Source organism: Sciurus vulgaris (assembly GCF_902686455.1).
Source record: "Sciurus vulgaris genome assembly, contig: HiC_scaffold_593_arrow_ctg1, whole genome shotgun sequence".
Taxonomy (NCBI): domain Eukaryota; kingdom Metazoa; phylum Chordata; class Mammalia; order Rodentia; family Sciuridae; genus Sciurus; species Sciurus vulgaris.
Genome location: NW_027632429.1, coordinates 44,564 through 116,392, shown reverse-complemented (window position 1 = coordinate 116,392; position 71,829 = coordinate 44,564). Strand labels below are relative to the sequence as shown.

The window sequence follows — 71,829 nt, the reverse complement described above, 5'->3', positions numbered from 1 at the left end:
GTATAATAGGAGGAATTCCTACATTGTTTAGGAATGCCACTCAACAGTGTATCCAGATTCTCTGAGGTGTATTAGGCCAACTCTCAGAGGCAGAGAGTGCATTTTAGTGAGTAATAAGTTGTATCCAAGTTGTGTACTAGGGTGTGTTGTTTGTAGCATGAGAATTCTGAGGTTTGAATTAACATCTCACAGGAATTTAAGGGAGTACTCTCTGGGGTGTATAAGAAAGGCTTCTGAGTTGTGTAGGTGTTGCTCAATAAAGTGTGGAGACAGTGTCCCTATGGGGTATATGAATGGGAATTTGAGGTGTGTAGGAAAAGCTCTTGGTATTAGTAGGGAGTCATTATTTAGATGTGTAGGGAAGTGAGTTTTAAGTGTCAATAAAAGATTCTCTGAGGTGTTAAGTGGGTTCTCATTTTTATGTAGGGTGGGCTCTCTGACATGTAGGGAGGACCCTCTGAAGGGTGTAGGAGGGCTTTATAAGGTTTGTAGGAAAGCTTATTGATGAGAGTGAAGTCAATAAAAGGGCAATTTTCAGTGTATAGGAAAGATGTCTGTGATGAGATAGAAGTTCTCTCTGAGGTGCTTATTGAAGGCTCTCTCAGGTAAGTAAAATGGCTGTTTAAGGTGTTTAGAGAAGACTTGCTAAGAAGTGTAGCTACTAGGGCTTTGGAGTACTAGTTTATACTTACTCAAATATGTAGTTATGTCTCTCTCAGGTGTGGAGGGAATGATGTAAGGTGGCACTCTTTTAAAGGGTAGTATCACAGCTTGATCAACATCAAATTCAATGAGTCACAAATATGAGACACAAATATAATCACACAGAGACAAAAACTTCTGAGGGTCTGGTGCTATCTAAATGGGAATCTGAGTGGAGGGCTAGACTCTACTCACTAACAATGGCCTGTCCTTTTGCACCTCTGGTCTTCTTGGGAATTATTGCCAGAGTTGTTGGTCCCAACATTGATACAGTGCTTCCAATCTTGGAAAAGGCCCCTCCTAGGGACTTTAATAAGAAATAAGCATCAAAAGATGAGTAGACAACAAGAATTCCTGGCTCTGGACTTGCTGTCTCAAAACAAGTGAGCAGAATGGGAGCTTATGTGGAATGTGAGTGCTTAGCTACTAGGGTTCCAAGTTCTGTGTTTTCTGCTGCCAAGGAAGTGAGGTCACTTACTTAGGGACTCCATACCCAAAGCACTTTCTCATACATGATGGTTATAATGGCCCACTGAGATGCAGATTCCACCCATCTTCCCTTGACTTAAACACAATTGGACATGATTACAACACTCCCTGAATCTGGTCCCCAGATTGTCCCAGGTGTAGCCACCTCATCTGGTTTGGAGAGACAATTTGAATCAGACCCATTTCCTCCTTCTGGCCATGTGGGTGGTCCTGAAGAAGTCATTATTCCTTACAAGGGTTCCATACTTTTGCCATTTATTCCCCTGGGATTATTCTAGTGTATGCTTTTGAAGTTGTCATCAGGTGTATAAGGCCTTTTATATATGCACTCCTTTAGAACCCTAATATTTGAGTCATGTGTCTGTAATGCACCAACATACAAAAAACACAACACAGAATGGAGAAGGACAAGGGATGACATACAACTGTACCATGATGTGAGTCCAAAAGTGAAAGAGGGGAAATCATCTTATACATTGTCCTTGTCTCCACTGTGCCCCACTGGAAATTTGTCATTACTGATTTTCAAAGGCAGACTCCCTGTGCCATAGACTTTCCAATGCTTCCCATGAAATTTAGAATTGTTTCGATATTTCTTCTCATTTTATGATGTGGGTACAATACGAGGGATCACTGGCAGTAGAGAATTCTAATGTCCAAAACCTTTAGCTTCCCAATCTACATGAATCCACATCAGCATCTGGTTTCAAAGAAAAATAAATCAGCAAGAGCCATAGTATTTCACTTCCAAGATAGAGTCATCAGATGTCTCATTTCTTTGTCTCCATAGTCCCATTGCAGTGGCACTGCTATAATTCCAGAGATATTTTGGAAAAGATTGTGTGGCAGCAAGCATAGTTCCAGGGACCCCATTAAATATCAAGAAACTGGCATTTGTGTTTCCATTTCTAAATTCCTCACATAAATGAAAATATTTTGATTATAAAATTCATGAATGCAATTTTTATCAAGAAGAATTGAGGGTGTGAAATTACCAAAACATTGTTCAATACCGTGATCGCAATCATGGGATTGGAATTATCTTTCTCTATTTCTTTAGGAAACATCTGCATTGCTTCTTTCAAGGTCACAGCAAGTCACTTCTTTTTGTGTGTGGCATTGTTTGTGTATTGTTGTTTCTACTCTTCTAACTAAAATTTGGAAAGAAGGCATCAGTAGAAGAACAAAGAACAAACTCAGAAGTCAGTACTTATTCAATAGCTAAGGTTACTAGAGCAGAGCGAAGGACTGACAATTCAGTTTTGAAAAATGGAAAAGGACTATGTAACCACTCTCTTCAGGGGATAGTCATTAATCTAATGCAGGTTCACTGGATGTCCTGTGCCCACATTTGAATGAACACAAGAAGCTGATCTTTTTCTCTTCTATTAAGAAACATAAAAAATTACCTAACCATCTCAAAGGCTTACAACCATATTGCTTGTGCACACAGAACTATTTGGCTTCTCATTACCTTCCCACAAAGGTGAGAGTCTGATGATAGAGCACTGGTTTGGAAAGATTTGAATATCAGTACTCATGAGCAATCACCCCTGTTGAGGGCTCTCAGGATAGAGAATGGATGAATGCTTCTCTGTTCCTTGAAATTTGCTTGGAACAACAAATGGGGAGAATCACCACAAGGAAGACCTGCAACTCTGAATGGTGCTGAGTTTGTAAGTCCTGAGGCACCAGTGAATTAAAAAAAAAAAGGAAATAGTCCCTGTTTTTTAAGCTGGTAAAAATCAAAGTAATGGAAAATTCTCCCCTCTTATCTCCTGCTCCTGTAGGTATTCATCTTATTATATTATGGCATTATGTGACAACATTTCCTATACAATAAGTTTCTTCAGGAAGGGAAAAGAGCTCTGTATGAGCTTGACAGGCCTGACAGGACCAACAAATGAGCAGAAGTTCAGTCAGTTTCCAAGTCACTGTAAAAATCCTTTAAGCTAACAAGGTCAGCTAGTGATAGTTTCTCTTCATTGACTGCTCTTTGAAAATGCCTAAAACTTGATTTGCTGGGATCATTGCCTAATTCTCCAAAACAGGAGAAGAAAGAATAACAGAAAAGGGGTGATGAATCCTGGGTTCCAGAGGGGTTTCATTCCACTGGAAACAGATTCACTGTCTTAACAAAGAAGTCCCAGGAGTAAGTATATCAATGAAACCTACCTGAGTGTTAGTCCCTTGCCTCTAATACTTCTTTCTATCAATATCCTCAACATGGTTCTGTTCCCAGTTGTCGCAGTCCTTACCATCACACTCTGAAACACTGTATCATCAGATCCAAACACTTAGGCACCAAGCTCTGAGTGGTGTACTATTCCCTTTGGAAGAAGAGCATCCAAGAAAAAGGTGTAGTGTGCCAAACTCTCAATAGAAAAATCACAAGAACCTACAGACTTTTACAATTATTATTTTTCTTAAAGCTAGACAAATGTAGACAAAATAAAAATTTTACGGTGATATATTATGACCACAGCTTCCTTACTGAAATCCAAATTAGGCAAATACAGTGATTAAAGGCACGGTGTGAAGCCCAGAACAATTAATATCAGTGTGAGATTGAGACACCTGGAAACACACCCCACAGACTTTGCCCTCTGGTCTTGTGTTAGCAAAGAGCAGCAAGACAGTGCAGGATATATATGTCCCTCCTCATGTCCTCACATCTGCAGCTTTATACTCAGGGTATGGTGATCCTGACAAAGAGACCATGGAACTTAGGGGTGACCTGGTTTGTCTCAGGTGCAACACAGCAACTCAGATATGAAGGTTCAAATCCTAGATGCCAGAGAAATGGGACAAAAATGATGCTTTTTATATGGCTTGATCAGCTGCCTTCTGAACTCTTTCAGTTCAGAAAAGCAGCTGTTTGGGCATAGTGTGTTTCTAATGGTGCCTATTGAGAACTTGCATCCTGGTTCCAGTTAGTGATCTGTCTTACCTCTCTGCTTGCTCCATGTGAAGCTCATGAAGAGCAGCCCTAGTCATGAGAATTCTAAAATAGAATGAATTCTATAATAGGACTACAATCCACAGGACAACTATTATATCACTTTTGGATGCTGTAGTATTGGTATTACTATTAATAACTAAGGACAGATATTGCATTATCTTGAGGTGTTTTATTATGATATTATTTTTGCATAATAGACTACATAATGGCTATTGTATTTTTTGGATGCTATTGCACACCACTTCTATGAATATCCAAGATCTATAGAAGCTATTACATTGATATTAAACGCTATACTATGGATAGTGTAATAGGATAAAACCTCAGGGCCATTATTATATTAGTTGTACTTCCTATAGTATGAATATTACATCAATTTTAAAAGGCAGCTATCATATCTGTTTGATATGTCATTGTATGGATATTATATTAGTATTACAAGCCACAAATAAATTTTAGGTCAATTTTAGGAACTCAAGAATGCATATCATCTTAGGATTAAAATCAACATGGTAGTTAATACATTAATTTTAATGATAACTCATAAAAATTATTTAGTGCCAAAAATGCAGATATTTTATTATCATAATGTTGTATAATATACATATGCTAATGTTAAATGCTGCAGAACACCTGTTTACTAGTTTTAGATGTTATATCAAGGATATTATATGAATACTAAAATCCAAAAGTAACTTATTATATTGGTTTCAGGATTTATGGAAAAGATGGCATATAGTAATATTAAAGGCTAGAGGACTATATTTTATTGATTATTTTAGGCGATAATATGGATGTCATATTAGTATTTCAAGGTAAAGGGGAACTAGTATATTCATTTTAGATGCTAGGCTATGAATAACACATTAGATTTAGAGGCCACAGCACAGCTTCTACATTCATATTTGATACTGTAGTTTGGATATTATATTAGTATTTGAGTACTCTGAATGGCTGTGATATCCATGTTTGATGTTGTAATATCAGACAAATTATATTAATATTAAAGGACAGAACAGCTCTTGTATAACTTTCCATGCTATTGTATGCATATAATGTTAAAAAAGGACATGGAATGGTCATAATAGGAATATTGTATTATTATTGAAGGAAGTCTACAGGGGAGTTATTATATGTGTTTTAGATGGTCACTCTGGATATTGTGATCATCTTTATGGTTCCAGGATTCTACCGTATTAGTTTAATGTGGAACAGTAAGAATATTTCTTTAGCTTTAAAGAACATATGACAGCTATTATTTTTAGAGGGCACAACAAATTTATCACATTCATATTAAGGGTACCAAGCCAGGCAGCTATACTCTTGGGTTTAGATTTTATAGAATGGAAAGCATGTTAGTATGAACAGCCAAAGTCTAAAATTATAGCAGTTTTAATGCTATAGTATGAATATAATATCAGCATAGAAAGAACAAGAGAAAGTTTAAAAAATAACAGAATTCTTTTTTAAATTGAATTTCATTTATTTATTATTTATGTGTTGCTCAGAATTGAATCCAGTGGCTCACTTGTGCTAGGCAAGTGCTCTGACAGTAAGCCACAAACCCAGCACCAAAGGACAGAATTTATATGAGTTAAAGAGGCCACATATTTCATATTACATAAATTTAAAAGGACTTGGGGAAACTATTAATTTTGGATGTAAAACGATTGATAATATGTTGGAATTAAAAGTCAAAGGACAACTACTACATTAGTTATAAATTCTTTTTTTTTAATTTTTATTTTTTATTTTTGTAATTGTAAACAAAAGGGATACATGTTGTTTCTCTGTTTGTACATGGCGTAAAGGCATACCATTTGTGTAATCATAAATTTACATAGAACAACGTTGTTTGATTCATGCTGTTATTTTTTCCATTCCCCCAACCCTCCCACCACTCTTTTCCCTCTATACAGTACTTCCTTCCTCCATACTTGACCCCCTCCCTAACCCTAACTCTAACCCTAACACTAAACCTTCCCTCCCACCCATTATGCGTCATCCTCCACTTATTAGCGATACCATTCGTCCTTTGGCTTTTTGATTTGCTTATCTCACTTATCATGATATTCTCCAATTTCATCCATTTGCCTGCAAATGCCATAATTTTATCATTCTTTATGGCTGAGTAATATTCCATTGTATATATATATACCACAGTTTCTTGATCCACTCATCAATTGAAGGGCATCTAGGTTGATTCCACAGTCTGGCTATTGTGAATTGAGCAGCTATGAACATTGATGTGGCTGTATCTCTGTAGTATGCTGATTTTAAGTCCTTTGGATATAGGCCAAGGAGTGGGAGAGCTGGGTAAAATGGAGGGTCCATTCCAAGTTTTCTAAGGAACTCCACAGTGCTTTCCAGAGTGGCTGCACTAATTTGCAACCCACCAGCAATGTATGAGTGTACCTTTCTCCCCACATCCTCACCAACACCTGTTGTTACTCGTATTCTTGATAATCACCATTCTAATTGGGGTGAGATGGAATCTTAGGGTGGTTTTGATTTGCATTTCTCTTATTACTAGAGATGTTGAACATTTTTCCATATGTTTGTTGATTGCTTGTAGATCTTCTTCTGTGAAGTGTCTGTTCATTTCCTTAGCCCATTTGTCGATTGGATTATTTGCATTCTTGGTGTAGAAATTTCTGAGTTCTTTATAGATTCTGGAGATTAGTGCTCTATCTGAAGTATGATTGGCAAAGATATTCTCCCACTCTGTAGGCTCTTTCTTCACATTGCTGATAGTTTCCTTTGCTGAGAGAAAGCTTTTTAGTTTGAATTTATCCCAGTAATTGATTCTTGCTTTTATTTCTTGTGCTACGGGAGTCAAGTTAAGGAAGTCTGGTCCTAAGCCGACATGTTGAAGATCTGGACCTACTTTTTCTTCTATAATCTGCAGGGTCTCTGGTCTGATTCCGAGGTCCCTAATCCATTTTGAGTTTAGTTTCATGCATGGTGAGAGATATGGGTTTAATTTCATTCTGTTGCATATGGATTTCCAATTCTCCCAGCACCATTTGTTGAAGAGGCTATCTTTTCTCCATTGCATATTTTTGGCAGCTTTGTCTAGTATGAGAAAATTGTATTTATTTGGGTTTGTGTCCATGTCCTCTATTCTGTACCATTGATCTACCTTTCTATTTTGGTACCAATACCATGCCGTTTTTGTTACTATTGCTTTGTAGTAGAGTTGAAGATCTGGTATTGCAATACCCCCTATTTCACTCTTCCTGCTAAGGATTGCTTTAGCTATTCTGGATTTCTTATACTTCCAGATGAATTTCATAATTGCTTGCTCTATTTCTGTAAGGTACGTCATTGGGATTTTAATTGGAATTGCATTGAATTTGTATAGCACTTTAGGTAGTATGGCCATTTTGACAATATTAATTCTTCCTATCCAAGAACATGGAAGATCTTTCCATCTTCTAATGTGTTCTTCAATTTCTTTCTTTAGTGTTGTATAGTTCTCATTGTAGAGGACTTTCACCTCTTTTGTGAGATTGATTCCCAAGTATTTTATTTTTTTTTGAGGCTATTGTGAATGGGGTAGTTTTCCTAAATTCTCTTTCTGAAGATTCATCACTTATGTATAAAAATGCGTTGGATTTATGAGCATTGATCTTGTAACCTGCTACTTTACTGAATTCACTTATGAGTTCTAAGAGTTTTCTGGTGGAATTTCCAGGTTCCTCTAAATATATAATCATGTCATCAGCAAACAGGGATAGTTTGAGTTCTTCGTTCCTAATTCATATCCCTTTAATTTCTTTGGTTTGTCTAATTGCTCTGTCTAGAGTCTCAAGAACGATGTTGAATAGAAGTGGTGAAAGAGGGCATCCCTGCCTTGTTCCAGTTTTTAGGGGGAATGCTTTCAGTTTTTCACCATTTAGAATGATATTAGCCATGAGCTTAGCATAAATGGCCTTTACAATGTTAAGGAATGTTCCCACTATCCCTATTTTTTCTAGTGTTTTGAGCAGGAAGGGGTGCTGTATCAAATGCTTTTTCTGCATCTATTGAAATAATCATGTGATTCTTGACTTTAAGTCTATTGATATGGTGAATTATGTTTATTGATTTCCTGATGTTGAACCAACCTTACATCCCTGGGATGAAACCCACTTGATCATGGTGCACTATCTTTTTAATATGTTTTTCTATGCGATTTGCTAAAATTTTGTTGAGAATTTTTGCGTCAATGTTCATTAAGGATATTGGTCTGAAATTTTCTTTCCTTGTTGAGTCTCTGTCTGGTTTAGGTATCAGTGTGATACTGGCTTCAGAGAATGAGTTTGGGAGGGTTCCCTCCTCTTCTATTTTATGGAATACTTTGAGAAGTATTGGAATGAGCTCTTCTTAAAGGTTTTGTAGAACTCGGCTGAGAACCCATCTGGTCCCGGACTTTTCTTTGTTGGTAGGCTTTTGATGACTTCTTCTATTTCAGTACTTGAAATTTGTCTATTTAAATTGTGTATGTCCTCCTCGTTCAGTTTAGGCAATTCATATGTCTCTAGAAACCTGTTGATGTCTTCAAAATTTTCTATTTTGTTGGAGTATAGATTTTCAAAATAGCTTCTAATTATGTCTTCTATTTAAAACTTGTCTGTTGTGATATTTCCTTGTTCATTCCGAATTTTAGTGATTTGGGTTTTCTCTCGTCTTCTCTTTGTTAGTGTGGCTAAAGGTTTATCAATTATGTTTATTTTTTCGAAGTACCAACTATTTATTTTGTCAATTTTTTGTATTGTTTCTTTTGTTTCAATTTCATTGATTTCAGCTCTGAGTTTAACTATTTCCTGTCTTCTATTACTTTTGGTGCTGGTCTGTTCTTCTTTTTCTAGGGCGTTGAGCTGTAGTGTTAGGTCGTTTATTTGTTGAGTTTTACTTGTTTTATTAAATGCGCTCCATGAAATAAATTTCCCTCTAACTACTGCTTTCATAGTGTCCCAGAGATTTTGATATGATATTTCTTTGTTCTCATTTACCTCTAAGAATTTTTTAATTTTCTTCCTAATATCTTCTGTTATCCATTCATTATATAATACCATATTGTTTAATCTCCAGATGTTGGAATAGTTTCTGTGTTTTACTCTTTCATTTATTTCTAACGTCAATCCATTATGATCTGATAGAATACATGGTAGTGTCTCTATCTTCTTGTATTTGCCAACATTAGCTTTGTGGCATAATACATGGTCTACTTTAGAGAAGGATCCATGTGCTGCTGAGAAGAAAGTGTATTCGCTCTTGGTTGGATGGTATATTCTATAAATGTCCATTAAGTCTAAATTATTGATTGTGTTATTGAGATCTATGGTTTCTTTGTTCAATTTTTGTCAGGAAGATCTGTCCAGTGGTGAGAGAGGCGTGTTAAAATCACCTAGTATTATTGTGTTATGGTCTATTTGGTTTCTGAAATTGAGAAGCATTTGTTTGACATACATGGATGAGCCACTGTTTGGGGCATAGATGTTTATGATTGTTATATCTTGCTGATTTATGCTTCCCTTAAGCAGTATGAAATGACCTTCTTTATCCCTTCGGACTAACTTTGGCTTGAAGTCCACATTATCGGAAATGAGGATGGATACACCAGCTTTTTTGATGAGTCCATGTACATGGTATGTTTTTCCCCATCCTTTTACCTTTAGTCTATGGGTATCTTTTTCTATGAGGTGAGTCTCTTGCAGGCAACATATTGTTGGATCTTTCTTTTTAATCCAATCTGCCAGTCTATGTCTTTTGATTGATGAATTCAGGCCATTAACATTCAGGGTTATTATTGTGATATGATTTGGTTTCCCGGTCATTTGGTTCATTTTTAAAATTTTATTTATTTATTTGTTTGACACAACTTGTTTCCTCCTTTATTTGACAATTCTTTTAGGATAATTCCTCCCTTTGCTGATTTGCTTCTTTGTTTTTCATCTCTTCCTCATGGAATATTTTGCTGAGAATGTTCTGTAATGCTGGCTTTCTTTTTGTAAATTCTTTTAGCTTTTGATTATCATGGAAGGTTTTTATTTCATCGTCAAATTTGAAGGTAAGTTTTGCTGGGTTTAAGATTCTTGGTTGGCATCCATTTTCTTTCAGGGCTTGAAAAATGTTGTTCCAGGCCCTTGTAGCTTTTAGGGTCTGGATTGAAAAATCTGCTGATATCTGTATTGGTTTCCCCCTGAATGTAATTTGGTTCTTTTCTCTCACAGCCTTTAAAACTCTGTCTTTATTTTGTATGTTCGGTATTTTCATTATAATGTGACTTGGTGTGGGTCTGTTGTAATTTTGTGTATGTGGGGTCCTATAAGCCTCTTGAACTTGATTTTCCATTTCATTTTTCAGATTTGGGAAATTTTCTGATATTATTTCATTGAATAAATTGTTCATTCCTTTGGCTTTTTTCTCTAGGCCTTCCTCAATCCCAATAATTCTTAAATTTGGCCTTTTCATGATATCCCATAGTTCTTGTAGATCCTGTTCATGGTTTCTTACCATCTTCTCTGTTTGTTCAACTTTGTTTTCAAGGTTAAATATTTTGTCTTCAATGTCTGAGGTTCTGTCTTCCAGGTGTTCTATTCTACTGGATATGATTTCTATAGAGTTCTTAATTTGGTTTATTGTTTCCTTCATGTCAAGGATTTCTGTTTGTTTTATTTAATATCTCTAACTCTTTATTGAAATGATCTTTTGCTTCCTGTATTTGCTCTTTTAATTGTCGATTGTTGCGATCATTCAATGCCTGCATTTGCTCTTTCATCTCATCATTCAGTGCGTGCATTTGCTCTTTCATCTCATCGTTTGCTTCTCTGATCATTTTAATTATATACATTCTGAACTCCTTTTCTGTCATTTCTTCTGCCATGCTGTCATTGGGTTTTATTGATGTAACATCTAGATTTGTTTGCAGCATTTTCTTTCCTTGTTTTCTCATATTGTTCAGGTATCAGTTGACCGCTGAGATATTGCAGATTTCCTCTATTGACTTACAATGTCCCTGAAGATTTCTCTATATATCCCCCCTTCGCCTTCAGTAGGCTGAAGTCTTGGAGGAAGTTGATAATGCGGTGCTCCACAAGGAAGCTGCCTCTCTAGGCACGATGGCCTTCAGGTGGGGTATATTCCGTGCTAGTGGGCAGAGGTGCCTCCACTTGTTGACCAATGGTCATCCAAAGTGGAACTAGGCTGCGGGCTGAGGCAAGGCCTGTTTGGGCCTGAGTCTCTGGTTTTTCCGTCCTTGTGGGGAAACCTCACCCGGCAGGGAGGACTCACCCAGTGGGGAGGTCTCACTGGTCAGTTCCCTCCTAGAGGTTCCCCTCAATTTACAGCTACCGCCTGGGCTGGGCTGCCTTCCTCTGTAAAGTTCCCAGGGGCCTGGCCCTACCTCCTGGGCCTGGGAGCCTCACCCTTCGCAGATGAATCTCCTTAGGCTGCCCTTCCTCAGGGAATCTGCCCGCAGTGCTGGTACCTTCACTCCACCCCTAAGCCTGTCTCTGTGCAGCTCTTCCACCCAGAAGCCTCCTAAATCCTGGGACCCTGCTCTGCTCCTAATCACCTGTATGTGGCCCCTCCTCTGAGCAGCCACCTGGAGCCCCGTACAATCACTCTGAGTCCCAGAGATCCGCCACACGCCTCTTCCACCAGACAGCTGCCCAGTATTCCGGTGCAGTCACTAGGAGTCCAAGAAACTCACTGCGTGCCTCCTCCTCCCACCAAACACCTGTAACCCTGGGCAATCAATCACTCTGAGTCAAAGTGCCCCTCCCTGTTCCTCCTCCTTCTCCAGATAACTCCTCGGGTGTTCAGGAGCGGTTGCTCTGAGTGGCTCTGAATCCACGTGACCCGCTACACGCGTCCTCTGGGCAACCGCCCGGAGCTCTAGTGCGGCCACTCGAGACCAAGCGACCCACCGTGCTTCTCCTCCAGGCACCCCCCCTGTGTTCAGGAGCTCTCACTTTAAGTCCAAGCAACTCACCAATCGCCGCCTCCTGTGAGCAGCTGCCTGGAGCTCTAATGCAGCCACTGTGGGTCCAAACGACCCGCTGCACTCCTCCTCCTCCTACTCCTACTCCTCCGGGCAGGCCCCAGTGTTCAGAAGCAGTCTGAGTCCAAACAGCTCGCCACACAGCCCCTCCTCTGGCAACCGCCTGTAGCTCTGGCATAGCCACTCCGAATCCAAGCGGCCACGCTCCTCCTCCTCTTCATCCTCAGGGCAGGCCCTGGTGTTCAGAAGCGTTGCTCTAAGTCCAAACAGCTCGCCGCGTGGCTTCTCCTCTGGCAACCGCCTATAGCTCTGGTGCAGTCACTCCGAATCCAAGCGGCCACGCTTCTCCTCCTCCTCCTCAGGGCAGGCCCCGGTGTTCTGAGTCCACATAGCTCTCCTCACCACTCTTCCCCTGGGCAGCCGCTGGAGCCCCAGTGGTTGCTCCGAGTCCCAGCGCTGTGCTGAGCGGCCTCCTCTATGACACTCCCAGTTGTCCGAGTTCACTGCTCCAGCGGGGGGAGTGGCGTCTCACCGGCAGCTGTACTTCACAATGTTCCCTTCGTTCCGGGACTACTGCCCCATCCGGGACGCCTCCCCAATGGGAGAGAGTCACCTGGTTGCTTTGCATTTGTCCCAAGTGTCTCAATATCTCCTCTTTTGAATCCTGAGTCCTGGAGCAACATGAAATGCAGCCACCCTCTCGGCCGCCATCTTGAAACCTAGTTATAAATTCTAATGTATGAATATTATGTTAATACTAAAGGACACAGTGCATACTAAGGATATTATGTGAGTGTCAAGTCACATTAAGGGTATTAGTGTCTTCAGTCACAATGAGTGTATTATGTGAGTGTCAGGTTCCACAGTGAAGGTATTATGTTAGAGTTGGAGGTAAAGTGTAAATATTGTATGAGTGTCAGAGTGTCAGAGTGAAGGTATTTATGTGAGTTTCTTGTGTCAGAGTTATAATATTATGTAGATTTAAGTGGTCAAATGAGGTAGGCTTTAGATTTTGTTTTGGTGAATATTCATGTTTGGAAAAGGATGATACAATGACCTCAATCACATAAAATGTGATGTTGTGTATATATACTCAAGACATGGAAGGCATTACCAAGTAAGCTGCTTGCAAATTAATAACTCTGTTCTATGCTTGTATTTTTATTTTTTCTGTAACTTACATGTTAACCTTTAAAAAAACAAATGGTATTTTTAAAAAAGTGGTCAAGCTAGGATTGTATATAAATTGGAGAGTCCATAGAGAAAATACTCTGTATTTTAGGCCACAGTGAAAATATTATGTGAGTGTTAGAAGTGAAGGTAAAATATTATGTAAATGGACAAGAATGAGTATAAGTAAGTTTCATAGACCACATAAAGATATTCTGGGTCAGTGACTATAGTGAGGTAATTACTGAGTGTCAGAGAATTAATGAAGGTATTATGTGTGTGTTGGTAGGCATATTAAAGGTATTATGTGAATGTGAGCTGCTAGAGTGAAGACATTATGTGTCAGAGGCCACATTGAGGGTAATATCTGGATTTCAGTGGCTACAGTGAGGACAGTTTTTCAAGGTTAGTGGTCAGAGTGAGAATATTATGTGAGAAACTGAGGCCATAGTAAGTATATTATATGAATATCAGGGGCCAGGTAAGGACTTTATGTGAGTGTCAGATGTTATAGTGAGGTTATAATGTGAGTTTAAGAGGCCACATAGAGGATATTTTAAGTGTGTCAGAGATCAGAGGAAAAGTATTATGTAAGAGTCAGAGGTTATAGTGTGGACATTATGTGTATGTAATTATTCATGGTGAGGATATTGTGTGAATGTCAGAGTCCAAAGTGAGGTATCATGTGAATTTGAGAGGTCACATCTTATTTTGTGAGTTTCAGAGGTCACAGTAAAGATATTATGTGAAAGTCAGAGGCCACATTGAGGTTTATATGTGAGTATCAGAGGCCAAAATCAGGGTTTTATGTGAGTATCAAGGTAATAGTGAGGGAATTTTATGAGTCAGACCAAGGGATGATATTATGTGATCATCATGGCAATAGTAAATTATATGAGTGTCAGAGGAAACAGGATATTATGTGAGAGTCAAAGACCATAGTGAGAATATTGTGTGTCAGAAGGCACAGTGAGGATTTGATATAAATGTCTGAGGCCACACTGATGACATTTTATCAGTGTCAGAGGTCAGACTGTGTTTATTGAATGTCAGAAACCTCAGAGAAGATACTCAATGAGTGACAGTGGTCACAGTGGTCACATTGAAAATATTATGTGTCAGTGGTAAGACTGATGATATTATGTCAGTGTGAGAGGCTACAATGAGGGATGATGTGAGTCTGATTGGCCACAGTGAGGGTATTATATAAATATCAGAGGCCACATTGAGGATATTATGTTAATGTCAGAGGCCACTGTAATGTTATTTTGTGAGTTTCAGAGTCCAGAGTGAGGTAAATGTCAGAGGTTTAATTGTGAATATTATGTAAGTGTCAGAGGCCACAGTGATGGTATTAAATGAGTGTCAGAACCAAATGATGATATTATGTGAGTGGCAACTCTCCCAGAAAGTATATTGTATGAGTTTGAGAGGCTATACTATGGAAATTATGTGGGTATCAGTGGTCAGAGTTAGAATATTTTGTCACATCAGAGACCAGCTTGAGGATATTATGAGTGTCCCAATCATAGTGACTGTCTTGGACCATAGTGAGAGTATTATGTAAGTGTCAGAGGTGACAATTATATTATGTGAATGTATAAGGCCAAATTAAAGGTACTTGGTGAGTATTAGAGGCCACATTTTGAGTATTTTATGAGTGTCAAGGTAATAGTGATGGCATTTTATGAGTGTCATATGCCAAGTGAGGATATTGTGTAAATATCAGGGGCAAAAGTGAGTATATTACGTGAGTGACAGAGGTCACAGTTAGAATATTATGTGAGTGTCAGAGGCCAGTTTGAATTCATTTTAAAATATCAGAGACCAAATATGGATATTATATGAGTATTACAGGCTACATAGCAAGCATGATGTGAGTGTCTTAGGTCACAAACAGGTATTACGTGCATGACAAGTCACATTGCATGTAATATGTGAGTAGTGAGGCCAATCCATGGGTATTATATGAGTATCACAGGTTAGAATGAGGATACTATGTCAGTATCAGAGACCAAAATGATGACATTATGAGTGCAAGAATTCACAAAGAGGATATTTTATCAGTTTCAGACATCACAATGAGTGTATTATGTCAATGTCAGAGGTCAAAGTGAGGATATTTTATGTGTGTCAGCGGACACAGTGAATATATTCATGTGAGTTTCAGAGGACACAGTGCAATATTCTGTGAATTACAGAGACCAGAGTGGTAGTAGTATATGTCCGAAGTCAAAATATGTGTATTATTAATTGTCAGAGACAAGAATTGGGGATTTATTTGAGTATCAGAGGGTACAGTGAGGGTATTATGTGAGTGCGAGAGGTCACAGTAAAGTTATTATGTGTCAGAGGTAGTATTAATGATATTATGTGTCACAGACCAATTAAGGATATAATATCTGTGTCAGAGGTCAAATTGAGTGCATGATATGAGTGTCTGAGATCACAGTGAGGTTATAATTTGAGTGTCAGTGGTTAAAGTGTGAATATTATATTAGTGTCAGAAGTCAAGTGAGAATATTTTATGAATATCATAATCCATAGTGAGAGTATTTCATAAGGTCCCAGTGAGTAAGTATTATGGAGGTCCCAGTGAGGTTATATTATGAATATAAGAGGTTTCAGTGAGGACATTATATGAGTATCAGACGTCATGTGAGGATATTATGTGACTATCAGACTCAGAGTGAGGATATCATGTGAGTGTCACATAACAAGTGAAGAAATTAGGTGACTATCAGATTCACCAGTGAAGATAAATGAAAGTGTCCAAAGTCATTTCAGTAAATAATGTGAGTGTCAAAGATCACAGTGAGGACATAATGTGAGTGATTGGTGACAGAGGTATTATGTCAGTTTCTGGAAAAAAAAAAAACAATGAGAATATTATTTGAGTGTTACAGGGCTCAGAAGGGGAATTATGTGTGAGCCAGAGGACACATTGTGGGTATGCTGTTAGTGATTCAGGCCATGTACGGATAGTATGTGTGTGAGAGAAGTCACACTGAGGTTATTATGTGAGTAGCAGAGGTCACACTGAGGATATTATTTCAGAATTAGAGGCCACAGAGGGTATTATGTGTCTGTTGGAGACCACAGTGAGTATATTTTATGAGTGTCATAGACCACAGTGAGGGTATTAAGTAAGTGTTAGAGGTCACAATGAGGGTAATCTGTGAATGTGAGATATTAGATGAGGATATTATGTCAGTGATAGAGGCCAAGGGAGGACATTTGTTTCAGAGGTCAGAGTGAAGGTATAATGTGCCAAATATCACCTTAAGGGTATGACATTAGTGTCAAAGGGCAAGTGAGGATATTTTTGAATGTCACAAGTGACAATGTGCTTATTTTGTGAGTGTGAGATGTCAGAGTGAGGATATTGTTGAGTGTCAGAAGTCAAGTCAGGCTATTTTGTGACTATCAGAGTCATAGTGAAGATATTCTTTGAGTGTCATATGCCATAGGGAGTTAAAGTGAGTATCATGGGAAGCAATAATTACATTAGGTCAGTGTCAGCAGTCACAGTGAGGTTGTTAAATCACTCTTAGGGTTTTATGTGAGTTTCAGAGGCCACTATGAGGAGATATGAGCATCAGAGAAAGAAATGTGATTACTATGTCAGTTTCAGAGGCCTCAGTAAAAGTATCATGATTGTACCTGAAGTCACACTGAAGGTATTTTTTGCATGACAGAGGTCAAAGGTAGGATATGTTTTCAGTGTCAGATGTCACTATGGGGATATTATGTGAGTTTAAGAGGCCATGTTGATGGTATAATGTGAGTTTCAGGGGTCACCATGTGGGTATTTGGTGAGCATCAGTGGTAAAACAGAGGTTAATACCTGAATGTCAGAGATCACAGTGAAATATTATGTAAGTGACAGGACAAATTGAGGATAATATTTGAGTGGCATGAACCAAAGTGAAGGTATTACGTGAGTGTCAGAGGCCATTTTGAGGGAATCATGTGAGTCAGAAGTCACAGAAAGGATATTACATCTGAATCAGAGGTCACAGTGAGATTATTATATGAGTGTCAGAGGTCAGACTGAGAGTATTAGAAGTGTCAGAGGTACCAGAGCAGTTATTATGTGAATATCTGAGACCACAGTGAGGATATTATGTCAGTATCAGAGATCAAAATGAGGTTATAATGTGAGAGTCATAAGTCATGTTGAGGGTATTAAGTAAGCATCAGAGGCCACAGTGAGTGTATCATGTGAATGTCAGTGATCACACTTAGGATATAATCTGAGGCCAAACTGAGGGTATTAAGTCAGTGTCAAAGGTCACAGTAAAGGTATCATTTGAGTGTGAGAGTTCACAGTGGGAATAATTCATGAGTATCAGAGGTCACACAGAATGTTATGTGGGTGACACAGGAAAAGTGAGGATATTATGTCTCAGAGGATATATTGGGAAAATATTTTCAACATCAGGGGCCATAGTGTGGACATTTTATGACTGTAACAGGTTAGGATGAGTGTATTTTGTTAGAGTCACAGGACAAGTGAAGACAAAATGTGAATGTCAGAGGCTACATGGAAGTTATCATATAAACATCAGAGATCAGTGAGGATATAATGTGGATATAATCATATTCAGATTATTAAATGAATGTAAGAGGACAAAATGGGATATTATGTCAGTGTCATAGGACACAAGGAGGATAGTAAATGAGTGTTCAGTGTCACAGTGAGTATATTATGTTAGTTTAAGAGGCCATGATATAATATTATATAGTGTCAGAGCCCAGTGAACTATCCTAGTACTGTCAGGGGCCACTGTTATGCTATTATGTAAGTGTCAGAGTCCAGAGTGAGGGATTTATGTGAATTCCAGAAGCCACAGTGAGGGTTTCATTGCACACTAAGGGTGCACATCTTCAGTTTGTTGAGTTTTATGCACTTGTTGACTGTTCAAAGCTCCATTCCCCAGTCAGGCCAAGGTCTTGGGGAGCAGTAGGTCCATATTCAGGAAACTGAGGTGAGGGGCTCAGGGTTAGGAACTGCTTACCAAGGACTTGGGGGGCAGGAATTCAGGAAGGTATGTGGACACATTTTTTAAAGTGTTTAATTCAAACTTATAACTTGTAGTTTCTAAAATTTTGATCCAAAGAACACTGTCTTCTCACACATGTGGCCAGTGAAAATGAAATGCTGAGAGAATCACTGCCCTCCCAAAGTATAGAACTGCACCTTTCTAACATTTATTGAAAATATACATTTGACAATTACCTCAACATTGGTGGCAATGCAATACACATACAGGCTGATTCTGTTCTACTAGAGAATGTCCACAAACTACCTCTTATAGAATTTTTTTTTTTGGACTTCTGCAATGCTTTGCCCATCATTTTCTAATTTCTGCCCTTACACTTGGTACATTGTCACTTGTCCTTTGGCTGTGACTGAGTCCCAAGAAGGAGAAATAGAACCATACGGTGGGGGCACTTTTTATTTCTGCAATGTATCATTTCTCCATAGGCCACCTGATTGCACAGACAGTATATAGGCTCATTTGCATCACTGAGAAGGTTTTCAGGGTTTGCTTACTTCTGTGCTTTGGCCGTGAAGCCTGTTCTTTGAGGTCCTTGCACACTTTTCCTTGGGTGTTCTTGAGGTGATGTCATCATGGTCATGATTATTATTAGGTACATTCATCACATGATTCACATTGTTGAGTGGCCACAGGGTATGCTTGTAATTTGTCTTTTCTGCCTGTGCAACAGTATTGTTCTTTGCCTTCTCTTGGCCAGCATTGCATCTGTTTCCAGTGGTGTCCTTGATCTCTTGAGGTGTCTCTAAGAATTCCATGTGACTGTCCACTTCTCTGTTCTCACTCTCCACCATCTCCATTGTCTGACTCAGGATCTGAATTGTCTCATCGCACATCTCCTTGCTCCAAATCAGGGCTTTCTGGATGCAGTGCAGCACTCGGAATTTTGGGGCACCATCTGTCTTTCATTTCAACTTCTCATCATGTTCATCGTGTTCTTTCAGAATTTCTTGGCATTTTGCTTCAATCTCCTGCATCACTGAGACATTTATCTTCAGGTATAAAGGCAGAGAGTTGATGGAGGCCAGGTAATACTCCACATAGTTCGCCAGGAGAATCTGCTTTGTGTTGGCAGGACTCAGCATGGTTCAGACTGAAGCCCCCTCCACTCTGTGTGGCTTTCCGCTTTCTGCACCCCTCCACCTAAAATCAGATCTGCAAAATGCAGAGCTCTTGCTCTCCCATGATCCCTAGCTCTCCCAGGAACCCTGCCCATCTGGCAAGCAGTTGGACCTATCAGGCCACAGTACCCAACACATACTAGCAGGCCATGTAGGAGGGGGCTCCCAGATGAACCCCCAGTGACTGGGCACTGTGCAGGATGAAGGGGGCTCCCAAATGAACACTCACCGGTCTGGTATGGTGTAGGGGTGGGTGGGCAGCTCCTATTAGTGCACGCCCCAGATAGAGGGTCGAGGGTTCGAGAGTCAAGGACTGCTCGCTGCCACTCCAGTGTAAGGGGACCCAGCCTAGCGAACAGAGCCAAACTTGTCCCCTAAGTGGACACTTTAAAACATCCCATTATGGGAAAGCCCTGAGAACTTCAGACTCTTTAGCGAGCACCCTTCAAAAAAGTCTCTAGAAACTCACCCTGTGAGAAATTGTCCCCGACCCAGGAAAGCAAACTGAATACACCCAGCAGCGGGAGACCCCATCCCTGGGGTGCGGCTGGGACTTGGAAGTGTCTTCTTCCCCAGGATCTCTGCAGGGACTCTCACTTGAACGTGCTGTGTCATGTGCTCACCAGTGCCTAAAGAAAGACAGGAGGGCCAGAAGCAGCGCTTTGCCTCTTGAGGGATCTCCTCCCCACAGGAACCTCCGGCCCCTAAAGCTAATCTCCAGTGGTTTGGGACTTAGACATGGAAAGTCCACAGTGGGCAGAGTCACATAGGGAATGCCCAGGCTGCTGGGTTTTCTTGCTCATGCCCAGCTCTCAGGTGGTGCCCGGGCTGGAAAGATGAATGAGCAGCGCAGGTCTGGCATCTTGTCCGGTGTTGGTGTCTGGCTGCTTCAGAGCTGGCGGAGACATGCTGTGTGCACCACGTGCCGCTGTGTTCACCAGACCGCCACCCTTCCCCTTGGGTCAGGTGGACAGCCTTTCCTCGGGGAGGACTGCCCTTGGGAAAGGCAGCTTTCCTCCAGTAAGGCTGCTGCCCCAGGTAAAGCTGCCTACCGCCACCCTCAGGTAAGGCCGCCTCAGTAGCTGCCCTCAGGTAAGGCCTCCACCCTTGGCTGAGACTCAGGTTGGTGTGTCTTTGGGAAGTGGGAGCTTGATCTGAGACCAACCCCAGGGTTATAGGGCTGGAGGTTGGGGATCTAGGACAGGGAGGCCTCAGGGACTGGTCATACATGGATGGGAGGCCAGGGACTCCACATACCTGACCCAACCTGGGGCAGCTACCCCCATTGGTGACACACTCTCTCTTGGTAAGGTCACTGCCCTCGGGTCAGACCACCCTCCAATCAGGACAGGGCAAGGCAGGGCAGGGAGGGGCAAGGAGTGGTGGGGCAAGGCAAGGAGTGTTGGGGCAGGGCAGAGTGGGTTGGAAGATTGGGGCGGGTCAAGGCAGAGCATTTTGGGGCATTATCAGAAGGCAGCTTAAGGTGGGTCAACTGTGTGCATATCAGTATGACAGAACACATATTTAGCATATGAGAAACCCTGGCTTGGATCTCAGCAACACACACACACACACATATACATACACATATACCAAAATGAATCTTCCTAATTCGGATGACTTTATTCTAAGAAAAAATTTCAAATCCTTTTTAGAAGCTAGAAGCAGAATGGTGATATATTTAATGCCAGCTATTATATGACATGATATTGAAAACCACTCTATATGAAATTTTCTCAGGACTCAAATAATTATATTATTTAAGAGACAAGACTGCAGTTGCTTTTGGTAATTCTGATATATTTATAAAAGCAATCTTTTGAAAATCATTTTCTTTTCTAATTTTCAAACTTAGAAAATGTATCCATTTCTCTTCCTAAAGTTGTACATTTATCAGAAAGAATTTTCTCTTATTTCTTGCCATCAAGGGGATTGGCCTATTGTCACAGGAAGTACCATGACTAGGTTTTATCATAATAGCAGTGCCCCTATGGTTTTCAGATCAAAGTCATGTATACCTCTCATTTTGTTGAATTTACTAACAAAGTACATACAATTTTTATTATATTTAAAATGTCATCAAATTTGAATTAGTAGAAAGAGGAATTTGACATGTTATATTATGAGCTGAGCATAGTGCAAATTAGTTTGATCATTTTGGGAGGTTGGCATAATGACTTCTACCCTGTTCTATTATCAAATGTCTGGCCTGTGTTATGGGGCGAAACTTAAGAACAGACCGATCACCACTGAGAAGTCCAAATTTGAGAGTCTTTATTAAGCTGGCTGGCTGACTGTCTCATACAATGCCCCAAAAAAAGGCTACTGGGAGAACAGCCTGACCACAGGGTTGTAGGGGTTCTTATACCAAAAATCCCATTAATCATAAGTGTCTGTTGCTATGATTTGAAATTACACATTAACATCATGAGGTCATCAACAGAAGGGGAAGTGGGTCAAAATGACACTTACCTAAGTACAAACTAAGGAATGGTTACTAACATTCACACAATCACTGTTCACATGGTACATTGTTTAGGAGCAATAGGAATCAAAAAAGAGCAATTCTTGACTACATAGGATTTGTCATTGTATATTATTAAACATGTCACACCAAGTAACTTATAATGAGCACAGAGGCGGGGTGTTCTCAGGTTTTCCCATGGGAGAAACTTATTTCGCATATAACATGGAGTCTCAGAGCAAAATGGAGTCTGTTTAGTCAATTCCCTTATACTCTGGCCCATAACATTCTCATGGAACCAAATTTATTAACCCATCACAGCCTGTACCATTTTTGGCAGTGAGAATTGAACCAAGTGACCATTGTAGCATGTCCTAGACAAGCACTGAGCTACATACATCCCCAGACATTTAAATGTTTTAATCTTCTTTGAGGGTGGGAGGGGTGGGGAAAAATAGCAGAATGAATTAAATGTTTTATTTTGAGAAAGGGTCTTGGATAATTGTCCAGGTGGGTTGCAAATATGTCATCCCCATCCTTAGCCTGTCAAGTGCTAAGGTAACAGCACTTAGTGTCAAAGTGCCTAGCTTGTTCTGGCACTTTGTATTATATGCTTCTGATGTATTATATGATTCAAATGTGTCCTTTCCTAAGCTAGACTATGCTCATTTTCCCTTGTCAACAGTCAGTAAAGTCTTTTTTGTTTTGATTTATGCTTAATATGAACATGCTTTATAATGAGGCACTACTGTTCATGATAGTCTAGCTGTGCAATCCACTCTGAGGAGAATATTTTCCTTTTTATTATTTTTAATTTTTTAATTTTTTTTGAATATTTTTATTTTGATAGTGTCCACTCTTTCAGCCCTAAAACGCTTTGCTAGAAGAAGTGATTATTCATTTTGTACTTGATTACATAAATAAAACATAGTTCTTTTTTTGTGTGCTGGAGTTTGAACTCAGGGCCTCCTGCATGCTAGACAAGTGTTCTTTTGTTGAACTGCATCCCCACCACCTAGATCTTTTAGTTATAAATTTTATGACCGTATAGAGTGATAATAAAATCACTTAGAAGTTCAACTAAATTTGGAACCATTCAAGAGTTTGGACTGCCAATAATGGTTTGTGATTTCTAAATGGAAAAGTAATTTTTCAAAACATAGCAGTATCAGGCTGGGGAAATAGCTCAGCTGGTAGAGTGCTTGCCTTGCAAGTACAAGGCCCTGAGTTCAATCCTCAGTACAGCAAAAAAAAAAAAAAAAAAAAAAAAATAGCATCACCTAAGATCATCCATGGACTGTTTCCCCAGTTTCTCCACTTCCTGCAGAGCATTGTGGAGGCAATGGACTCTGGTGTCCTTCTAACCTGTTCTGCTCACTAGGCATTATCCACTGTGGTTGCCAATCCTGTTTATCTTTTTCTTCTCTTTGACTATTTGTCAAATGACAATTTGAATTTATTACTGATAAAGAGTATCAATAGAAATAATAAAACGACAGCGATTCTTTGGGATAAGTGACCCAGTCACAGTGAAAGTCCCTTTATTGAGGAAGTCCAGTTGTGAGTTGAAGTAGTCTCTAAAATGTTAATTTTTCCTCTAGCACAAGTGGTCAAGTTTTTAGAAGTCACACCAGTACCTAGTGACTGCATAAAAGTATAAATTGACCTATGTGTATTTTTATTTCAACATAAAACCTGTAAAAGTGGTACTATCTTGAATTATATTAGGTGAAAAGGTTTGATTTTCTGTTAAAATACTTTCTGGATTCATAGAAACATACAGAACTAGTTAGAATGTTAGTTATCAGCAATTATAATTGTATAAACAACCAAGTGTTTGAAAACGTATAATCATGTCTTAAGGATTTATTTTTGAGTAGTTTTTATCTTTTACAGAAATTGCAAAGAAATAGAAAGTGCAGAGATTTCCCAGGAAGCCTCATCCTCTTTTTCCTTTTGATGTAATTTATGTGCACTGTCTCAAATGGATTAACATCCTAGAAAAGGTGTCATGAAGAACAAACACTGGTGTGCTATCACTAAGTGCAGTTGCATTTCCTTTGGATTCTCAGTTCTGCCTCTTCCTGTTCCAGGACCCCATCCAGAATCCCAAATGACATTCAGTTCCTGTCCCTATAGACTTCTCTTTGTGGGTGAACACTTTCTCAGACCATCCTTGTTCCAATGACCTTAACAAGGTTGAGGAGGGCCTTTCAGGTACTTTTTACATTGTTCTCTATTGGGGTTTATTTTTACCTTCATATTTATCCTGGGTCTTTGGGTCTGGTGGAGCCAGGCCACAGAGGTGGACAGCATCTCTGTAATCTCAGGCACTGAAGCAGAATGTCCTGTTAGTACTGACTGTGCTCACCTGGCTGAGGCAGGACCTTTCAGGTTCATGGGGAAATTTTCTCTCTCTCTGTGTCCACATTGTGTGTGGTCTTCTGGAGGAAGTCATCCTGCATGAAGCTGAAGAAATAGCTGCCTTGTGGCCTTTCAATACTACATAACATACATAGAGTAGCATCTAAAACTCATAAAGTACTTTTCCTGTGGCCTTTATGACTAATGCAATATCCGTAAGGTAGCCAATAATATAATAGCTATCCTGTGGCATTTAATATTAATATTATTTCCACAATGTGACCTGGAAAACTAATATTATAGTTTTTCTGTGGCCTTTAATATTAATAACATATAAAACTTGACCCTTGAACATGAAATAGTAGCTGCCCTATGATCCTTAAATACTATAGTATACAGTACATCCATTCTACAGTAATTAGAGTTAATATAGTAGCTTGCCTATGACCATATTAATATGATAGGCAATGTAAAATAATGTAATTGTTCCCTTGTGACTTGTAATACTTACATGATATGCAAACTGTGACATCTACAACTAATAAAATAGCAGACTACTGGCTTTTAATCCTCATGTAATGTATACACTCTTAAGTAATAAAATAACTGCATTGTTGTCTTTAATACTAATATATTATCCATCATATAAACTCTAAAACTAATACTATAGCTGCCATGTGAACTTTATTATTAATAAACTATCCATACTGTAGCATCTAAGAGAGACATAAGAGCTAATCTGTGGCTGTTAATATTGATGCAATGTCCACACCATAGCGTGTAAAGCTAATAACTGCCCTGTGGTTTTACTGTTATTAAGACATCCATAGTATAACATGTAAATTTAATATGCTAGATTCCCTGTAGCCTTTAATGTTAATAAAATATACATGACATAGCATCCAAAATTAATATAATATCTACCTGGCAGCCTTTCATACTAAAATGATAATCCATATTTTTTTGCGTATTGTGCTAAATTATTAATGTCTTATCCATACTGTAAGAAACTAATATAATACATAACCTGTGACTTTTAATGCTAATAAGATACCCATAATAACCACCTAATGCTCATATAACAGCTGCCATATGCCCCTTAATAATAATATAATAAAATATCCATAGTTTAGCAAGTAAAATTAATATAACTTATTGTGGTTATAATACTATTTTGATATCACGGTATAGCATGTAAAATTAATATTATTGCTTCCCTGTGACCTTTTATGTTAATGTGCTAGCCACACTATAACATCCAAATCTAATGTAAAGTCTGCCTTGTGCATTTGTAGAAAATGATAATCCATTTTACATGCCTGTGGCCTTATTGGGAACATGATGTCCTTATTAAAGTATCAAAATTTGATAAAATTGCTGCCTGGTGGCCTTGCATATTAAGATGTTTTTCATATTGTAGCATGTAAAAATGATAAAATAGATGACCTGTATATTTTAGTACTCATTTGAAATCCACCTTATAGCATTGAAAAACTGCCTTGTGGCCCTCAATACTGACATGGTATCCATATTATAGCTTTAAAAACTGATAATGGGCCATCCTTGTGGTCTTTTGAATGAAAGAGAAAATCCACGTGGCATTCTCTGTAGTCATTAGTATTAATGTCACTTGTATTCATGCAGATCATATAACATCATATATAGTGTGGACTTTAATGTTAATATGATAACCATATGGTGGCATTTGTTACTAATTATACCCTGCAGGCCTTTATTAATAATCAAATATTCACATAGAGCTTCAATTCCCATATAATAAATGCCGTGTGCCATTACTGCTACTAGGACATCTGTATTTGAAAACTGAAATTGATATTACAGCTCCCTGGGGTTTTCCAAATTAGTAAATTATTGGTTTAAATGTAAACCAATGTCACAGATGCATTGTGGCCTTCAGTACTGATCAGATACCCATTTCATAGCATCTATAACTGGTAAAATAACTGCCTTTTGGACTTTACAACTGAAAGTAGATTCAAATTTTAGCATGAAAAAGTGATAAAATTGATATACTTTGGCATTTAATATTGCTATGTTGTCCATGTTGTGGGATCAAAACTTGATTAAATAGCTTCCCTGTGTCCTTTAGGACTGGTACACTATTCCCATGGACCCATGAAGAATTCATGTAACAGGTGCCTTGCAGACTTTAGTATGATGTGACAAGCATATTAGAGCATCGAAAGTGATAGAGCAGCTGCTGCCAAGTCTTTGGCAGTGATAGTTATCATAATAGAACATAGGAACTGAAAGGTGCTGCCTTGTGATCCTCAGTGCTGAGCTGGCATCCACATTGTAGCTTTTAAATGTGATAATGTGCCTGCCTTGTGGCATATGGTACCAAAGTGAAAATTTATTTTACATGCCGTGTGGTCATTAGCATTAATGTTATATGCATAGCACAGCATCACAAAATAATTTATACAAATTGTGGCCTTTAATTCTAATATGATAAAGTTAATAAATATCACTTATTACTAATATGATTGTTCCCTGTATATTTTGATAATAATATAATATCCACAAGTATCATTAACACTGATAATAAAACTGCACTGTTGCATTAGTACTAATGTATTATCTTTTAAACCTATATGATATTTCAGCTCTTCTGTGGGTTTTAATATTAATAAATTGTCCATTTCATGATGTAAAAGTGATATAACTGCTACTCTGTGTCCTTCTATATGGTAGATGTCCACTGTAGAGTTTTGAAAACTGATAAATATTTGCCTTGTTTCCTTTAGTACTGGTATGAGATCTGCATTATCAGATGAGAAAGTGATAAAATAGCTACAACGTGGTCTTTAATACTGATGCTCTAGAATAGAAAACAGATAAAATATTTGTCTTATGGACATTAATAATGACAATGTATTCATACTATAGCATCTGATAGTAATAGAGTTGCCCTTTTGCCTTTATAAATAATATTATATTGATAATAAGACATTTAAAAGTAACATAATGGTTTCCTTGTAGTGTCTATTAGCAATACAGTATCTACACTATTATAAGTAAAGTTCATAATTCCTGCACTGTGACCTTTAGTACCATATGTTATCTGTATATACATCTAAAATTAACATAAAATCTGCCCTGTGATCCTTAGTGCTAATATCATATCCATACTCTAGCATGAAAATCTTATGTAATATCCACAATGGGGCATTTAGCATTAATGTTATATCCATATGGTGGCTTCTTAATATGTCATACACCTATGCAGACTTTAATATTAATGTAATATTCATACTAAAGAATATAAAACTAATAAAATAGGTTGCCCTGTGGTTCTAATATTGATGTTTTACATATATATATACATATACATGTATATGTATATATATGCAGATAAAATTAGTATAATGAATTTTTTGTGTTTACTACAATTGAATATCAATATGCAATATGAAAAACTAATATAGCCTACCTCTGGCCATTAATCTTAAAATAATATCCATGCTATAATGTCAAAAACCAATGTAATAGCTACATTGTTGACTTTAGGACTAAAATAATAAACCATTTTACCTGCATTGTGGGCTTTAGTATGAGTGTTATATCTATAGTATAGCATCAGAAACTGTTAAAATAGCTGCTTTGTTGCCTTTAATACCAATGTGGTATACGTATTGTAGTATCAAAAACTGATAAAAATAGGTGCCTTGTGACCTTATTACTGATATGGTATCCATAATAGGCCATGAGAATCTGATTATAATCTGAATTTTGGCTTCTAATATTGATGTGATATTCATATTACAGCATCAGAAAGTGGTAAAGGGCAACCCTGTGGCTAAATCATATTGATAATATAGTTTTTAAAAGTAATGTAATGAGCTGGATGTGGTGGTGTGTGCCTGTAATCCCAGTGGCTCAGGAGGCTGAGGCAGGATGATGGTGAGTTCAAAGCCAGCCTCAGAAATGGGGAGGCACTAAGCAACTCAGTGAGACCCTGTCTCTAAATAAAGTAAAAGATAAGACTGGGGATGTGGCTCATAGGTTAAGTGCCCCTGAGTTCAGTCAGTCCCCTGCACTAAAAAAAAGTAATATATTGGTTTATTTGTAGCATCTAATATTAATACAGTATCCATATATAACTTCTAAAACTAATTAAGTAGCTGCTTTTGATCATCATTGCTAATATGGTATCCAGACTACAGCATTTAAGAATAAAGGAAGAGCTTCCATATGACCTTTGGTACTAATATAATATCTACACTATAGCATTTAAAGCTATCATAAGAGCTTCCCTTTGCCTTCATAGTACAATGACCACCTTCTGGACAGCATCTTAATCTAATGTATTATTTTTCCTCTAGCCTTTAATACTAATATGATATATATACCATACTAGGTAAAAATGATATAATAGCTGCACTGTGGGCTGCAATACCAATATCTAATCTATATGATCTAAAATTAATTAAATAGAAACCTGTGACATTTCACACTAATATAATATCTATACAATAGTATCTAAGGCGACAGCTGCACTGTGGTTTCTAATATAAATTATATTCTACTGTAGCTTCTTTTATAATAGGTGTCCTGTGACCATTAATGCTAATTTGATATTCATATTATGGCATCTAAGTCTAATTTAATACCTTCCACCTGGTCTTTATGTTTGTTTGTTTTTAGATACTTTCATTTGTCCAAATTTGTTATCCAAAGTGACTGAAAAAAATATGATTCCAGGCTGGAGTTGTGGCTCAATGGTAGAGCACTCGCCTAGCACATATGCAGCCCTGGGTTCAATCCTCAGAAACTCATGAAGACAAAGTGAATATATTGTGTCCACCTACAACTAAAAATATGCATGTAAAATATCATTGAGTTACAACATCATCATCACTATTATTATGGCTTTAAGAGAAAACTGGTCAGATGAATATTATTTATTCCCATTTTCAACAAGTACATAATTGACATTGATAAGCAGCCAAGAGGGTTCAGAATGCCCAAGACACATTATATAATACAACATGCCTGTTCACAGAGGAAAAAAGTCCAGGAAATAACTTATGTGAACTTCTTTATTTCATCATAGGTGACAAGTACAAAAGCAATACTGTGCCTGTGAGAATATTTGACTATGTGCCTTTGAAGAAGATTTGCCTCCTTCATCACAAGCAAACTTCCTCCAGCAGTGAAGCTTGTCTTTGGACATGATGTCAGTTCTTTGCACTCCAACTGCATCATCATGCAGTGGTGAACAGTATCAAATGGATAGGAAGTCATACAGCAATGGCAGTGACAGACTGTGGTCATCCAACTGATAAAGATGTGAGTATTCTTGGGATCTAGAAGCATTCCCCTTGAAGGATCACAGATACCAAAGTACACCAGCTCAGTTGATGATAGTGCCCTGCACAGAAACATCAAAGCCTTGGTACAGACCCTCAATCCTATTAGATTTGTAGATGTTAACAAGTCAGTCATGCAGGCCTTTGAATTCTCTTTCAGCTCCAACTTTCTCTACATCAGCTGCTAAAGAGGTTTAGGCAAAATCAACAGGATGCACAAAACACAAGGATGTGGATCCTGCAGCACCACCTGATGCCAGGTTCCCTGCAAAGTATTGCCATACTGGGTCATCTTTTCCACACCACCCAGGAATATCTGCTTGTGTTTTCCTTTGAATGAAATTTGACAGCCTGGATGGGGAAGTATCTGATGACATTGGCCAGGCTACATGCCAGAAGGACAGGACTCCATGCTCCCTGAGAATATGATCCACACTGTGCATAATGCCCTTGTGTTGCTTAGCTGCAGTGATTTACTTGCTTGATAATTTGCTTGGGCACTGTCATGTTCTTGTAGATGGCTGTGTCCACTCCACTAGCAGGAAGTCCTTGGTGAAAGACACAGTTGGTCTGTCATGTTGGAAGAAGAGGAGGTGGGTGATTCCAACTTGGTCTTTCATATTACATAAGATCCATACTGTGGCCTATAACTCTTAATAGTAACATTCCTGTGGCCTATGAAGTTAATGTGATTTCCATGTCATAGCATCTAAAAGTAATATACTATCTCCACTATGTATATAATATTAATGTTTTATCCATACTATAACAACTTAAAGTAATATTATCTGCCCTTGAAAACCAGTATAAATGCATATTCTAGCATCTTAAACTAATAAAATATGTTCTTTGTACCCTTTACTACTAATGTAATATCTGTATTATATTAGTTTTAGATATTCTACTAGTTTAGTTTTAGGTACTATATTATTATTATAATAATATTATTACATTAGTTATAGATACTGTACTATGGATAGTTACTGTGTGGACTTTAATATTAATATTATAACCATAATATAGATGAAAAACTAATGAAATAGCTTCCCAGTGTCTTTTAATACTATTATGATATCCATATTATAGAATCTAAAAGTAATTTAATGGCTGCCAATTGGCCTTTGATTTTTAATTTCTATTTTTAAAAATTTGTTCTAACTGGTTATACATGACAGTAGAATGCTTTTTGATACATTGAATGCAAGTGGAGCATAACTTCTCATTCCTCTGACTATACATGGTGCTGAGTCACATCAGTAGTATAATCATACATGTATATAGGGTAATGTATATTGGGTAATAACATATATAGGGTAATAATAACTGTCTCTTTCTACAGTCCTTCCCTTCCCCACACACTACCCATCCCCTCACTCCACTCTGAACAATCCAAAGTTTCTTCATTCTTCACTACCATTTCCACTATGGCCTTTGACTTTAATATGATATCCATGCTGTGGCCTCTACTGATATTGTAAATTCCCTGTGGTCTTTAATACAAATATGATATCATAACACAGCATCAAAAATGTGTATAACAGCAGTCTTGTGACTTTTAGAATTATATGATATCCATATATAGCACTAAAACTAATATTGTAACTTCCCTGAATCCTTTATTATTAATATGATATTTATTCTACACCATCCAAAACAGAAAAAGAGCTGCCCTGTTGTCTTCAGTGCATGCATACTATAGCATGAAAAACTGGTATAATGACTTCTTTGTTAGCTGAAAACTATTATAAAATCCATACTTTTGGGTTGACTTAAAAGATTTGGGGGGGAAGGGAAAAAATAAGAGAATGAATCAAACAACATTACTGTATGTAGATTTATGATTACACAAATGGTATGCCTTTGCGCCATGTACAGAGAGGCAACATGTATCCCATTTGTTTACAATAAAATAAAAAAAAAGATTTGATGTTAAAAATTTAATAACTTAAAATTTTTTAGTTGTTAAATTTCCTGCATCCTGAATTCTCATTATCCTGAAAATTGTCTGATGTAAGATATTATAAAATTAAAACATCTAAAATTCATAATTAAGAATATTTTAGATAGAAATTATTAAAAATAACTTTTAAAAGAAAAGAATGCTTACCATGAATTTGATAAAAAGATTAAACCATGTGGTTTATACATGTCTTATTACTTAAAAGAAAGAAAACATATTTTGGTCATATTTTCAGCAGTCAGAGATTATGGTATATAGTCTTGTATAAAAGAAAAATCAAACATGATCCCTATTCTAAGTAAGTTTATATTTTTTAAAAATTAAATCTCATTGTGAAGCTGATATTTGTCCTGTATATTAAAGGGATAGCAAACATTTATTAAAGAAAGGAAATCAAAGGAACAGCATATACATAGATACACAGTTTCAAAACAATTTATACAATGTTTTCCATTAAAAAATTAGAAGCAAGTAATTCAATCTGGCTGCAGAATGTTATATGCAGGTTGGGTAGAGCTAGGGAATGAGTCCAAAGTGTCAGTTTGATGTAGAATCATGGACGGTATTAATCTATTTTGTGTTGCTCTATCAGAATACCTGAGTCTGGCTACTTGGTAAAGAAAGAGGTTTATGTTGGATCAGGATTGTGGAGACTGAAAATTCAAATTCTTGCAGCAACATCTGGTGGGGTTGTCATGCAGCAGTGTAACATGGCAGATGGAGGGAACTTACATGAGAGAGGTGAGCAGTATATCTGGAAGCGTCCAAGAACTGAGGTGGCCCTACTTCTTAACACAGGTCTAGTCCTCTGAAAGCTAGCCTAGCCCAATGAAATGGGCAGTATTCCTTTCTATTTATTTATTTATTTATTTATTTATTTATTTATTTATTTATTTACTTTTTGTGGTGCTAGGGATTGAACCCAGGGCCTTATACTTGGGAGGCAAGCATGCTACCAACTGAGCTACATTCCCAGACCCGGCAGTATTCCTTTCTGAGGGTGGTTTCCAATGATCTCCTACCAGACTCTACCTCTTATGATTTCACCACTTCTCAAATGTTGTCAAACGGGGGGATAAGTTTCTAGTACACAAACTTTTGGAGATACATTCTCACCATATCTGAACCCTAGCAATTATGAAAATGTTGTGTGCTAGGCCTAAGGTTGAACTTAACTCTGTGCAGTGAGAAGTAAAATGATAGAAAACAGACCAGAAAAATTTGAACAGTGGGGTGGCTGTTATAGTAAAAGAAATAATGGGACATGGACCAGGTTATTGTGAGGGTGTGGAGATGAGAGTGCAGGTATACACTGAATACCCCAACTTCCAGCTCCTTTAGCTCTTCCTGCTTCTGCTTACCCTCTCGAACAGACCCATAGCATATTAAGGACAGTGCATAGTTCTGGTAATCTTTTCTTTAAACCTATGTTCATAATGTGTGTTTTAGTGACTTTTAATGGAAACTTAGTCCACTATTAATTAGCAACAGGATATGCATTACAAAGTAAAACTCATTATGATTTCAGTAGTGTCATCTTTTAATGTATAACAAAGCTTTCAATGTAAACTATTTCATTTTGAAATAATAGTTGATTTTGCTGTATGGTTACATCAACTATAATCAACTTAAAGGATAAGATTACATACTTTAAAAATTTTAAAAAATACATACCTTATTAGCATATTGGGGTTTTAGCTGTAGATTATGTGTTGTCTTTTCAGTTTTCTTTATCAGAACCTAAGAAATAAATTATAAGTGTAATGAGAATAACTTGTAAAAGCATAAGTCTGTACCATGAGCCAGCACCAGGAATGAGTGGCCTGGAGGAACTTCTAGAGGCCAAAGCAGAAGGAAACCAATGTTTATTTTACTCTCAGTCCCAGTTTTGTAATGTTGCTGAGCAAGTTTTTAATAGAAAACCTCCTTTATCTTAGTGTTCCAAGAGATTATGGTGAGGACATTGGTCTGTCTGTGACTCTCTGTCTCTCTGACTCTCTGGAGATCTCTTCATTTTGTGGTTCTGGAGGTCAAACCCAGATTACATTTCCAGCCCTTGGTATATCTTCTTGACAAAGTTCTTCCACTATTACCTTCAGAAACATCAAACATGATGAATACTTATATGAGCCCTTCTCATTTCCATTGGACCCTGAAGAGTTTTGGAAAATATGGTCTAATGTACAGAGCGTTTTTTCATCTCATGACTCTTCATGATACATCATTTTGGGGATGATCATAAAATTGGTGTTGTGAGGGACTTTGCATTATATTTATTTTTAAGCCTTAATTGGATTTTCAGTATGACCAAAAATAGGTTAATATTTTGAATAGATGTACCCTGAATGACTGGTGAATAGGCAACAGACTTGACCAATTCTAGCCTCATGAATCTATTTAAATGAGATTTCATGATCATTTTGTCCATATAATTAACTTTGGTAACCACTACTTCAAAGGACTGGATTGTGGTAATTTTAGATTTAACATTTTGTTTAAATGAATCACACCATATTTGTTTTTCCAAGCAGGTTTAAGTTCTGTGAGCCTATGTTTGTGGTTGGCAGTTGCCTTCAGATAGCATCTGACAGTCATCGGTATGATTGGAAATATTGCGGAGCTAGAGTGCAAAGGGATGAGGAAGATCACATGAAGATATTACTGAAAGTTGGAGGCATACTAGTTTTGCCTATAGAGGATGAGGTATCATCCTCTATAGTTTAAGGGCATCACTGCCCTTTAACTATAGGAAAGAAGTGAGTTGAGGATCAGGTGGTGTTAGTGAAAGTGAAAGATATATTTTAATTCTTAAAGAAATACTCTTCACTGGTCTATGCATATAGAAAAAACTTGAAACAGACTGTAAATTCCTTAGGTGGAGCAGAGGTAGAAACTGTCTGGCAGTGTTACCAATGAAGTGGCCTTCCCCCTGTGCACCTCCCTGCTGTATTTGTGGTATTCAGAAAGCTGCTCCCTCCTTTGGTTTTCCCACCTGGAAAGTATTGAGTTGAGTCTGATGAACTCTGTAAGCTGTCCATTGTCCATCCTTCATAAGTTCTTCAAACCCATTGAAGAGGAATCTTGTTCATGCTTGGTTTGAGTTATTTAACTTTAATAGTGGGTTTTAAAATGTTCCATTATTATCTAGACTCATTTGAAGATATTCTTCAACTATTTATGAGCATTGTTAAATTTATCATTTCTAGCCTTCGCTTGGAATTATTAAGTACAATAAATGTATTAAGCACAAATTTGTTCAGAAAGGAGGACCTTTCTTTTTTTTTTTTTTTTAATTTGGTACTGGGGGTTGAACCCAGGATGCTTAACCACTGAGTCTTATCCTCAGTCATTTTTATTTTTATTTTGAGAGAGTGTCTTGCAAATTTGCTGAGGCTGGGCTTGAATTTGTAATCCTCCTACCTTAACCTTCTAAATCTGGGATTAGAAACATGTGCCACCATGCCTGGCAAAGAGGACCTTTGTAAACCCTATTACATTTAATATTTATAAAAATTCATTCCAAAGAAATATGATATTTTATATTCACATAAAACTAAATCTGAGCTGGTTGAAACACCTTGCAGTTTCTAGAGTAGAGATAGATTTTCTATGATAACCAAGACCTAGCATGGTGGAATCCCTTGACATCACAATATGTCATTTATACAATTACCATGCACTGTACTTGAGCATTTTGTTAGTTTTCCAAAAGGCAGAATATAAAAAAAATATTCAGTAAAAGCATTCCTGAACAAATGCTACTTGAATGCTTCCCAGGTTTAAATCTTAATCTTTCAATTAAATCTTTTCCCCCTGTATTTCTTTAATATTTTCCAATATTTAAAATGTTATTTCCTAATCCATATTTTTTAAACATTTGTTTAAACATTTGTGGTATGAAATTTTGTGAATGCCAAATACAAAAATGGGCTCCTGTTTATAATGAGTTGAAGGTACCTATTCAACTTGAACAAGCTACATACTGAACTATTTTTTCCCTAGAAATACTAATGAGTATTTGCTGAGTAGATAAAACTCCTAGTATCTTAGAGATTATATCTTTTTGTAAAATACCAAGTTGGGGTTAGAATTAGATTCTAATTCAGTAGCATCATGGAAGAGCCTGCAGTCAACTTTTTGGTACTGTAACAAAAAATATTGTTTCATTAAATTTCTTTAGCCAAATGACTGAATCAATTAGACATACATTTTAGGAGGTAACAGCATGTATAGGTAGTACTGCTGTCACTAGAAGGTATTGGAACTCAAATCTAACATGCATACTTACCTGGCCATATTAGGATATCCCACTTGGATTGTACCATCCATCTTAAACAGAAATGTTTTTAATTCCTTTTATATTCTTCTATGATTCCTAAGTGCAAGTTATGTAGTTGCCTTTAACTATAAGTTAAATATAGTCCTCACTGGCAGCTCTTCCTTTAAAACAAAAATTTGACTTTAATCACATTACTAGGATCAAGCAATTATACTTTTTTGCTACCTTGTCTTGGTTATCAAAGGTCTGTTCCACTTCAGGTAAAAAGAAAATATTATGACAGCTATTAATTGTATTTCAAGTTCAGCCTTCAAGATAGGCAATTTCTGAGAGTAAACTGTTCTCAAGTTCTGCTAATACAGTGGCTGTCAATCTGAAATGGAATTAAGAGTGCGTTCATTGAGGGGTTGTGTTGTGGCTCAGTGTAGAGCACTTGCCTGTCATGTGAGGCACTGCTTTAGATTCTCAGAACCACAAATAGATTAATTAATTAATTAATTTAAGGTCCACCAAAAAATGGGTATGGTGATTGACTATTTCATAGTTTGAAAAAGTTGAGGTAGAGTTTTATAAAACAGCTTATATTTTAATCAAATCAGTCAAGAAATAGCATTTCATATAGGTGAATCCAAATTTTCACCAGAATTTCTTGAGAGAAACCTACCTAACCACTTTATTATACATTTTTGCTCTAAAGTCATCCCACTGAAACTGATCCTGATGGTTCCTGTCTTACATTGGATGAGCTCTGCTCTCAATATCATTTAAAGGTAAAGTGATTTTTGTGCAAATAATTTTCTTGATCGTAATATCGAGATTGGAGGTGTTAATACTTGAAACTTAACAATGGTTTCCCTAATATTTTTTGGAAATTGACTCAAAAAAAGTTTTAAGAGAATTATATTGATATTTTTTAACATGTATAAATGCCAGTGTTCCATTGAGTAGTTTAGTGTAGGGGTTGGACATTGGGTTGGAAAATACATATGACAGTAAAATTGTATTAGGAATAAATTTCTCATTGCAGGAGAAATAGAAAATTTGGTCAAGGATTTTTTTGTTAGGTTTCAATTAGTGTGAAATTTAAATCACACTTACATTATTTTTACATTCTTTCTCATTATTTTTTGTAGAATCAGGTATTTCCCTCATGCCTTTAATTTGAAATAAGTAAAGCACTTTGCTTGCAGTTTTTTTTTTTTTTTTTTAAATCATGTCTCATCCAGCGAGTACAATGAAGACTCGGCACTCTGATGAAGTTTTGAGGTCTTTATTTTTATGGGAGAGCTTCTGAGCCCAGTGCCTGGTTCTTCTTCCTCCACCGCCGCCATCTTCTTTTTCTTGTTCTTCTCGCCGCACAGCTCTCTTTCTTCTTCTTGTCTTGTTGCACAGCTGCTGCTCTCTCTTCTTCTTCTCTTGTCCCGTCGCTGCTGCCTGCCCGCGCTGCGCAAATTACGCAGCTTTATGGGATATAACAGCCAATCACCTTAACGGGTCAGGCGTTTGGCTTGTGGAGACTTAATGGTGGGTAATGAGAACATGTACTGATCACGAGCTAATCACAGATGCAGAGGAGATTAGTCAGCCAATAGAAAGCACTTCCTTAAAGTTGTTTTTCTTTGCAGTTGGGCTTCTCGGTGCCATCTTAGGGCGAGGGCAGCTACCACTGTGGGCCCTACAGGGCAGTGGTCTCCAACAAATCAGACCTTTTATATTTTACTACCATACATTTCTAGCAGAACATTTTCATTATTTCTATTCTTGGCTCCATTTTTACACTAAAATAATGTTAGAAATTATGGAAACATAGGAATTTAGAATATGTATATTAATTTATGGATTAGGGACTGCAGTTGTAGCTCAATGGTACATCACTTGCCTAGTCTGTGTGAGGCACTAGGTTCAATCTTCACCATCACATGAAACTAAGTAGATAAATAAAGGTATGCAAATACAATAGAATTATAAAATATTTGCATTTAAAAGGGATTTCACCATGCTTTCTGGCTCTTTCCACTAGGAGTATATTTAAAATTCTTCATTTAATTGAAGCCAGATGTCTTGTTCAAAATAATAACCAGATTAACCAGATCTAGAAGCAGAGACTCTCAATAACCATATGATGATGTTAGTTTCATAATTTTTTGTATCATAGTATTTAAAAGTATCCAAGCCCTTAGGTCATTCTGAAATCCCAAATTGTAAAAATTATTTGCTTAGTTACATAAGTATTCACTTTATAGCTTTTGAATTTTAATGAACTTTTCAAAGTTAAAAATATAATTGCATATTTTCTGGTGCAGCTACAATAAGGTTTCAAGTGTAAAAAACTTAACTTTTTGAACATGAATGAATTTGTAGAAAAATTGCTATCTAATGAAGTGTTCTAAATAACTAGCATGAAATGACTATCGGTTAACTCTACTAAATTCTAAAACTTATGCTTTAAGTTTGCATTCACATTTGATGTCTGGGATATATAAATTCAGGTGAGTTACCTTGAATTGGTGCCATAAAAAGAAGCAAACAAGTTAGAGAAATGTCATAAATATGAAAGTAGGAACCAGAATATCCTCCAAGTCTCCTTTAATCATGAAGCATATATTTGGACTTAAGATGAAGATTTGCTTATTTTTTTATGATTTACTTCAAACTCAGTATTCTCTTGCAGAAAGCATCTCTCCAATGCCTGTTCTTTGAGCCACATCTGTCACCATTCTTTGGTTATTTAGTAAATCTTTTCTTACAGTAACTGTGTGTGGTTTTATTCACTGCCACCACAAGATTGTGGCATTCTTCTCTTTCTTGGAAGCATCAACATTTATAGTTACATTTATTGTTAGCTATTTGACACACAGGATGGACAGAGCTTATAGTCCTTGTGATTCCAACTGATTTTATTTGTAAGGAACTCTTAAAGCTTAGGTCTCATGCTCTCAACTCTTGAGATAATTTGTGCTAACATAAGTCACAAAAGTTCATTCAAAACACCACATTTAAATTTCTAATTTTTTAAAAGCACTTTAAACTACAGATGGCTATAATTTATCCTAGGTAATTTGGATTAATAAAATAGTTTTGTGAATGTCAGTATTTGTGCAATTATCTTGAAGGTAAGGTGAGTAACATTTCAGATCTCTCTCTTATCTAATCATTCTCACCACCATGAGAAGACATAGTTTAGTAAGTTGAAGAATTGAAGTTTGATTTTATATTGGAATGGCTCAGAAATGTGTTTTCTTTCTCTTGTATCCTGCAGTAAAGGAAACCACTATGATAATTTTTCATATTTGGTTTATTTACTCCTAAATATTTTTTCCTTCTTAGAATGTCCCCAAAGAAGGAGGAGAATTACATCAAGCTTCTAATGAGTTGAGGAAAGAGTGTAAACTATTTGAAGAATACCTATTGCTGAGCTGCTCATTGATTTGAAATAATGGAGCTTTTTCCTATACTCTCTACTTAGTTTTTATTATTATAGAAGCAAACACTGACACTAGGGAACAAGAAATCAGAGCATTACCTGACAACTGTAATGCTGACCATGAAAAAAAAGGTGGTTGAAACCACTCTTGTAGAATACTGTAGCATAAAGACAAATCCACATTTTCTCTTCACATTAGTTGTCCCAAAGATAAAGTTTTTTAAAAAAATGTATGTTCTCAACTTTCTTATACATATCATCTCTCATATGCACATAATGATGCCAAACAAACTGGATATAAGTTTAAGGCCTCAGGGTCCTAATAACAAGGATAGCAACAGTTGTAGTTTATGTATAGAATCAACATTTATAGAATACGATGAGAGAAGTCAATTCTGTGGTAAGTCATCATGTTACAAAAGAATCAGAACGTAAGCCAAATGTATGGCTTGATTAAAATAAACAGAAAGAATTAATATATGAAGGAAAATTATACTTGGTCTGTGGTATGTTATGGTAAGTTTCTCCTCTTTCCAGTTCCTCAGTCTTTTGTAATGAAGGGCTATTGAATATTTTCAATGACTTTTCCTGCAGCTATTGAAATTAACTCATGATTGTGCCCTTGATTCTTTCTGTGGTATATTATTTTTATTAGTTTTTATATATTAAACCATTCTTGCATTCCTAGAATAAAACCAGCTGGCTCATGGTGTATGGTGTGTGTTCGTGTGTGTGTGTGTGTGTGTGTGTGTGTGTGTGTGTCCCCAGAGACTTAACCAAGGTGTACTCTACAAGTGGCCACACCTGCAGCTCCTTTTGTTGTTCAATTTCAGCCCAGGTCTCTAAACTGCCCAGGTTGACTGAAACTACAAATCCTGACACAACCTCCTGAATTTCTGGGAATGCAAAAATACACCACTTTTTCTGGCAGTGTTTGTTGTTTTTAATGTGATATTGAATATATTTTTAAGTATTTTATAAAGATTTTTAGACTACAACTCTCAAAGATATTATCCTGTATTATTCTTTCCTCGTTGTGTTCTTATTTTCCTTTTCAATCAGGGCAATACTGACTTTGTAGAATTACTTTGGAAGTGTCTTTCCTTCTCTCTTACATATAATGGTAGGGCACTGGTATCTGTTCTTCTTTGAGTATCTGATAAAATTCAGCCTGTGTTCTCCTCTGGTCCTGGAGGCTTTTTATTACTGCTTCAGTATAATTGCCTATTATTATGTTGGATTTTTGCATTCCTTTGATTTATATTTTGAGTTGTTTATATTCATATCTACTACTTTGTACACATTTTCTAGGCTTTCCATTTTTTACCATGTCGGTCTTCATAATGTTTTTCTCAATGTTCCTGTTTATTGAACAATAAGTTTTTCTAGATTATTCCTAGTAGTGTTCTGGACTTAAGTGATGTCTGTTTTAATAATTCTCTTTAGGTTTCTAGGTTTATTTATTTGTTTCTTCTTTCTCTTTCCTTTCATTACCTTGGTTAGGGGTATATCAATTTTGATTCCCTTTTCAAAACTAAACTAATCCTTTATTACTTTGTATTTTTCCTTTATTTTTTGTCTTATAGTTTAAATCTGATAATTAGTATTTCTCTTATTCTACTTTTTCAAATTGATTTATTGTTGTTTTTCTAATACCTTGGTTTGCAAGTTTAGGATTTTATTTAAAATCTCTCAGATTTTTAAATGTAGAGAGTCATTTTTATGAAGTTTCCTCTTACAACTGCTTTTCCTAGATTAGGGGAGAAAGATGGGAAGGGAAAAGAAAGGGACAACTTTGCAAATTTATGTATATGTCATAAAGAATTTCAGTATTATGTATAAATCTGCATCAATAAAGTAAAATAAAACACTGAAAAAAAGGAACTGTTCTTATTGTATCCCATAGATTCTTGGATGCTGTATCTCTATTCTCATTTCATTCTGAGGTTTTTAAAAATTGATCCCAAATTCATCAGTGATCCATTGAATGTGGAAATGTATTGTTCATTCTCCAAGTTTTCATGCAGTATTTGTAGATTTTTATTGTAGTTTAATATTTTTTCTTGGTTCATTATTGTTGTACATAAGATCAGGATTAATTTTGACAAAATTTTAAAGCATGGAATAAAACTTTCTCCAATTAAGTACTGTGATGGGCTGACAGATCTGACTCCATGAGAGTGTTATAGGCCAGACTCTAAGGGAAATGTCTAAACAGACTCCATTTTGCTCTGAGACTCCATGTTATGTAGGAAATAAGCTTCTCCCATGGGAACAGCCCACCTCTGTGCCCATCATCAGTAACTTGGTGTGACGGTGTGACATGTTTAATAATATACAATGGCAAATCCTATATACTAAAGAATTGCTCTCTTTTAATTCCTATTGCTCCTAAACAATGTACCATGTGAACAGTGATTGTGTGAATGTTAGTAACCATTCTTTAGTTTTTACCTAGGTAAGGGTCATTTTTACCCACTTCCCCCTCTGTCAATAATCTCATGATTTTAATGTGTAATTTCAAATCATAGCAACAGACACTTATGATTAATGTGATTTTTGGTATAAGAACCCCTACAACCCTGTGGTCAGGACTGTTCTCCCAATAGCCATTTTTTGGGGCATTGTGTGAGACAGTCAGTCAGCAGGCTTAATAAAGACTCTCAAATTTGGACTTCTCAGTGGTGATCGGTCTGTTCTTATGTTGTGCCCCATAACAGTACCCAATACTTTCCTGCTCCCTTCCATCCTTTCACCTGATATTACCTTCTTCTAGTGCACATATCATTTTTCTGTTTGTTTATAGTTGTCTGAATTTGTGCTTTATGGATATACATAAAGTTCATTGTCACAGTGGTATCCTTACATGTATACACAGTAAATTTTGTTCAGATTCATTCCACCATTGATCTCTTTGCTTTCCGTCCTCTCTCCAGCCTTAATTCATTTCCTCTACTCATCTGTTCTATCTTTTATTTTTCATAAAATTTTCCATTTTTACCCTTTATTTTTGTCTATCTTCTTCAAATGACAGACAACATTCTTCAAATGATGGAAACCTTTTACTTTCTAATTCTCTTGTCTATTTTACTTAGCATGATATATTTCCCTGTTTCATTCACGTACCAGCAAATGCCATGATATCATTCTCATTTATGACTTAGCAAAACTTCATTATACGTGCTGGGATAGTAGCTTGGTTACAGAGCACTGGCTGGCACATGTGAGGAATTGGTTTGATTCTCAGGACCACATAAAAAAACAAAATAAAGATATTGTGTTCATCTACAATTAAAAATATTTAAAATGTTATTTATAGATACACATACATACTTTTATATATATATGTATATGTGTATATATATATATATATATATATATTGTTTGTTTATTAATCTGCTGAGTGGTACCTAGACTGATTACATTGCCTGAATATGTTGAATTGTGTTGGTATATACATTATATTTCTACCAATATATAATATGCTTATTTTAGATATTTTGAATATGTATCAGTAACTGAGATAGTTGGGTCATACAGTGATTCCATTACTATTGTTTTGAAGTATAATGCTTTCCAGGGTGATGGTGCTAATTTGCACTTCCATCAACAACAGATGAGTGAAACTTTTTATTGCATCCCTGTTAACATTTATTAACAGTTGACATTCTAATTGGAGTAAAGTTTCAGTGTACATTTGATTTGAATTTCCCTTACTACCAGGCATGTTGAACAATTTCTTCATATAATTATTGTCATTTCATTGCTTTTTTAAAGAAGTATCTATGTAGTTCTTTTGTCCACTTATTTCTTGGGTCATTTGTTATTTGGGGATAAATGCTGTAAATTTTTTATGTATTCTGGATGTTAATCCCATATTTGAGAATAAGGTGGCAAAAATCTTCCCCTAGTCTGTAGGCTTACTTTCTATGTTATTATTTTTTTCCATTGGTGTGTAGAAAATTTTTAATTTGATGCCATTCCAACTCCTGATTCTTGGTTTTATTTATGCACCTCATAATTGATATTAATTTTGCCAGGGCATCTCTCTAAGTCTTCCTCAGAAATGCATTTGTCATTTTTATGATGATTCATATCAAAGAGAAAACATGGCATAACAGGACCTATAGAAGCTAAGAACCACATTTTATAAAATAACATTGGCAATAATGTTTATTTGAAAACATGGGTACTAGTAGATTCTAATAGATGAAGAATTAAACATAATAAATATATAGAAAGGAAAAAGAGTGAAATGGTAATAAGTGGCATATCTTATTAAGTTTCAGTAACAGATTAAACTACGAATGTCACTAAAGGAGTTGAATTCCATTTCATGGTCTGCCTAGTGTGAATGTCCTTTCTGTCACATCTCACATGGATAAGGAAAGGGTTAGCTGCTCGATGAGGATGTTGACTGTTTTTCAGTATATTTCCCAAACACTTACGTACTGAAGAAACACACAAGAGCCAATACTCCATTTAAATGAGAAGGGGCATGATGGGTCTGGCCATACCATCTCTGGCCTCTAACAACAACAGGTACTCACCAAGTCTCTATTATTTTTAATATAGAGGAAAAGAGGGTTAAGACTTGGAGGAGCTTCTGTGATTGACAGGATACAGTGGAGTTAGGAAAACCATTCTCTTAAGGGAGATATTCTAGAAATAGACAGGGAACCAGTGGCATGCAACACCACATGCTTCATGGGTAATCTGGGACAGACTTTTGTGCCTATTAGTTCCTGTAAATCAGGCCGCAGCCTAGTCTGATTTTGCTAATAAGGATGGATTCCCATAGCTTATATCAGAGGAAAGTTGGTAAATAAAAAAGGGGAGATGAGAAGAGAGAACAATGAAAAAGAAAGTTAAATATCACAGACAACAAAAGAAAGCAAAAGAAGTGGGTGCACATTTTGATGGGAGGTAAACCCAGGTTAAACATTAGGAAGTGGAAGAACACAGCATTAGGAAAAAACTGTGAGTTTCCAGTAACAACATTGGTCTGAGAGACAGAGTAAAAATTTCCAAAAGATCTTTTATTTATCAACATTGGAAAGTAATTAAGAAATGCATGCCGCATCATGCAGGGCTATATTTGGTTTGCCATAAATAAATATAAACACATATAATCCACCATAGATGTATATAATTTATTGCTATGTGAAAGGTTCTGACTTCCTAGAAAAGAAAGTATGGTGTAGAATAAAATAAACTGGAAATGAAAAAAGGTAGGACTATTCTAAAATGATCAACAAAGTATACCCTGATAAAATGTTCAATGAAAAATTATGAATACTAATACACCTATAGTTTGGGGAACAAAATATGAGGATTTCAAGTAGGGAGGTTACATTAGAGGAACTGGTAGAAGAGTAGCTATACCCAAGAATGCTCAAAATTTAGTGATTCAAATATTGGGGACCATGTTCAAAATGCACATTTTACTCAACAGGCTTTTGTGTCCACGTTTCTAAAACATTTAAAGGTTTTTCCAATGCTCCTGATCCATGGACCACATTCTGATTTGCAAGGGAGGGAACTGCCTTGAGGAAGTCTAAATGAAAAACTGTTGTATGTTAGCTCAGTCATAACCAGATACACTGAAAGCACAATTTTTTTTTTCTGAGCATATCTCTGTGGAAAGGAAAAGGACAAAAACAAGGAAGATACAAAATTATATTCCTGTCCAAGTAAATGGCACACCTGAAATCACAATGAACCCAGAGACTGGTATAAAAGGATCACAGGTTCTAGGCCAGCCTCAGCAAAGAGTGAAGCCATAAGCAATTTAGCAAGAAGTTATATCAGAAATAAATAAGTAAATAAGTTAGTTAGTGAGTTAGTAATGAAATAATGCTGTGGATGAGGCTGAGTCATATAGGTCTCCTGGGTTATATATCTGGAACCACATATATGTATTTACAGATACAACTACTGGGGACTTTTAGAACATCAGCCATGGCCCCCTTCTTCCTGCTGGGAGAAGTCTGTATTATTAACTTTAAATAAAACCTGCTTAATATGCTTGCCTTGGCATGCTTCTCTAGTGTTCAATCTTCAACATTAGAAGGAGTAGAACTCATCACCGGTAAACGGCGGTATCAGATTTGGAGGTCCCACTGAGATTTATGCCAAGGTAAGTAAGCTTCTCTCTCCATGCACCCCACATCTGTTTGAAGTGCATCTTTCTGTCTCTTTATTTTTGGATGGCAAAATGGGCACCTGTCAGCTACTTAAATGCAGTTAGTGCAGCTGCCATTCTTAAGACTCGAGTGAAAGGTTGCCCAGCCCAGGCAAGTTTCCAATCACCTGCTCTGTAGGCATGTTGGACTGTGCTGAAGCTGTTTCCTACTTTTCTGTCCAGTCCCGGAGCACAATTGCCACCAGTACACAGTGTCCCTCGTCCTGATCTGCCCAGGATGCATGGAGGTGGAGGAAGGGTTGGAACAACTGTGGGGTTCTCGGCCCAGGCTACTCTCGGGTGGACCCCAAAGGTTTCTTCTCTGGACTCCCCCTCCTGACAGCCCTGAGGGGTATCCAGAGTGATCAGTAGACAATGGGAAAGAGCCAATTACCTTTGCCTCCATATGGGCCGCACAGTGCACAACACTCCCTGCACATCCACGTCCTCCTGGATGCTCCCCTTCCCTTGCCGGTCAGATACTGTAATTCAAACTCTAGGATTAAGGCCTGGGATGATTAGTATGAAAATGCCCAGGTTCCCTTTGTTCGCATAGTTAGCCTTCACTAGTCTAGACATCTAGAGTCTCCTCCCCATTACTGTTCCCATGCTTAAATGTGCTCACGGTGTTCTCTTTAAGCTGCAAGAGGGAAGCATTTAAACCCCCCCCCCCGTGTGACCCTCCAGGCAAAGGGCGTTATATGCCTAACAACCAACAGATGTCCCCCCACCCTCCGGAGATTCCTTTAGTCTACAGGGCAAGAAGATAGGCGAAAGACACATGTTTTACTTTTGTCATCATTTTCATAATTAGGAGCTTATAGTGGCAGGAGGAAAGCAGTAATGCCCTTAAGTCTGAATCCTCCCAGGGTCTCTAGCACAGGGCAAACTAGGACCCTATCATTTTGCCAAAGAAGGCCAGAAATAACTTTGGCAAAGGCAGGTAGTGAGAGACAGGTTTTTCTAGACCCTAAGGAAGCTCAAAGTTAGGGAGACATCCCTAATAATTCTAACTCAGAGGGAGCTTCTCTCTCAATAGTATTACCAGGTTCACCACTAGACTGCATACTGCTAAATTGTAAATGAAAAGTGCCTTTCATATGTTACCATGGTTGACATCAATAATTTCTACCATGAGAGGAGAAAGCCTTGAGGAATTGCCCACTAAGGAAGGAAAATCAAGGGAACTCTCCCAACTTAAGACAGACAAAAATAAATTTAAGGAGGCTTTTGGAGGAGCCTAATAAATATTGAGATGTTTCAAAATTTATGCCAGGTATGACTTCACCTGGAAAATTATGCTACTAACCATCTAGAGCACAGGCAGTTCCCAGAAACCATCCTAACTGGGATTCGAATAATGAGTAGGATGCCTAAAAATCTATTATGCAGCCTTCAGGAAAGTCCTGCTATCTTCTCTGAGAGACTTAGGAAAGCAATAAGAAAACACACTACTCTGAATCCTGAATCCATAAAGGACCACCTACTATTAAAGTATAAATTTATCATCGAGTCAGCCCCAAATATTTAGAGGAAATTACAAAAATTGGCACATGGCCCTGATCAATCCTCAGATGATCTTCTTCAGACTGCATCTTTCATTTTTAATAGACATCAAAAAGAAAGAAAAGGGAACATATAGGCAAGAAAAAGGACTTATTAAAAACCATTGAAACTGATAGAAACTTTTAATGCCTTGCAATAATCCATACAATTTGCCCATTTTAGGAGTTAGAAAGCAAACTGCCTAGTCCAAAACCTTAGAATAATGAAGCAGTAATTTTCCCCACCCTGTAGTTCTTAATCCATACACTTTTATCTTGGATTCCAACTGCTGCTTGGTTTACTAAGTTACATTTAAAAGATGACTTTTCCTGTTTATGCTAGACTCTGAATGGCAATTTCTGTTTGCTTTGAGGAACCAGATACTGTATCTCAACTAACCTAGACAGTATTGCCTCAGGATTTAGATGACCCTCACCTGTTCGGGACAAACCTTAGCTAAGGACTTAACAAAATTCAGAGATAAAACATCTGTAATTGTTCTCCAGTAAGTAAATGACATGCTTTATGTGCCTCCACCCAGGAGGAATATCAAAAGGCCATTAAAGAACTCCTAAACTTCTTAGCTGATAGGAATTATAAGATCTCAAAAAATAAAGCTTAATTATGCCATCAACAGGTTAAGTACTACAGGAAATAGCCACCATAGGACAATATTCTGCCCCAGGAATATCAAGAAGGAGACTTACTTCAAGCTCCTGTCCTCAGCTTACCTATGAAGCAAGATTTAACCTGTTTGTCACAAAGCAGAAAAGTGTCAAGGTATAAGAGGCCATAGGCAGCTCAATAACCAATGGCATATCTCAGTGAGGAACTTAGCAAAGTAGCTTCATTCTCAAAAGCAATGGAAAATAACATCTCATAATTTTCTTTAACATCCAACCTGTCCTGATGAGATGGCTAAAATGCCCTAGGCACAAAGTTTCTGTTAAAACCTGTTAGATCCTTCCAGATCTCAGTCAAGGCTTACGTTGAAATGTAAATAAAAGAAGCTTAAAGGCTCAGTAGGAGACCGGTCTCAAACCCAAGGAATAAAAGGTAAAAAGAGCCTTACCTAAACTCCAGCAAAAGTAAATTTTATGGTACTTTACTAAAGTAATTAACAGCTGTATCATTTTTCCAGGACTCTTGTTTTTTTTTTTTTTAATTTATCTTTTTTTGAGCTCATGATTTTTTTTGATCAGTTCTATTTTTTATTCAACTAGAGTTTTTGAACATCTGTTACATTGCAATGGAGGTTCACCTATAAAGTTACAAGGCCTTTGATTTTGTGTTATTTGTATGTCATGCTGTCTGATGTCATGTTTTGTCTGTATCAAAACTGAGCGCTCCTAAAATTAAAATTTAAAAATGGATCCAGATACTCTCAATTCACGTGATTTAAAAAGGTTCAAATTGGGTAAACAAATAAAAGTAAAAGGTATTTGAAAATAACTCGCAAATCTCTAGGTGGTCAAGCTAATAAAATATTGTTATTAATAAAATGTCTAATATCAATTGTTTCTAGGATTTTTCTTCAACAGGGAAGAGACAGCAAATACTGTTCAGGACACTTGTCTGATATCTTGGTTTTTACAGAATAAGTGAATTAGAGTTAACATGTATGGGATTACTCAAATGTGTTTGTAGAGATATCTGATTAATTTATAAAGTTAAAATGCTAATTGTTAAATAACATCAAGTACTTTTAACTCCTTAAATTCCAAGGGGTATCATACTTAAACATTATTGGTATTTTCATAGGTTGGTAAATAAAAGGGTTTAAACTTGCTTTGTGTCATCATGAAACTAAAACAAGGTTACTAAGAGTTATGTCCTAACAAGTGCAATTCTATATACAAAGGGTCCCAAAAGTTTCAACTGTGTTTCAATTAGAGTACTATAAACAACAAAATATTTAATCTTATTAAAATAGAGTAATTTATCTAAATTCAGAAATTTCATAAGAGTTGTTTCAGAATGTGAACAAAAAGGTGTCAACAAACAGGAAAGAGAAAATAAAAGATTCTGAGTATGGAAATATATTTAGTAAAATGAAAAAGGAAATGTTTCTGGGTAAGAAAATGTTTGTGTGATGAAATACATGAGGATCTAAGTAAGTGCTAAGAAAGTCTATGTGTAAGTAAAGGGCAAGTTTCAACATGTTTGTGTGTAACTAAGTTGGTTGTATGTATGTGAGACAGTTAAAGTTATTTAAGGTTTTTCCTAAGGTGAAATACTAATGTTCTGATATAAACCAAAGCTTAATCTATATGGTAAAATGACAATGATTTCTTAGAAACACTAATTTACTCTTAACTTTATGTCTATTACATTTTATTCTTTAGAACAATTAGTCTTAAAAATTGGGGTTTATACAATTATGGTTAAAAAACTGTTAGATTATTGTACTATGTTACAGAGTCTACATTTTTCTTTAAAAACTAAATGTGGTAAGATAAAAGTGTCAAGGTAATTTTGAAATGGTCACTAGTTGTGTATTAAATGTGTTCATATTTTTCAGGTACACAAGGTTTTAAAGCAAGGAATTTATTAAGCTCTACTATTCTCCAGATTAAACTTGTCTGTAATGGTAATCTTAAACTTATAAAGAGTAAATTTTATTGGGGATTTATTTCTATCATTTAGTGTTCTATTATAGGACTTGCTATCAATAGGGTATGTGTAAAATTTGTTACTTTTTACACTGAGATAAAGAATTTCAAATGTAAATGTATTTCTAAACATTAGAGTCTGATTTGTGTAAAGGTTAATATTGTGAAACATGAAAATATTTTGCCACTTTATCACACAAAAGGAAAGTTAAAAGCTCTCAGGCTTTCTTTAATTCATGTTTTAGATATAATGTTAAATTGTTTTAACTAGTGTTTATATAGACTCAGGAAACAATATATGTAAACTTCTTAAAATGACATTTAAGAAAGAAGCAAAGATCAAGATCAGAATTAAAACAATTAAGATCTGTAAAAAGCCATGCCTTACCTGATATAAGGCTCTGCCTCCCTCCTCACTGTGTGTAGAATAGCTCCAAAATAAGCCAGACTTCAGCTTATTTAAAGTTATAGTCAAAAGATTGTTCTTGTTGTAAAAGTAGTGTGATCTCAAATAGGGGATATAATGTGGTTCTTAGTCAAAATTCAAGATAGCTATTATACAAACAAAATATGTTTTTACTCTTGCTAATTTCATTTTGTAAAACTGTTACCTGTTAATGTTTTGCAGAAGTAGCTGCTTCAAGAACACACAACCTAGTAACTTGTGATAATAAGCCATCACCTGTAGAACAGATACTGGTAACTTCCAGTACTAATACAGACTCCAATTAGATAAAAGGGTAAACAACTGTAAAGTTTTGGACATTGAAGTTAAAGCCCAGTCTTGCCGGATGATTAAAATCAAACTTAGAGATTGGAGTTAAATACAGAGGTCAAGAAAAGTCCATATTTGGGTCTTGCCCTTAAAGTCAGCCTGAACCCAGGGAATAAGAGAACTTCTCTAAGGAGCATTGCAACTCTGGGTCACACAATCTCCTGATCAGGCAGATTGTTGAGACTAGAGGATGAAAAATCACTCAGTTAATCTGCTGCAGAGGAGGGTCATGGAAAAAGGGAGACATCCTTTCACGCTTCCAAAGGAAGCCACCTCATCAAGGAGACCCTGCCTAACCAAAGTCACTGGTGAAACTAGGAAGCCGCTCTTAAGTTCTCTATGAGTGACCCCTGTGGGAACTCAGCTGACTCTTTAACAAGACAGGAACCAGGTCAATTTGACCAGCTTGATCTTAGATACTCATCAAAACAGCTAAAACCAAAATATAGCCATTCTTGGGCATTTAAAGGAAATAAGAGTTAAATGTAACTTAAGGTGTACACTTGTATTAGCCCACTAGAATAAAGACTGGAAGCTATAAATGAAAGAAAGATTCTTTAGCAAATGTGCCCAACAACTATCAAGAGAAACCTCCAGAGTCAGAAATTTTTAGTCAGTTGAAGACCTTTCTAAGCTACACAGGTAGACTTAATCTATGTTTGCTCATATGATTATCTAGCCCTAAGTAAAAGAACTATAGAGATCTCTACTAAACACAGGTTATACCAATAAAGGGATATTTTACAAAATCAGATGACATTAAGTAGCTTAACTATATTTTCTGGGGACATCAATGACATTAAGAGTTAAATGTTTTGTTTACATTCCTGATAACCTGGACAATGTTAAAGTCCCCAAATAAAGGCCTTGTCCTGTCCAGCCTTTGCTAGGCCTAGTTATGGGAACAATTTCTCAGTTCTTCCACCTCCTGGTGAGAGATTGACTTCTGTCATTTTCATGATACTCAGTGGCATGTTTCAGATGCTGCAACATTTACTTTGTATTAATCTCATTTCAGTACTCATGTCTTTTTGTTCTTCTATCATAGAAGCACCCACCCCCAGATGACTTTACAACCTGCTCTTCTCCAACCAGACTTCTTCCTTGGACCCTGTGATTGACCCGATTTTTTAAAAAAGGAACTCCAAACTGCTTGCCCCTTGCTGTCCCCTTTCAGCTTTGAAGCAGCCAGAATGACTGACGCCCCCTTTCATTTCTTTAACAAGCAGTTAGGAGTTACTAAAGCAAAAGGGGGGAATGAAGTCAGAATTAAGGACAGGTAGTTAGTGTAGAAATAAGGAATCGGGTCAATTCCAGGAAATGAAGCCATGAAGCCATCTGCCTCTGGAAGTTGGAGACTGCCCCTGGAAGAATGGAATGTCAAGGATCACCAGAGCCCATTGATTACCAAATTTACCTGCCTTTATCAAGGGCTGCAAAAAAGGAGCTGCTAATTAATGCCCCCTGGGCCCTTGCCTGGCTGAATCACCTTGGCCCTCCCCCTGCCCATGGCTTCTCACTTAATGAAAAACCAGGCCTAGTCTCGTAGACAGGAAGGAGAGATAATGGGGGGAAAGAACTGGAGAACAAAAGAGAAATTAACCTATAAAAGATGTAGGGTGAGCTCATTTCTTGGGACTTTTAGAACATCAGCCATGGCCCCTTCTTCCTGCCGGGAGAAGTCTGTATTATTACCTTTAAGTAAAACCTGTTTAATATGCTTAGAAAGAAAAGATACAACTACTGATTAGGGAAGAAATTGTAGTAGGAATAATCTAAAGAATGTAATATAAAATGAATCAAGACCAAATCTCTCCAAATTGCTTTTGAATAAATTACAGGAAGGTGAAATGAGCTGGTAAGTCTGGAAAGAAATGCAAAGGAAACAGAGGAAGCATTTCACCTGGCCCAACTTCTTAAACTTTATTTAATTAAACTTCATTATATACAGGTCACTGAAAATTGTCTATTCTCTGTATTTCTGGAAACACTCCCTCCATTCAGACCTGCATGAATGTCACACTGCACAGTTGTCTTCTCGTCATTCATCTATATTCACACAAAGGCCCTCATGTGTACCACACACAGCATTGATATTGGTCTAGCTATACTGCATATGCAGCCATCAGCCTCTACTCTTTTCCTGTCTGTGCTGTCCTCTGTCATTACTCCTCACCCATCCATATGGTCATACAAATATGGGTCAACTTGGGGCTTTTCTCTGTGTCATGCTACAGTCTTTCCTGTTCTTTCCATTACCTGCCTCTGGCTAATAATCTTACTCTTTAACCCTCTCTTCATATCAACCTTCAGTAAAGGCACTTTCTTTCTCAAATATCACTTACCAACAACTTACTCAGTTATTGGTTCAAGTAATTAGAACTCTTGACACCGAGGTGATATAAAAAACATCCCCAACAATCTGGGAGCAAATGGATTAGATTTGTACAGAAATTTTTTACAGGTCAACTTGTTAGGTCCCAAGAAGAATAGTTGCTGGGTTACTAAGGTGGCCCCAAGAGGAAAGCACTACATCAGGAAAGATAGCAATAGTCCTGAAAGACTGAACAAATCATTTGCCTTCTAAAAGAAGAAAATTAATTTGTCAGAATAGTGGAAAAAACATTTTAGATATGAAGGTATTCATTGACAAATGAGTAAGAAGTATCAGTCATTAGGAAGTTAATATTGATGAACATAGCATGTTGAAAAGTTATTATTAGAAGAAGAGAATAGCAAACTATGATTTGGATACTTTGCAGGTATTTTTAAAAATTTATTTTGGGGAATTTTAATTTTTCTGGAAGGATAAATTTTGAGTTATTTTTATGCATTAAACCTGTTGACATGTAGTTTTTCCCTGATGAATTTTGAAGTTATCCATCAGGAAAAGCATGCATAGAGTAGTAAATATTTGCTTGGTATAGTTGGTCACACATAAACATAGTTTCTTAGGTGGCTGAGATGGGTGAATGGCAAGACTTATGACACCCCGAACAAATTAGAGTGACTCTTTCTCAAAGTACAATAGATTTGTCAATACCACTCATTGGTAGAGTAATTGCTAAGGTTGCAAAAGTCCCTGGATAAAATCACAAAACATGAATACACACACATGTACACCCACAAGCACACAAAAACACACACAGCACAATAAGATAGTTTCTAAAGTAAATGATGATCTAGTATAAAGCCTATTATTAGTTTTTAATTTAATAGACTGTTACTCTTTCCAGGAGTACTAAGTAACTTAAGTAAACTATCCATTTGTGAATGAACTACTGTTAGATGTAACATCAGAGGAAGAGGAGGAAGGGCTAAGTGGCACTGAAAATAAACAGTCACTGGTATGTAAACATGGGAATTTGAATTCATGGTTTCATCCTCTTTTCCTCACATCCAGAATGTAAATTAGTTTAAATGAAATGATCTTTTGCAAAACTCTTTAAAAATCAAAATGTCATAAATTAATATTTAGATCTAAGGCAATCTAATGAGTCTGAAAATAACATTGGAAATCATGGCAAACTAAACGTACTTTTATTCTAGTAATTGAAGCATTTTTTCTGAATATTGTTTGTGTTTTCATTGGTAAAACCTCACTGATAAAAACATTAACTATAAGACTCAAGAATAAACAGTTAAAATTATGAACATATGTAACTCGGATTGCCATTGATCTCATTTATGTCCAAGAATGGTTATTCCCAATGATGCAAAATTTTAATTTCACAGTACCAGTGATTAATGACAAGGTTAAAACTTCCATCATCTCTTGAAATTATTGTCTATGTTGAAGCATAAAATAGTCTCAAATGAGTCTTACATCTAACCTTTATCCAAAGAGTAACCTTGTAGAATATAACCTTTGTGGTTAGGGTACAATCAATAATTTTCCAGTTCATTTCCTTAGTGGATGTTAGAAAAAAAGATTCCTTGGATACAGTTATTGGGGAACTATAAAAATTTGGGAGAGGACTTATTGTCTTCTCGTGTTGTTTGTGTTAATAGGCTGAAGGTTTGCATGCATTTAGAAGGATCCCCTCTTAGGGGTGGGTCCTTTAGGAGTGTAGTTTCCTCTATGTGATGTGCCTAGGCAGTGGTGAGGTCTCAGTGTCAGATCGCCACTGAACTTGACCAACATGCATGGCTTGTGGTCCACTGATTTTCTCCATTGACTAACTGGTTTAGAGGGATTCTCCTCAGCTGACAAGAAGGGGAATTTTTATCTTCCATTCAGTCAGGTTTCCCTGCCACAACTGTGGACTCTTCCTCCTGTGGATGATTTTCTCATTCTATTAGCCAGTATTTCTGAGTTTTATCTGGGAGCAGGCTGTCTGGGCTGAGTCTCCATTGAGTCTCCCCAAGCTTCTCTTTTCATCATGTGGCCATATTCCAGTGAGTCTGACTCTATGTGTGGAAACATCAGGAATCTTTATATGTATCTGTGCTGCCACTATTCTTCATTGGAAGAATTTTTAGTTTTTCTTCAATTAAATGTGATGCAATGTTGGGAGAAATCCTAGTTCTTGGCTCACAGCAGATAATGTCTAAAGTGTGTAAACTTGCAGAGAGGAACATTCCACTTCTCTGACCTGGGAATGTATAAACTGACCCAAGTTGACCTAGTTTTACCAAGAAATACTGTATAGGAGACTGGTGGTCTGATCTCCCATGGAAAATACTGACTGAGCAAGAAACTTATAAAATGAAGGCATGTTCCTGCAATAAATGAGTTTGCAGACTGCACACCACCAGCCTCTTTCCACCCAACTCCAGGAGTCTGGAGGTTTTGACTCCATGGTGCTTACCTGCACATGAGCTAGCCTGGTACCCCTACAGGTGAGGTAGAGGAAGATGTTTCTCTTGGGCAAAAACTTTTTTGCTAAATTAGGGAAAGGCTTAGCAACTCAGTTAGACACTGTCAGTAAATCTAAAGAAGAAAAGGGAAGTGGTCTTCCAAGTGGAGGTGAATGACTACTGTGATGGCTCATGAGGAGACCAGGGAGTCATTCATTCACTCAGCGTGTTGAATGGAAGACAGGAGGGAGCTGTCTGCAAAAAGAGGTGTTCTGTGCTCACTCCACCTGCCAGGGCCAAGCACCTTGGCTGCTGCCTTACAGCTTGGCTGCACTCAGAAATTTTCCTGCCATGAATTTTTCAGAGGTCCTTCAACTCACCTTCAGATGCAGAAATATCTGGCTAATCTGTTCAATCAAGGGTTCATTCCTTTGACCAGGCTAGTTCCTCTGTGGCACAAGTCCCTCCAGAACAGGGCCAAGGGTCCTATCACCAGCCCCTGAAAGATGCAGACCACAAGCCAGTGGATGAAACAAGAGCCTGCTGTTGGCACGATGAACATAATTTCACAGGGAAGAATGCCAAATATATCATGCTGAAAAGAGAATGGAACAAAGCTTCAAAGCTGAATACTCCCAAAGGAAGAGTCAGGACCATTGGGGGGCATGAAATGCAGAAGGGTGTTGGTGCTGAAAACCAACTTCAGTGAAGAGACACTAACAAAATGGTCATTGTTTAAGTTCTATGCCCAAATTCCAGGACATTTCTTCAGCTTCAACATACTGTACAGATACATGAGATAGTCAGTGCCACATCATTCTGTAAGCAGCCATCATAATGGCCCTAATACCCCTTGCAAGGAAACCAATGCCCTTCCGAATTCTGGCTCTTTCCTGTTGCTTGCAATGTATAGCTGATGATACATGTGCTGATTCTTAGCTTTTTCAGCACAAGACCCCTGAGGAAATGTTTTCCTTACACCACACCACCTACTCCATTGATCTTCAATGTAAATGACTTCATTTTGGGATATGCAGCACTGAAGCATTGCTCTGGTAATCATGAGTGCACCTCAATATCAGAAATTTAGTCAAAATTGTCCTGCTCAAAAGCAAAAGTGAAGACCCAACATGGTCAAAACCTGTATATCAAAACAGAACATGGGGCTGGGGAGATAGGTGTGGTGGGCGAGACCCGGGGCCCAGGGTTACGCCATGTGCATCTAAAGATGGTGACTGGCAGTGAGAAAATGGCATCCTGATTATGCCTGGAGAAAGGCAGGAAGTGTTTACAATTGGCTGTATGATAATCAGTTCAGCTGACTAGTGCATGGACAGATATAATTTACATGTATGCTTGAGCGAGTGATCGCTTGACCTTTAACAGGATTGGATGAACATATATGGTTACAATTGCTTATGCATGAGACTGCTTATATATTGAGGGTGTTATCTGAATAAAGCGGAAGCAGCTTCATGAACTTCTGAAGAGTATGTGACTTTTGTCCTGCTGGTCGGGCTGAAAGAACAACAAGCAGCGGTGAGCCGCTTGAAGCAACCCGGGCAAGAAGGAGCAGTAACAAGTAAGCGGTGACCCGTACAGGGATCAGACGAGGATCAGACTGGGAAATGGTGAGCCCTCAGGTAAATAAAAGACAGTTTGCTAGCGTAATTAACGAGAAGTTTTCCCAATTTGAAGAAACAGTTACCTTAAGGTTTTAAATGAAGATTCCGCTAGAGGGGGAATATAAATGAAAGATTCTCCTACAGAGGGAATATATTGATAGGCTATCCCAAGAGACAGCGAAGGACATCCTATAACGAATATGTGTAAGTTATTTGTGTTACCTTTCCTTGTTTGGTTTCTGTTTGTTGTTGTTGTTGTTGTTACGACATTAGTTCGTTCCTATCCAATTTCCAAAAAACCAAAATTTCAAAAACAGTTAAGAGAAGGGGAAAAGATATAGAAACTGTAAAAAAACAACAATCAAGCCAAGCTTCTAAAAGAGAAAGTAGATGTTCAGACCTCTGTGCCTACGCCAGAGCAGTATTAACTCCAGAGATGGGCGTGGGTTGGTTTCTGGGGGTTCCATGTGTGGAGAGGTGGTCCAGTGTGTGGGGTGGGGCCAAGGGGATATTTCATCAGGAGTCTTAAAAAAGCAGATGGGTGGGAGTCTCCAGGGACTTGAATGTTGGGCCTAAGACCTGAAGAGAAGAACCTTCCCTTGTCTTCCCTTATGTGGATGTGGTGCTGATGCCTGGTCTTGCTTCCCAGAACAAAGCATCCTGAAAGTTAGGAGCACATGGCAGGGTCTGTTGCAGTCAGGAAGCCAGACAATCTACCCATCTCCGCCCAGCCCCTCTTTTCTGCACATTCTCTTAGAAAAATCTGTTTTCTTTTCTTGGTTAAGATTTCCATCCAATCTGCACCCAGACCTGTCCTTCACAACAGCTGACTGTTGGGTACTGAAGGAAACCTGGGTCCTGAGAGACCTCTGCTTCCTTCCCTGGAGCCTTTGGTGCTCCCTTCAGTCAAGGGACTGGAGGACAAGGATTAAATGAGAGTGTGCCCTGGCCCTGCTAGGGACAACCTTACCAAGCCAGACCCATGGACAGGGAGCATGAACAGGCAGAATTCCCTGCCTCCAGAAGGGCACATTCAGGCCTCAGTTTCAGGAGAGAATTCTCCAGAAGGAAATTAGACAGTGAATAAGTTCTTATGTCTCAAAATCCATCACCAGCATGCTCCCCAAGCTCCCAGGTGTAGAGATCCACTCTTGGTGGGTTTCTCTGCAGTAAGAGAGTTTGACCCAGGAAATATTTTTATCATACTAGTGGGACTGGTGCTGGCAGCAGCTGTGCATGTGCTGTGAAGAGAGTGCATACATGTGAAGTCAGGTGGACCCTTGCTGCCCATCTGGCAGCTCAGGGCCCCTGGTGAACCAGGAACCACACCAGGAGTGAGAGAAAAATTTAAACCCATGGTGGAGAAGCAGTGAGGATAAAGGAGATGGCTAAGCAAGGTAACCTGTGGATAGGTGTAGGGGACAGAGGAGAAGCTCAGACCCCACGTGGATGGTTACAGACAGCACCCAGGTCAGTGCTTTGCACCATCAACTGTTAGGGTGTTTAGAAGGAATTTTTAGAGGGTATGTGATGTAGGTCTCCTCTCTCAGGTTTGCTGTTACTGTCCTGTGCAGGTTGCTGCTATCAGGGTAGATCCTTCAATATCGAGTCTTCTGTGCACATTCATCAATATCAACCTGTCAAAATAGATTAATCAATATCAAAAATTTGTTGTAGATTTGTCAATATTGAATCATCAGAAAAGATTTGCCCCTAGTAAATCATCAGGCTTCATTCCTGAATGTCAACTCTATTGGGTAGATTCATTAATATCAACTCTCTGATTAGATTCATCAAAATTAACTTACTGTTTCAATTTGTCAAAATGTACTCATTGGGGTAGATTTGTCTATATCACCCAATGGGGTTAAACTTTTTGATAACCCTTTGGTGTAGATGCATCAAAATAGACTTGTCAGGATAGATTAGTCTATATCAACTCATTGAGAGAGATTGTTCAATATTGACTCTTCTCATTAGATTTATCAATATCGACCCATCTGCATAGATTCATCAAAATTGACTCATCAGCATAGATTCATCAATTGTGACACTTCAGTGTAGATTCCTTGATATTGATGAGTCTATTGATTTGACAATGTAGGTTCATTGATATAGAATTTATGGGGTAGAGCCATGAATATTGAATCACATATGTAGATTCTTTGGTGTAGATTCATCAGTTTTGATACATCACTGTAGACTCATCAAATTAGACTCAAGGATTAGATTTGCCAATATTTATTCTTCAGTGAAGATTTATTTATATTGACTCTTCAGGGTACATTTGTCAATATTGACTCTTTGAGATAGATTCCTCAACACTGATCCATCAAGGAGATTAATTGATATTGACTGGACTGGGTAGATTTGTTGATATGAACTCATCAGTGTAGATATGTTGATATTGATATGTCAATATAGACTGGAGTGGATTTATAGACATTGACTCATATATTGATGCATCAACATTGATTCATTGATGTAGATTCACTGATATCAAACTATCAGTGTAGATTTTTCAAAATTGACCCATTGGAATAGATTCATCCATACTGACATGATTATATAGATTTGTTGACATCAAATTGATGGTGTTGACTCATTAATATTGATTCCTCAGATAGAATTGTTGATATTGACTCATCAGTGTAAATTCATCAATAGCAATCACTTTGGGTAGATTTATAGATATCAAATCAGTGGTAGATTCATTGATATCAACCCATCAGTATAGATTAGTTGATATTGACTTGAAGGAATGGATTCATCAATGTTGTCTTTTCAGTGTAGATCAGTATATACAGATTCAATGGCATATATTCATAAATATCAACTCAACAGGGTAGATTTGTCAATATCAACTTGTCAGGGTAGATTTGTTGATATCAAAAATAGGGGTAGATTCACACTGAAATTCTTACGTCAGTGTGTTATGTCAGTATGTGTTGATACCGACTCAATTGTGTAGATTTGGTGATATCTACTCAATTGTGTTGATTCGTCAATATCTGCTCATCATTGTAGATTCATCAATATCAACACATAGTGGTAGATTGATCAATATCAACCCATCAGTGTAGATTTATTATTATCTACTTGATGTAGATTAATTAATATCAACCCTTAGGGGTAGATTCATCAATATTAACCAGTCAGTGTAGATTTGTTGATGTTCATATGTCAACATTGATTTGTCAATTTAGATTCCTTGATATTGACCTGAAAATGTAGATTTGTCAATGTCAACTCTTTTGGATGTATTCATCAATATTAACCCATTGGTGTGGATTTGATAATATCTATCCACCAGGGAAGATTCATTGATATTTAATCATCAAGACACATTCATCCATATCAACCCATTGGGGTAGTAGTAGAAGTCATGGAGCTGGTGAAACATTGTAATTGTCTAGCTTAAGAGCTCCTCTATTCCCAGAAGATTTGTGACTCAGATCAAGGTTAGAGCTGAAAGAACTCTTGCACAGAGCCTAGTCATGCAGGCTTTTATCACAGTAGCTAAACATTCTGTGCACTTGCACAGGAAATTACCCAGAACTAGTCATGCCACAGTCATGAGGTCATCAGAGACCCACAATCTCGGTCACTGCTCTTCCATCCTTTCACCACTCTGCACATAAAGTACTCATTTGGGTAGATTCATCTATATCAATCAATGGGTATAGATTTGTTGATATCAACTCGATGGGTTAGATTTATCCACATTGATGTGATTGGTTTGATTGATAAGAATTGTCAAAATCAATTCATGGTGTAGATTTATTAATATTCACTTGCCATTGTAGACTCATCAATTTTGACTCATTGAGTTGATTCATCAATATTGACTAGATGGCATAGATTGTTGATATGCACCCATAGGGGTAGTTTTATCAATATCAAACTCTAGGGGTAGATTCGTCCATATCACCACATCAGTGTAGACTCCTCAATATGAACTTGTTAGGTAGATTCATTGATGTTGATGTGTTGATATTGATTCATTTGTGTGGATTCATCATTATTGACTCATGAGTGTAGATGCATAGATATCAACTCATCAGGATAGATTTTTTGATATTGATTCTTCAGTGTAGATTTGTAAATATCAACCCATTTGTGTTGATTTGTCAAAATTAAACCTATGGGGTAGATTCACCAATATTGACCTGTCAAGGTACATTTGTCAACATTGACCCATCAATATAGTTTGATCAATATTGACCCATTGGGTTAGATTTGTTCATATCAACACATTGGGGTAGATTTGTCACTATTGATACAAGCAAGTAGATTTATAAATATTGACTTGTTGCAGTTGATTGTTCATTATCAATTTGTCATTATCAATGATAGGATGTAAATTGATGCCAAACTGTTGGGTAGATTTGTAGATATCAACTTGTCAGTGTAGATCATCAATATTGACCTGTTGGTGTACAATAATCAATATCGATCCATCAAGGTAGATTCATCTGTATTGACCCTTTGAAGTATATTTGCCAATATTGACTCTTTGGTGCATCTTCATTGTTATCGATTTGTCTCTGTAGATTACTCCACACAAACCCATTGTGTTAGAACAGTCAATATCAACTTAATGGGATATATTCAAGATGTCAATCATAGATGTTGATTCATTGATATTGATTCTTTGGTGCAGATTCTTTGATATAGATGAATTTGAGCAGATTCACTGATGTTGACTCTTCAGTGTAGATATGTCCATAACAATCCATTGGGTTACATTCATCAATATCAACTTGATGGGGTAGATTCATTGACATTGACATGTAGATGTTGATTCATCTATATTGACTCATCAGTGTAGATTTGTTGATATTAAACTATCCATGTTGATTCATCAGATATTGATTTGTCAGTATTAATTCATAGATGTAGCTTCATTTATATTGAACCATCATTGTATATTCATCAATATCAACTCTTCTGAATAGATTCATTGTTATTGACCTAAGGGTAGATTTGTTGATATTGATTTTGGGGTAGATTCATCAATATTGAATCATTGGTTTAGATTCTTCCATATCTATCCATTGGGGTAGATTCATCAAAATTGTTTCAATTGGGTAAGTTAGACAATATCAACATATCAGTGTAGATTCTTTAATATTGACCTACTGGTCTAGATTCATTGATATTGACTCAAAGTTGTAAATATATCAATGTCACCTTAAAGCTGCAGATTCATCAATATCTGCCTGTCAGAGCAGATTCATCAATATTGACTCAAATTTAGATTCATCAGCATTGACACATTAGTGAAGAAACATCTATGTGGACCCTTCAGCATAGATTTGTTGATATTGACCCATAGGCACACATTCATCAATATCGACTCATTGGTGTAAATTTGTTTATATCAACTTTTTGGGGGTATATTGTTCAATATTGATTTGCTGATCAACTCTTCAAAGTAGATATGTCAATATTGACTTACTGGGGAAGATTTGTCAATATCTGTTCAACTGTGTAAGTTTGTCAAATTTGGACCATCAGTGTAGATTCATAGATTATGACTCATCAGGTCAGATCCATTAATATCTACTCACTGGTGCAGATTTGTTGATATCACCACATTAAGGTGATATCAATGTGTAGATTTATCAATATTAACTATATGGGGTTTATTTGTCAATATTGGCACATTGATGTAGATTCATTGACACTGACTATGGGGTATATTTGTTGATGTCAACTCAGTGGAAAGATTTGCTGACATTGATGGGTTGATATTGATACATCAATGTAGATTTGTCAATATTGGCTCAACAAGGTACATTCATCAATATTGGTTCACCATGACAGAACCTTGATATTCACAATTCTGTATAATTTTGTTGATATCAACCCACTGGGGTAGATTAGTCATTATCAACCAGACATGGTAGATTCTCTGATATCAATGAAACTGATTATATCCTTCAATATTGATTTGTTGAAATCAATTTGATGATGTAGATTCATCAATATTGACTAGCCCATGTACATTGGTTGATATTGATGTGTCTGTGTAGATTTGTTTATATTGACTCTTTGGTGGAGATATGTAGATATCAACTTATAGGATAGATTCATCAATATTGGTTTGTCAGTATGGATGTGTCAATGTAGGTTCATTGATATTGACCCATTGGGGTATATTTATTTATGTGTACTCTTTTGGGTATATTCATTAATATCTACTCTTCTCATCAGTGTAGATTCATTTATATCAACCTGTCAGGGTAGATTTGTAAATATCAACCCATCAGAATAGACACACCAATATTAATGGTTTGATGTAGATTTATTCATATCAATACTTTGGTGTATACTCATTGGTATGAACTCATCAGGTTACATTCATCAACTCCAACCTATGTAGATTTGATGGTAAAGACTTGAGTTGGTTGATTTTTCAATATTGCTTCATTGGTGGAGATTTGTTGATATCAACTTGTAGGGGTAGATTCATCAATATCAATTTATTGGTATGAATTCATCAATGTAGATTCATTGATATCACTCCATTGGGCTATATTTGTTGATATCTACTCTTCTGGGTATATTTGTTAGTATCTACCTGTTGATGTAGATTCATCAATATTGACTCATTGTAGTCAATTCATCCATATCAACACATTGTATAGATTCATCAATTTTAACTATTCTGGGTACATTCATTGACATCAACCCTTCAATGTATATTTATAAAAACCAACATATCAGTGTAGATGCATTGATATTGATTAGTCAATATCAATTTGTCAATATAGATTTATTGACATAAACTTGATAGGGTAGGTTCATGAATATTGATCCATCATGGTAGATTTGTTGGTACTGACTTTTCTCCTTAAAATGTACTTTTATAAATGCTTATTCTACTTCTGTTAAATCTAATTCATCTAATTTTAATTTATGTTATCTGTCCGGAGCCGGCAGGTCACGCGCCTTGGCTCATGGTCACGCGCCTTGACTCATGGTCACGCCCCCTGCTTCACCTCATGCTGAGCTAAGATGGCACCTGCCGGATGCTGGCGGGGCATGCCTCTACCTGTTTATACACCTATCAGACTATACCAGGTGCATCAGACTAGATTGCGTGGTGCTTCTGATTGGCCAATTACACTTCCTTATTTGAGTTCTGGCGTGAGACTAGTCTTGCCTTCACGTGCTTTCCTCTGATTGGTTTTTGTACTTTATATTAATAAAAATATATATTATTTATATTATTTATATTTATAATATATATTATTAATAAAAATATATATTATATTATTTATCCTCTAATAAATGAGACTTGATCAAGCTTTGTCTTGTCTCCATTTCCTGTGTCTCCTGTCTCTCTCAATCCCCGCACCCCACTCCAGGTACCCATTGATGTCCTGCAGGCCAGGACAATTGGCGCCCAATGGTGTGGCCTTGGATACCGGGGACTTCGCGAGGGAAAAGGAGTGTAAGTGTTCGGCCGAAGAGAAGAAAAAAAAAGTGAAAGTCAGTTCAAGAAAGTTCGCCGCAGGAGCCTGCCGTGCCGTTCTTAAAGGTACAGTAGCGCCTAGCTATGGGACAAGAATTAAGTAAGCATAAAGTTTTTGTTAAGCAATTAAAAGAAGATTTAAAGACACGGGGAGTAAAGGTTAAGAGTAATGATCTTTTGAAATTTTTTGACCTTATTAAGGATTCCTGTCCGTGGTTCTCACAAGAAGGAAGCATTAATATAAGAAGTTGGAATAGGGTTGGAGATGCTTTGGGAGATTTTCATAGAACGTTTGGCCCAGATAAAGTTCCTATTACAGCTTTTGATTACTGGAGTCTCATAAAGGAACTTTTAGAACATACAACAAATAATTCTGAAATAGCAGCAGCAGTTACTCAGACAGAGGACATTTTAAAAGCAGCATCAAAACAGGATCTTCAGGGAGAGCCCTCCAAGGAAAAGGGAGAGGTAGATCTTATTTCCCTTGAGAGTGAAGATGACGAAGTTACAAGTCCTTTTCCAGATGCAGGCAGCACAGATGTTAAAAAGAAAACTCAACATCAGAATGAAGCTCCAACTAAAATTTATCCTTCATTGACTCGTTTTAAAGACCCTTCAAACGAGAATAAAATAGATGATGAAGAAGTTGATTTGGACCTCATAAATGAGGAAGCCTCAAAATATCCTAATCCCGACTGCCCACTGAAACAAGGACAGTCTGTTTTCTCATATCCACCTCCCTATCGCACACACTCTGCTCCTATGGCAATGGCGGTGATAGATCCAAAGGAAGAACTTAAAGAAAAAAATAAACATTTGGAGGAACAAATAAATCTAGAGGAACAATACCAAGCTCTGATTACCAGGTTACAAAAATTAAAGACAGACAATGAATCAGTGCCCAGTCCTGATGGATTTAAAAGGGATATTCGCCCTCAAATTCTATCTGGACAACAGTGTCCAAGAGGAAGAGTTCCCTTAATCAACAGGGATTTAAAACCCCCTCCGCTAAGTGCTTTCCCTGTTACTGAGACAAGGGATAACCAGGGACAACCCTGGAGGCACCACAAGGGTTTGATTTTACTATCATAAAAGAATTAAAAACTGTTCTTTCTCAGTACGGAGCTGCAGAGGCATACACCCTTGCTGTTTTAGACTCTATGGCAGAAAATCGGTTAACACCACAGGATTGGAATACTTTAGTTAGAGCCACCCTGACTGGAGGTGACTTCTTGCTTTGGAAGTCTGAATATTTTGAAAATTGCAAAGAGACAGCTAAAAGAAATCAATGAGCAGGAAATGGTTGGACTTTTGATATGCTCACTGGAGTAGGTGATTATGAAACCACAGACAATCAGATGCAGTATGACCCTGGAGCACATGCTCAGATACAGGCGGCAGCCACTAAGGCCTGGAGAAAATTGCCTGTTAAGGGAGACATCAGCATGTCTCTTACAGGAGTCAAACAAGGCCCTGATGAGCCCTTTGCTGACTTTGTTCACAGACTTATAACAACCGCTGGTCATATTTTTGGCAGTTCTGATGCAGGTCTTGACTATGTCAAGCAACTTGCTTATGAAAATGCCAATTCCGCATGCCAAGCTGCTATAAGACCATACAGAAAGAAGACAGATTTAACAGGATATATTCGTCTTTGCTCAGATATAGGACCTTCTTATCAACAGGGCTTAGTAATGGCAGCTGCTTTTAGTGGACAGACATTGAGGGAATTTCTTAATAATAAAGACAAAAACAAAAGGGCCTGTTTTAAATGTGGCAAGGACGGACACTTTGCCAAAGACTGCAGGTCAGATTTACAAAAAACTCTTGAGGCCAAAATACCTGGTCTCTGCCCTAGGTGCAAGAGAGGAAAACATTGGGCTAATGAATGCAAGTCCAAAAGAGACAATCAGGGAAATCCCCTTCCACCACATCAGGGAAACAGGAGAAGGGGCCAGCCTCAGGCCCCGAAACAAGCATATGGGGCAATCAGTTTCATTCCAGCCAACAGCAGCAACAACAATCCATTTCAAACCTCAGTAGAGCAACCCCAAGGAGCGCAGGATTGGACCTCAGTTCCCCTCCCATGTCGGATTATCTCCTGACATGGGCCCTCAAGCCTTGAATACTGGAATTTTTGGCCCATTGCCCTCAGGTTATTTGGGCTTAATTTTAGGAAGAAGTAGTTCTACCATGAAAGGATTACAAGTACTTCCAGGAGTTGTAGATCAAGATTTCTTGGGAGAAATTAAGATCATGGCTCAAACAGATAACAACATTATTACTGTTACTCAGGGAGAAAGAATAGCACAGCTGATACTGTTACCATTACTTCCAACCAAACACTCAGTTCAAAATCCTAGGAGAGGAAATGGAAGTTTTGGATCCTCTAATGTATATTGGGTACAAAACATAACTGATTAAAAACCTTCTTTGACCTTATGGCTAGATGGCAAATCCTTTACAGGTCTAATAGATACAGGAGCAGATGTGACCATAATTAAACAAGAGGATTGGCCTTCTTCTTGGCCTACCACAGAAACTATGACTAATCTTAGGGGTATTGGTCAAAGTACAAATCCAAAGCAGAGTTCTAAATACCTCACTTGGAGAGACAAAGAAAACAACACAGGTCTCATTAAGCCTTATATCATACCTCATTTGCCTGTTAATTTGTGGGGAAGAGACCTATTATCTCAGATGAAAGTAATCATGTGCAGCCCCAATGAAACGGTTGCTGCCCAAATGCTATCTCAGGGATATACACCAGGAAAAGGGCTAGGAAAGGCCGAAAATGGTATTTTACATCCCATTCCCAATGTAGGACAGATTGACAGAAAAGGCTTGAGAAATTTTTGATTTCGGCCACTGACATGCCTGCACCCCAACTGTGTGCAGATCCAATAACTTGGAGATCAGATGAACCAGTTTGGGTTGATCAATGGCCGCTAACTTCTGAAAAACTTGAAGCTGCTTGAATGTTAGTGGAGGAACAGCTAACAGCTGAACATATCATAGAGAGTGATTCTCCTTGGAATACTCCTATATTTGTAACTAAGAAAAAATCTGGTAAATGGTGATTATTACAGGACTTAAGGGCTGTCAATGTCACTATGGTGCTCATGGGAGCCTGCAACCAGGGCTGCCATTTCCTGTAGCCATCCCTCAAGGATATTATAAGGTAATTATTGACCTCGAAGACTGTTTTTTTACTATCCCTCTACATGTAGATGATCAAAAAAGATTTGCTTTTAGTCTACCATCAATAAATTTTAGAGAACCTATGAAAATATATCAGTGGAAGGTATTGCCACAAGGAAAGGCTAATATTTCAACCTTATGCCAAAAATTTGTTGCTCATGCCTTACAGCCTATTAGAGATTCTTGGAAACAAATGTATATTATTCATTATATGGATGATATACTCATAGTAGGACAATCAGGAGAACAGGTATTACTCTGTCTCACACAACTTAAACAGCAGCTGACTGCAGTAGGACTGCAAATTACTCCAGAAAAAAGTTCAGCTACAAGACCCTTAGACTTACCTAGGTTTCCTGCTCAATGGGCCTAGGATTATTAATCAAAAGGCAACAATCAGGAGAGATCATTTAAATACACTTAATGACTTCCAGAAGCTTCTAGGTGATATAAATTGGCTTCGACCATATCTTAAATTAACCACAGGGGAGTTAAAACCATTGTTTGAGATATTAAAATGAGACCCTAATCCACAATCATCCAGGACTATATCTCCTGACACATTAGCTGCTCTTAAAAAGGTGGGGGATCCTATTGCAGGTCAATTTGTTACCAATATTGATTATTCTCGTCCCTTAACGCTCATTATATTTAATACTTCCAACACTCCAATTGGTCTTTTTTGGCAAGATAATCCTATTATGTGGATTCATCTTCCTTCCTCACCCAAAAAAGGGCTATTGCCTTATTATGATGCAGTAGCTGATCTGATTATCACGGGGAGAGAAGATTCTAGAAAATATTTTGGAATAGAGCCATATAAGATTATTCAACCCTACACCCAATCTCAGGTCAATTGGCTGTTACAAAATACTGACACCTGGCCTATAGCTTGTGCCTCATTCACAGGTGATATTGATAATCATTTTACACCAAATAAATTGGTTCAGTTTTGGAAACTACATCCTTTTGTGTTCCCTCATATGATTAGAAGCGAGTCCTTATACAACGCTCTTGTTGTCTTTACTGATGGGTCATCCAGAGGAACAGCTGCTTACACCTTCCTTGATAGAACTGTCACTTTCCAGACGAAATGTACACCTGCCCAACTTGTTGAATTACAGGCTCTTATTGCAGTTTTATCTGCCTTTCCCAATCAACCCCTTAATATCTACACAGACACTGCCTACTTAGCGCACTCAGTGCCACTCCTTGAAACTGTCTCTCAGATCAGACATGTTTCTAAAACAGCATCATTGTTCCGTCAATGTCAGACATTCATCCATAATAGAGGGGAGCCTTTGTTTATTGGACACATCAGAGCTCACCCTGGCCTTCCGGGGCCATTAGTTAAGGGCAACAGAATTGATGACACAGCCACCAAAATGGTTGCAGTAGTTTTTTCCGATAATATTAAGCAAGCTCAAGACACTCATAACCTACATCATTTAAATGCCCGCTCTCTTAGGTTACTATATAAAATCACTAGGGAACAAGCAAGGCAAATAGTAAAAGGCTGTACCACATGTGCTACTCATCTACCTGTTCCACATCTAGGAGTTAATCCTAAAGGCCTTGTTCCTAATATGGTGTGGCAAATGGATGTTACCCATTTTTTAGAATTTGGTAATCTAAAATATACTCATGTTTGCATAGATTCATTTAGTGGATTTGTATTGGCTACACTTCAGGCTGGAGAAGCAACAAAACATGTAATTGCCCATCTATTACATTGCTTCTCAGTCTTGGGCATACCTAAACAAATTAAAACAGATAATGGCCCTGGATATACAGCAAAAACCCTCCAAAAATTTTGTGAACAATTACAAATTCAACATGTCACCGGAATTCCTTATAATCCTCAAGGCCAAGGAATGGTCGAGAGAGCACATCTCTCTCTTAAAACTACTATTGATAAAATAAAAAAGGGGGAATGGTACCCAATCAAGGGTTCTCCCCGTAATCTACTCAATCATGCTTTACTCATTCTCAATTTTTTAAAAATGGATGATCATGGGAAATCTGCCGCTGATTGTTTCTGGCACCCAGAATCTCAAAAGCATTTTGCCATGGTAAAATGGAAAGATCCATTGGAGGGTTCATGGCATGGTCCAGACCCAGTCTTAATCTGGGGTCGAGGTTCAGTCTGCATCTTCTCTCAAAAAGCTGATGCAGCCAGATGGCTGCCAGAGCGCCTTGTATGCCAAGTTAATGAAGATACCTCCTCCAGGGATAAAAATCATCCCTGACAGTCTTTTCTTTTCCTTCCACAGGAATGAACAAAACATTGCTTCTCTGGATGATGGCTGCCTGTTCACTGCTCTCCTACAGCCATGCAGGGTTTGAGGACTCTGCTAAGGCTGGTGAGTATTTACTGGAGCTCAAAAACAAACCATGTAAGTGTGAGGGAGGATTTATAATGAGTACTGATGAGGCAAGTTACAAGCCGTCTTACATCAGTAATCTCCCGAAACAACGCATAGAGATAAATTGTGGCAGTCACATCGCATTTTGGACGACACATACACTGTGGTACTGTATCGATAAACCACAGATTATTCCCTCAGTTAATGGCAAATATGCACCTTGTTCCTGCATGACCTTTCACACTTCCTTCCATAGCTCTTGTTATTCCTCAGCTCAGACCTGTTCTTCAGGGAACAAAACCTATTTTACTACTACCTTAATAAAGTCCCATCCAGGATCAACTGGAGGGGATTGGTCTAATAACCCTGGAAAATTAAGTGTTACCTCATGTCCTGCAGACCTAGTGGGGAAAACAGTTTGCTGGTCTACTATGGCACCCCTACATGTGTCTGATGGAGGACGCCCCCAAGATTCTAATAGAGCCAAGCAAGTCCATGAAAAAATTCAACAGAGGTACGAGAAACTGCATCCCAGTCTCTTATATCACCCACTAGCATTACCCAACCACAGACCTTCTGAGATAGACCCTGCCACATATGATATCCTTGAGGCCACTCACGCCTTGCTTAATCGGTCTAACTCTACCTTGAGTGTAGATTGTTCGCTTTGCCTTCAGCAAGGATATCCTGTTCCGCTAGCTATCTCAATTGATTATAGAGATAACTCTGCTACCGACCTCACAGTGATAAGTTATAGGACTATAACAAATCTTGATGCGTCTTGGTCCAGTTTTGCTGGTAGAAATTGCTTACCGACACCACCATTTCTAGTACAGCCATTCATTTACTCCAATACTACTTGCTTTTTTTCACCTGGCTATAATAACACCTGGGATTTAGATGTAGGGACTATAACCTTTAGTGGTTGTTCTGAGACATTCAATCTTTCACAGCCATTGTGCCCCCCTAATGGCACTGTGTTCATTTGTGGAGGTAATAAGGCTTTTATGCAACTGCCTATCAACTGGACTGGACTATGTGTCTTAGCTGCCTTACTCTCAGACGTAGACATTATTCCAGGAGATGAGCCTGTCCCTATACCAACAATTGACTACATTACAGGGCGACCTAAATGCGCTGTGATTTTCATTCCTCTACTTGCAGGTCTTGGAAACTACAGCAGTGGCCTCAGGTACTGCTGGTTTGGGGGTCTCTCTTACTCAATATAATAAATAATCCAGACAATTGATTTCTGATGTACAGATACTCTCAAGCACCATACAAGATCTTCAAGATCAGGTAGATTCCTTGGCAGAAGTGGTCCTACAAATTAGAAGAGGTTTAGACCTTCTAACTGCTGAACAGGGAGGCATTTGTTTGGCTTTGCAGGAGACGTGCTGCTTCTATGCCAACAAGTCAGGAATCATTAAGGACAAGACCAAACAGCTGCAAGAAGACCTAGAAAAATGCTGATGAGCACTGGCTGATAATCTACTATGGACTGGATTCAGTGGACTCCTTCCCTATCTCCTTCCCTTCTTAAGTCCCCTCCTTTGCTTGCTGCTAGTTTTATCTATAGGTCCTTTGATATTCAACCAGATTATGGCTTTCATCAAAGCTCAAATTGAGGCTATACAGGCAAAACCTATTTAGGTTCATTACCATCGGCTGGAGATGATGGATTGTGATGGTGCAACATTTGATCAATATTAGATCGTAATAGACCATCACCCCTGTATGCTGAACTGGTCAGCCAATGACGGGTAAGATTTGTGGGAGTGCATACCAACCTAAGACAGGAAATGAGGGCTAGAGCCTCATTATCCAATGACGGGTAAGGATGCTGCTCTGGCATGGACAACCTAAGACAGGCGCAGTTGCCGAGGGATTGTCACTCCAGCTTATAAAATAAAAAAG

General features: G+C 37.5%; 1 long non-coding RNA gene across 1 annotated transcript; it reads left to right on the top strand.

The window, feature by feature from the left end:
* Positions 1 to 23,933: 23,933 nt before the first annotated feature.
* On the top strand, positions 23,934 to 30,037 carry LOC306652608. Its single transcript, XR_013761494.1, has 3 exons — positions 23,934 to 24,178; positions 29,403 to 29,638; positions 29,819 to 30,037. It is a non-coding gene; the product is annotated as an uncharacterized lncRNA (long non-coding RNA).
* Positions 30,038 to 71,829: the final 41,792 nt, after the last annotated feature.